Below are 59,495 nucleotides of genomic sequence, written 5' to 3' on the forward strand. Positions count from 1 at the left end.
GCAAGAAGGAGATTATTTCAGTGTTGATTTGAACAGAAGAGACATTCATACCCTGCTGGTGGAGACTGGAGTTTGCCCGTGTTTACCTCATTCGTGTCAGACAGAGTTTTATCTGGTATATTTAATTATCGCACCTTGAGTCACACTTTATACAGTGTGAATGTGGACCGTACTTTCTCTTTTTGCTTGTTATCATTTGGTACTTTTTAAAAATCTCAGCCTTTATGAATTGCCTTGTTTTAGGTATGTCTCTTAGAAATATAACATTAAGTGAGCTTTGCCTCTTCAGCCAATATTAAACTCATATTTTAATAAAAACATTATCTAAAATAATTTCTAATGGTGTGAAAAGCTGTGTAAGTGATTGTTCAAAACAATTGCCTCACTCCCCACATTGTAACCCACCAGGGCAAGAACTCGTTTTATTCATGGCCGCGTCTCTAGCAACTGGACAAGAGTCTGGAGAACAATCAAGGACTCTCTGAATACTTGTTCCATGAGTGATTGAGTAAATAAAGGGAAAGGTTTTGATCTAAACAATCTTTCTTCAAAACTGTCAGTGTTGCTCCCACTGTTTCCTGACACCCGATGTTGCTGGGAAGTGGGCCCCGGGGAGACACGGAGAGGCTGGGGTTGTGGACGAGCGCTGGGGGCGCGGTACCGGCTAGCTGTTTTGTCATTCATTATCAGAAGTGGATTTACTGTGAAGCTAAGATGCTGAAGCGTTCAGGCTGTTCCCCAGATCCGCTGGGTCCTCGGTGGCAGGCTCACGCCCTTAGGCGTTGTGAAATTTCAGAACTATTGCTTGCAAAGAGAAAGACCATGCCTCTTCCCCGCCCAGGTCCCCTCAGCCACATTTCCCACGGTTGGGGACACGGGATTGCTGCAACAAGTCAGACTTTGGGGATGTGGGGTCAGGGGTGCATTTGGTGAAGTTTAGTGGGATCCATGTGGGGGTCACAGCGACTTCTATCTCAATGCTGGAGTGACTTCAAAAAATGCTCTAACCACCTACTCTGATTTACACAGTGTCATGATAAGAAGACCTAGCAAGAAAAGATGAGACAATATGCAGCCAGAAATGCAGTTGGAGTTGTGTAGAGGTGTGCTGTGCTGTTACATTGAAAAAAAAAAAAAAAAGGAATTGTGTGATGCTTGTGGTACTTGTCATATTTAAAATTTTTAATTTATGTTATTCTCTTATGTGTATAATTTTCTTGAGATTTCCCAAATTATACAACTTTCAAGCTCACAAAACCTGGGATCCCAGACCTGTTAACATCACAAAAATTAAAATCTCTTTTAATATCTCTAGATTTTTATGCACCAAATAACATGGAAAAAAATTCTATGAAACAGAAGCTGTAGAGGTTACAAGAGATGGCCAAAAACACATAGTTGTGAGAAACTTAATACTTGTTTCTCTCGCTCAGCATTCTGTGGGTCCAGAAGAATTATGAAAGATGTGTGTGTGTAAAATAAAAAACAAAAGTCAAAGGGGAAAAACAGAAGCAAATAATAAATGGTAGACTGAGTTTAATATTATCAGTGAATTACATTAAATGTTAATGGTCTAGTCACTCCAAATAAAAGGCAGGGAATTTCAGGATGGCTAAAAAGCAAGTCCAAGCTCTACGCTGCCTACAAGAGACAACCTTTCATGTAAGAAGACACAGAGGGGGAGGGCATAGCTCAGTGGTAGAGTGCATGCTTAGCATGCACGAAGTCCTGGGTTCAAGCCTCAGTACCTCCCCCAAAATAAACAAACCTAATTACCACCTCTGCCAAAACAAAATAATTAAATAATACAATAATAAATAAGTAAAATTAAAAAAAAGACGACATGGAGCATTAGAAAATAAGTGGACGGAAAAGCTTATTCTTAACCATGTAAATGTTGAGATTCAGTCACTGGAGTAGGTGTGCTCGTCTGGGAGAAAACGCACTCGCACGGTGAGCCCTGCCAGGGAGGCAGGGGGTCTGCACGGCGCAGACGCTCCTCACGGGGGTCGGGGTGACTGTAAAGCTGCGCGCCTGGAGGAGAGCCGCCCCAAGCAAGAAGCGGAAGCGACCCGAAGTGAAAAGTGAAGCGGATGATTCCAAACCAGGATCGGGTTTTCACACTCCTCTCTCGGCAACTGACGGCACGAGACAAAACCATGAAAAATGGATCAGTGAGGACAGAGCGTGACCCACAGCCCAGCGCCGCCCCGGCGGAGCTGCTGACCGGGGCGTGCGGAGGCGGCGGGCCCGGCGCCGTGCTCCGGCTTCCTCGGGGGGTCGCTGCCCTCCGCCGCGGTCGTTTGCCTCGGCTCCCCGACCCCGCCCGGCCCGCATCCTCTGCTGAGGAGCCGGTACCCTCCCAGCTCTTCCTGCGGAAAGGCCTCTGTCGCTCAGGGACGCGTGGGCTCAGGGTCCCAGGAGCGGGCGGACTCCTGGACTCGCAGGGCCCCGCGCCCCCATGGCCAGCGGCGCCTGCGACGCCCGTCTGGGGCCCCGGGGGCTCCTTGCTCACGTGGCAGCTCAGCAACGCAGTGTAAGAAGGTGGTTTTAAAGCTGCATTCAGCACTTTGTTTTCAGCAAGAAAGCAGCTCAGGAAGCCTCGTTTGCCACGAGGGCCAGAAGCGCCGCTGCCTTTTGAAAGACAGTCAAGGCGGCCGTGCTTGGACACTTGGTCGTGGCAGAGTCGCTTCCAACAGCAGAAGTCGCAAACCTGCGCCGGACAGAGCGGGGCAGCACAGGCGGACGCGGGGCGTTCGCGCTACGGAGTGCGGCTCCCAGAGACGCTCGGCGGGGTGTGCGGGGCGGCGGAACGAGCGCACGTGCCCGCGGCTTCCGGGGAGGAGCCCCGCGTCTCCGAGCTGTTTGCAGCAGCCGCTCTAAGTGCTGGCCCTGTGTAGGCGTCCCAGGGTGCCCGCGGACCACGGCCAACAGTGACCCCTTGGAAGAAAGGCCTTTCTGACCTGCCTTACGTTTTCATGGCTTCGTGTCTCTTAAACCTGGTGGGTGGAGTGACCGGGCCGGGACCCCCATGCTGGCCCACGGTGGGCTTTGGCACGGCCGTGGGAGCCGCCCTGCAGCCGCCACCCCGGCCTCTCCTTGCGGGTTCTTCACTAACTTACTCTGAGCCAACTTGCTTTTCTTTCTTTTGTATCATAAAACGAGTTGGAAAGGCACACGAGTGTCCCCGCGAGTGTTCCCGGATGTTCCTCTAACTGTGCACGCGTTACCCGGGGGGTTTAAACGCTCTATCTCCAAGCGGTGAAGTCGGAGAAGGACGGGGCGTGTCCGCACCTCCTTCCGTGCTTCCCACCTCCTCCTGGACGTGGCAGATGGAATTTTGGCTGCGTCTGGGTCAAAATTCCGACACTTGGCTGTGGGTTATCTTGCTGCTACCGCGAAGGCTCTAACAGCAAGCAGCTGCATGGGGAGCGCAGCCCAGACCTGGAAAACGAGCCGCCCCCCGCCCCCGCCCCCCGGCTGAGGTCTGGCTGCGGCCAGGACGCCGGCTGCACGGGAGCTCTGGGGGCGGGGGGCGCGGGGTCCGGGTCGGGGCGCGGCGCTGTCGGGGGCCACCAGCCCCCACCCCCGGAGGCGACCCAGACCACGCGTCCACTTTGTGAAGGTGACTCAGATGCGGACGATGAAGCGCTGAAAAGTAGAGGGTAGAGCACAGTCTGTCTCGTTGCCTCAAAGGACCGAAGTGGCAACAGAATGCAATCAGTCCACGTTTAGTACTTTAAAGCCAACACATTTCTTAGTAAGATGTGAGTGGAAAACAAGGAGCTTAGCCAGTAGTCCCCCCTGGGCACAATCCCTCAACTCAGGAAGAAACTCCACCCCAAAAATAGCAACGAAGACAATCCGAAAGAACGCGAACCAAAGCCCGCAGGTGAGCGCCTCCGGGAGCGGCGGGCCTCCGATGCGGGGCCAGCTGGCGGCGGCCCGAAGGCCCCGCGCCACGTGCACGGGCGGGGGGAGGGGCGGCAGCTCCAGCAGCCCTCCTGCCCCGCACGGGGCGCCGGGACGCAGGCGGGAGGCCAGCCCCCGACCGCAGCTTCGGCTTCTCGGTTCCTCCTGCAGACGCGCTCCCTCTTCAGAAATACATGCCCTGTAAATGCCGTATTTTCCTTCAACAAGAAGGCGAGAGGGATTGGACGGCAGAATTGAGGGCAAGAGAACATTTACAATGAACTTAAAACGTTTGACTTGCTGAGTGCCTCGTGTAGGCCCGCTTCGGTCTGCGTGAGCTCTTGGGAACGGTTCCCTGGGTGACGTTTCCAACCCGTGGCTTGTAGGATGGTGCCCCCACCTGGCCCGGGAATAACGCGGGAACGCAGCGGGCAGTTACGCGCCGTGGGCAGCGCTGGGGTCGAGACGGAGTGAGCTTCCCGTGGGCGGCGAGTGCACGCAGTTCCGTGCTTTAGTGACGGCATGACGGGCTCGTCCCTGGAGTTCTGAACGAGCACATTTTGTCAGTGGTGGGCGGTTGCGTTAGGACGAGGTGCCCCCAGGACAGCGTTTCCCTTCTCCTCCCATGTCTGGGGGGGGCGGGGGGAGGGAGAGGGTCCCGGGGTTCCCCACCCCCGCTGGCCTCCCCGTGGCTCACTGACCTCGCCCTGGGCTGAGGGCACCTGAACCTCGGCGAAAGCAGTCCTGTGCGCTCAGAGACTTTTGAGAGGTCAGCGGTCCCAGGCTTCAGCTGGCCGGGTGTTGTGCCAGACGTCTCGGGGCGTCCGTGCTCGCTTTTGGTGAACGAGACCCGAGGGCGCCTTCCCGCGCCCGCGGTCGTCCCCTTTGCAAGCACTTAGATTAAACTGCCTGCAGTCTCTGCTTTGATCACATCCTTGTTCTCGGCTTCTGGGTACCTAGCCACGTATCTCAGGATGAAAGCCAGCCTTCTGCTGGGTTTTCGGCTTCCGTGGCAGGTGGGGCCTTCCTCTAGGGGGCCTCGTTGTCGGGCCACACCCCGTGGCCTTCTGGGGTCCTTGCACTGCCTGTGAGGGGGGCTGTCAGCACCAGGGGGCCCTGCAGGGCATGGGCACTGGGGGGACCTGCTCCTGTCCCCAGGCTGGTCCTCCAGCTGGTCCTGGCTCACCAAGGCCTGTGGGGCACCTGCCACCTACCTCGCAGCTCTGTGACCACATGAGCCACGCGACGCCGGGGAAGACGTTGTCCCCAGAGCTTCTGGTCGACTGTGAGCTGACAGATTCAGCGTCTCTACCTCCACCCAGCTCTTTGGCCCTGGTCCCTTCTCACAGGAACAGGCCAGAGTGTTGTTCCTTTTGTCAGAATCACTCAAGTCAGAATATGATTCCAGGACTGACTTTTAACAGAAGCTGATAGAAGAAAGTCCCCCGTGCAGGAATGAAGCCCCACACCCAGGTCGGCGATAACGCACACGCACTCACGTGTACCTTCTAACTTTTCTTAGACACTCGACCTCCTGCCTGGTGTCTGGCTCCTCCTGTCTCACAGGACACGGGAAGGTGTCTTCACTGTTGAGTCACGGAGGGGGCGGTGGGAGGGGCGGTGCTGGGGCAGGAGGCTCCCGATCAACAGGCGTCAGCTTGTGAGGCTGCATGAGGAACGAGCCCCTGCTCCTGCGTCTCGCCAGAAGGTCGGGGTGGCTGCCAGGTGTCTCCACTGCCACCTTGCTCCTGCCCCTTCCACATGGTCCTCTCTGGAAGGGGTCGATGTGCAGGGACTGGCTTAGGGAGCATCTCTATAAATTACTCAGGATTCTTGTGTGCAGACTGGCCTACTCCCCCTGGTCTGCTTGTTTATTCAATCGTGTGTTTATATCAGTATGGACTTGTGGACATTTATTTTATTCTCTGGGTTTTAATCTGACATGATTTTATTTCGTTGCTCAGACTGTCCCAGCCTTGATCACTGGGGGTCCCTTCCGTTGGCTCCTGGGTCCCTCTGACCTGCCTTCACCTTTACTTTCTGACATTACAGGAGGCTCCAGGTTTATCTTGTGTAATTCCTGCCCCAGTCAGTCTTAGGGTCATTGCTCCGAGCGCCCTGGTGGCTTTTAATGGAGAGTGCAGCTTAGAAGCCAAGTTCTGGGCACCGGGTGTGCTCGTGGCTGCTGGGGTGTTAGCGCGTCTAGGTCCTCTCGGCTGGCAGACCGGAGACGGACGAGTGAGCAGCGATGGTGTGCGTCACTGGCTCGCGTGTTGCATCAGGACAGATGTAACATCTCCATTTCCTTCTCTGCGTGCACATCAGCTCTAGAGTTAAGTTGGGGGATTTGTCCCGATGTCTGTGATCCTCGCCTGCACCACAAGGGCTGTGCCAGCTGCCCCTCTGTTATTTCACTTTTGAAGTTTTGTCTCTGATTTTCTCAGCAAGGAGCCTGTCCATGTTCTTTTTTTCTTCCCTAATAAATTGAGGAACATAAATTTGTCTTAAAGTGCTGCTTTGAAGGGTGTTTTAGTTTTTTTAAGGTATTCACGCTGTGGTTTGCTGCATGATAATTTATATACTTGCTTAAATCTGTCCAAATGAATAACAACCTCTTGAAGGGTAGGAATCGTGTGCTTCATTTTCCACTCCTCCTGGCACCTGGCGCAGACCCTCAGTTATGTCTTGACTTCTTGACTGAGCCTGTCTTTGTTTCTCTGTGCTCGTTTCAGGCAAAACGGCACCAGGCAGAGTCCACGTGCTGCGGGGGCTCTGTGGCATCGTCATGTCTTCCGCATGCAGGAAGGACGGCGGGACCTGACGGCTGTCGCCGAGCTAGCTGTTTCCTGGCCAGAAAGATGAGCCCTGTTCACTCTGGGGGGGGGGGGACCTCCCTGCAGGGGGCATGTCTCTATCTCTGGTCCTCACTGTTCTTTCTTTGTGGTTTTCCACTGTAATGGCAGAGTTGAAACACTTAGAAGAAAAAATTACTTTTATTTTTGGTAAAGAGATTCAGACATTTGATAAGAATGTGTTTTTGCGTGTGTGTGGCACTGCCTTTCTTTTCCTCTTTGGAGAAGTTAGTTTGGGGAAGTGCCACAAAGTTGTGGGGCAGGAGTAGAAAGAGCCGGCGGCCATCAGGGTGAGTGCGCGGACTGTGGTCCGGATGGACGACGTGGACCGGGAAGGACAGGCGTGCTGACTCGTGACCTGCAGCTCCCACCCCGTGTAGTGGCAGGAAGGCTTCCCGTGCGCCCGCACAGCAGAGCACAGCAGACCCCCCCCCCCGAGACTCTGGGAGCATTTCATGGGGCTGTTCCCAGTTTCCCTAAACCACAGGAGATTTTCACTTCTTACTTGAAGGGCAAATGCAGGAAAAAAAGGCATAGTTTTCCTCTGTGTCACAGTTAAGGCTTTGGCTCTTTGTCTCGTAACTTAAAGGATTATAATTATGATCTCTGTGGGATGATCCAAACTTGCCCTGTGCCCATGGGTTTTAATGCTTCCTCCCAGAGAACCCAAATCACCACATTTCTAAATTCCACCTCACTTTACTTCTTTTTAAAAAATTTGTATTGAAGTGTAGCTGATGTACAGTATGAGTTCAGGTGTGCAGCAAAGTGAATCAGCTATACATACATATACATACATACGTGTATTTTCCTTTCAGATTATTTTCCATGATACATTATTACAAGAAATCTAATATAGTTCCCTGTGCTGTACAGCAGTTTTGTGCTGTTTATCTATTTTACATACAGCAGTGTGCATTTGTTAATCCCCAGCCCTTAATTTATCCCTCCCCTCCCTTTCCCCTTTGGTAGTTTGTTTTCTATCTCGGTGAGTCTGTTTTTGGTTTGTAAATAGAACCTGTATTTTTTTTTTTTCAGATTCTGCATGTAAGTGATGCCATATGATATTTGCCTTTCAGTGTCTGCTTTACTTCACTCAATATGATAATCTCTAAGTCCGTCCATGTTGCTGCAAATGGTGTTATTTTATTCTTTTTACGGCTGAGTAGTATTCCATTGCACAAATATACCACCTCTTCTTTACCCAGTCATCTGTTGATGGACATTTGGTTGCTTCCATGTCTTAGCCCTTTAAACAGTGCTGCTGTGAACATTGGGGTGCAGGTGTCTTTTTGAATTAGAGCTCCCTCTGGATATATGCCCTGGAGTGGGATCGCTGGACCACAGTGTTTTGAGGAATCTCCATTCTGTCCCCGTAGTGGCTGCACCAAACTGCATTCCCAGCAGCAGTGTAGGAGGGTTCCCCTTTCTCCACAGCCTCTTCAGCATTTACCATTTGTGGACTGCTGAACGATGGCCATTCTGACTGGTGTGCCATCACATTTTATTTCTTAAACATTCCTGAACTGCTGCAGTTTGTTAAACTGCTTCTTACGCTGCTGCTCAGAACAGCAGCGGTAACGATGATGGCGTTAGCAGCGCTAGTTAGCGTTTTGTCTCCGTCTCCGCAGTGAGTTGGTGTGTGTAACACTGGTGTGTACGTAGGGGGCCCTGTGGCTTATCATCCGGGTTGGGACACTGCTGAAAGTGACTGTGACTGCTGTTAATAATTTCACTGCATCACAGGCACAAACAGACAGGCAGGGAAAGGGAGGTCCAGTGGCCGTGCTGGGAGTAAACCCCAGTAGAACTACAGTGCACCTTTTGGTTTTCTTCCTGAGGCACGGTTCAGAGTCCCTTTCCATCTGTGTAGCTGCTCTGCCTGAAAACTCTGCCAGCCCTGCTCTCTCCAAGGGTCCGGGAGCAGCATGCGCAGAGGCACAGGAGGGGAGAGAAGGGTTCATCTGGCAAATAGATCCTGAGCTGGAGTCTAAGAGAGGCCTGGGGTGCTTTGCAGACTCAAGGGTCCTCTGGTCTGACGAGTTACCCCCAGGCCCTGGTATTCCTTGGTTTGAAGACCAATGAGAGCTATGGTGGGGGGTCACCTGTGTGGAGAATTGAGCTGAGGAGAAGACGTGACAGAGAATAATGGCAGAAACAAGGTCCTGGGGGGGTAAGCTGCCACACGAAGGAGTCTGGACAGGGGACAAATGAGGACTTTAAGGGGCTCTGAAAGGTGACAAGATCAGATGTGGATGGGTGGGTGGGTGGGTGGATGTGTGAACTAAAATACTGCAACCACATCAGTAAACAAAGAATGCTGAGCCCAGGTCATCAGCGGCTGCAGCCCGGCCTCTGCAGCCACTCACAGTGGTGCCCTCTGAGGGGACTCAGAATAAGAAAGGACAGGACCCTGGCCCTGGATAGCTAGGTGCTTGTCAAAGGAATGAATTCAGCGAGCCCAAATGTTTGCTTCCTCCCATACACAGAAAAGTGCTGAATTATTTAACTTGAGATGCCTGGTTTCCTTCAGTTAACAAGTAATCTTTTATTGTTCCAACTACCTGGTCTTTGTTGTAAAGCTCCTATATATCCTAGCCCCTCCCCTACCTCTTCAGAGCAGTCCCTCAGAGTGATCTGAGAGGCTGTCATCCCGGCTCGAGTCCTCCCGCCAAATAAAACATAACTCTTAACTTTTAGGCTGCGCGTTTATTTCAGTCAACAGATGGATGGATGGGTGGGTGGCTGGGTGGATGGGTTGATGGATGGATGGGTGGACGGCTCAGAAGGGGGGCTGTGGATGCAGAGGATAGAGGCGACTCCTGTCTGGGAGACCAGTTAGGAGGCTCTGGTAGTGGTTTCGGGAAACATAAGACTTACGCAGTTCAAAGGGCCTTCTTAAAAAAAATAAAGAATTAAAACTATGAACAGAAAATTAAGTGCAAAAGTGAGTATTTGGGTCAATACAGTAGGATGCAGGTATATTCCTGAAGGTGCTCCTCCCCTAGAACAGTTAGCAGTGACTCACCACGTATAGAAGTACGTGGACACCACACCGGTCATCCCACTGAGCCAAAACCAGATGCTCCCCAGTCTGAACCCTTTAAAATGGTGCCCAAGGATGCCCAGGGTCACTCCAATGCCACCTGACACAGAGGAGGGAGACACAGTGATCTAAGCCACGTGCTGTGAAGTATCTTTGCGGGTGAAAAGCACACACAACTCGCACACGCGTACACACACCAGGGAAGTATTAGACTTGCTGGGCTTCAGGGCAAGTCCGCTTCTGCATCTGGGCCGAGTGCTGTTAGGGTCAGAACTCAGTAGTGGCGAGAGGAGAAAATTAGCGGTTTGTTTAGAGATGAAAGGACCTTCTGGAGCAGTTACCTGCAGGGGCAGCCAGTCGGGCACGCAGGACGAGGCTGCGTCTCTGACTTAGGCTCAGGTCAAGCGTCAGCAGGTGCTTATTTTGTTGCCTGCAAATTTTAAAAACAAGTTGTTTCCATGGAAGTTGGTGGAAAAGCAATAAGCAGTCGCACTCCCCCCACCTGCTTCCGGGCAATGCTTCCTGTTGCGGAGGGAGTGAGGGCGACGGGGTCCTGAACACGCTGGGGCGCACCTGGCTTGTGGCATTTCACCCGGGGCCGTGGCCCTGGTGTTTGTTCTTCCCCGTGACCCACTGGGGCTCTGCAGACCGAGTGGAAGGCATTTGTCCCTAAGAGGAGGTCACTTTGCAGTTGGCTGATGGATGAAAGGGGAGAATTTTTAAATGTTGATGCTTTATGTGCTTTCATTCCACCAGCAGAGTATCCAAGTTTGGACCGGGAACCAGGGCTACACGACGTAACAGCGTCAGGAGACGGGTGAGTCTTTTGCCGGCAGGATAACAGCTCCCGTGGTTCTGCAGGGTGACGGGCACGCACCGGTCCTTCTGAAACCTTGGAAACGTTGGTGTAAGTGGAAACCATGCTGGGAGAGAAGCATCCTCAAAGGCAGGGCACCATTGCTGTATGAGGAGAGCTGAGGTAGGTGCGACTATGTTTTCGAGTGAGTTGTTACATTTTTGTTTGGAAAAACTGGGACAATGGATTAAAAAATGGCCCCTGTGCAAACCGATCCCACTGATGACCAAACATGAGAATTCTGAAGGTTAACAGTTTTCAAAGCTGAGGAAACATCTGGCTACTAGGGTCTCGCACTTTCTCAGAGTCCGGTTCTGCCCGGAAGGAGCCCGGGTGTCGCCCGGGGGAAGCTCCTGACGATGGCTGCCTCTTCCGGAAAGCTCACGGGTGTGTGGGCGCTCACACCTGACCGGGCAGCCGCCTCCTCCCCGGGCCTGGGGAGGCCTTCCCCGCGGGGCGGGTGGGGACGGGTGTCTCCGTCCTGCGTCAGACCCTGCTGCCTTCTGGGACCCACAGCTCCGAGGAGGCCTGGCCCCAGGAGGACTGGGGCACTTTCTGGGAAGAGGAGCTTGTTCTCAGGGGAACAAGCCCCAACATTGCACATCTGAAATTCAGAAAACAGCAGTGGCTCGGGACGACTTCAGCCACCATGGGAAGTTTAATAAGGAGATGTGTTGATCACATTTTGTATAAAGACTACCTGGGACTTACCGGTGCTAAGTGAGGGACTCTGGACGTCATGCGTGTCCTCCTTTAAGTGGCCGAAATGGAACTGGTGGGGACCACTGGCCAGCTCAAGCTGGCCTTCCTCCTGAGGATCCAAGAGCCCCAGTACCTCGGCACCATGAGTTTTCTTTTTCTTTTCAGGTTGTTTTCTTGAATATGTTCCTGCTCTGGATATAAACAAAAACGTTCCTGTGTTTGAATTTGAGATGTGATTTCCTCTGAGACTGAGGAGGAAGTCCCTTGTCTGTGTTCACGGTGGTTTGCAGACAGCAAGATCAGACCTGGAACAGTCTGTGGCCTTGCTGGCTTCTGCAGCCTTGGAAGGAAGGTTCTGGAGTCGCCCTGTCTGGCGGCAGACGGTTTTGTCCCAGTGACCTTCCATGTGGGCAACCCTGGACTTCATTTCCGGGTGCTCTGTGATCTTGGGGTCCCTGTGAGCAGCTGCAATGTTGGGTCTCTTCTAAAACTCACCTGAAACCCCTCTTCTGCCCCTTTTGGTAAAGAAAGCCCCAGAAATTCTTACATGTGCTCCGTACTCCGGCTGAAAGTACGTCCTTTGTCTGTTGTCTCGAAGGCATGCTGATTGGTTGAGCATAATTATTTTTAAGTTGGTGAAAAAAATATAATGAGAGCATCAACGGTTAAAGCACTTTAAATATCCATCCAGAGACAGTGCTCCTGTAAAAGTTCTCTTTCAGATCACACGCGGCTGCCCTGCTCCGGGCCCGGGCTGGGGGTTCTCCTCCGAGTCTCTGCCGGGGGTCGCTCCCCCCCGTGAGACACTCTGTAGCTGCATTTTTCAGTGAGTTTGACTATCTTTGGAGCAATAAATAATTGTTTTATGAGAAGTATAGTTGTTCCTTGTTAGTGATTCTAACACTAGAGGCGGAAAGTCTCCCTCTTCACACACCTGTGCACGTGCACACACGGAGGCAGCACCTCTTCCTCGGGCATTTCCGACCTCGTCCAGAGGAAAGTTCTGGTGAGACTCCCCGGCGCACCCCGTAGTCCTTCCCTGCCAGGTGTCGGGGTGGCTGCCCCACCAGCAGGCAGCCGGCACCTCCGCCGTTGCCACGACAGCCCCACACCTTGGCCGCACCGTCTGTGGAGGGGGCCCCGGACCCGGTGGAAGGCGGGACTGTGAGTGTGGCTGAATCTGCAGGAACAGGGCGCGCTGGGGTCTGGAGCCCACAGGGTTGGCTGCTTTCCCGGCGCTGCTGACTGTCCTGGAGGGGCGGTGTCCTGGCTGTGTCGCGCAGATAGCAGAGCTGAGAGGGCCGACGCGCTTCTGCCTCCGACAGCGCCTCCTCTTCTGGGGGAGTGTGGCTTCTGTTCTGTTGTCCCACTGCCAGGTCGGTGACCACTGTCCTTCTTGGGGACATTGCCCTCAGGTGGGACGCAGGCTCCTGGAGGGCTGTGGCTGTCCCAGAGCAAGGCAGACACACAGGACAGGGCTGGGCCCTGGGGTTGCCGTGCAGCCAGGCCTTGGGCAGCCGGGCCCTGGGCAGGGAGGGCTTAGGAGCTGTTGTGGGTCCACTTGAGCAGCCCTGGTTTGCAGGCCCGGGGGCTCCAGCCGTCCGGGTGGCAGTTGTTGGAAGTAAAGAGCATGTGCTGCTCCCAGTTGTGACCTGATCACACAGGGGCTTCCTGCCTGGGATGCTGAGGAGGAACAGGACAGGGAGGACCTGTGCGGGACGGCCCACCTGCCTTGGAGGGGACTTGGGCCTCATCTTTAAGGTCTTTGGAGGGAGTCCGTCTCATCTCAAAGCTGCCTGAGTCCCTGAACCCACCTTGGGTTTGGCCAGGAGACAGGGTACAGCTCCTCTCACATCAGTGGGTTTGCAGAGCAGCCCTCGTCACCCCTCCCGCCTGGGTGTCCAGGCTGAACACTCTGGTCCCTCCCACCCCTAGCAGACTTGGGAGAATCCTGGCGATGGGCCGCACGCTGGTGTGCTCAGGGTTCTGCCTCCACCGTGACCCACTGTGGAGAGGGACGCCGTTCCGCACCTGCAGGACACGCACCTGCTTGGGGTGGCCGACACCCGCTGATGGCCGCGCCACCCTGGCTAGTCACCCATGTGCAGTGACTGCGGCAGACGTGGGTGAATTAGGTCTGGACTAACTGAAACTCTTGGGAAACTCTGTGGAACGCTGATTCCACTTGCGACACAGTTAATCTAAAACAGAATTCCTCCCTGAAGGGGATGCAGCAGCTGGACCTGCCACTGGCCTCCCCCTGACCCGTGGACCACGTCCCTTTGGGCCCTGCAAACATCCATCACAGGCTACCCACAAATTATTGCAGCTGCCTGCTGAGGCTCAGGCTTTTACTGCCCCTTCTGATCTTCTGGGGGGACCTGGAGGTGGGGGAGCACAACTGGTGATTGTCTCGCAGCACCTGCAGCAAGCTCAGGGTGGGACCCCACGCTCCTCTCTGAGAAATGAGCAGAAGAAGCGGAAAGTATTCCGTGCTGTCTTCTCATGGCTACGCTCCCAGTTCAAGGCAAAGGGGGTGGGGAAAACCTTTCCGGCTCGGAGCCTGGGTTAGAGGCTGGCACAGGAAGGGGAGATTCCGGGGCTGTGGATTCTGGTCAGGTGTCTGTGTCCTGCCATCTCCTTCACGGTGGCTGGACCACACATTGGCAAGACACAGTGGACATCAATGGTTCCCCTGAGCCCAGAGCTCAGCCTCTTCAGGGGGTCGTGAGAGACTCCTGGAGCAAAAGGGGCAAAATGAGTTCCAGCACCGAGGGAAATAGCACTGGCAAGAGGTTGCGGGTCCAAGAGCAGACGCGAGGGCTCCCCAGACCAATTCAGAGACAATGTTTTTAGACTCAGAGGAAGATTTGGTTGAAGAAAAGTGAACAGGGACCCCAGAACATTTCCTCAAATTGTTGTGTGTTCCCTGTGAGCTGGTGGTGGCCCAGGAAATTGGTGGGTTGAGGTGACTGAGAAGCACAGGGGCCAGCTGGGACACTACGGAAATGGTCTTCCTACTGAAAGACCTGAGCCCTCCTTGGTGGATTTCTAGGTGGCCCCCCAGTTAAATATTTCACATTCGATAGTATTCTGCTGATATTGCCCCATATTGAATTATCACATGATTGGCCTATCCCATTTTTTAGAAGATTCCAAATAAATGATGAGATTGATTCCACATGATTGTGTATCTTCTAAACCAACAGCATGTGCTCCAACTGAAGAAACACTCAAGTAATATTGGGAGCACATGTTACTTTTCCTTTTATCATGATTTACGCAACACATGTTTTTTTAAAAAAATTGGAGATTTAGAGAACATTCAGTAGAGTTCTATTATTGTAGTAGTAAATTTAGAGTAATTCTATTGTGTCACTAAAGAATTTGGATGCAAACAATCCACGTGTTCCTATGAGGCAAAAACCCCTTTATCACCCTCAGAGGAATTGGATATTGCTGGAATTCCTTGGTTAGAGTCAATTATTTTGTTTATAATTCCTTTAGTATCATAAGATAAATTTATACTTAAAAGATTGTGCTACAAACCATAAATTGTATTTAGGCTCTAAATTGTTCCCCCAATGTCACCACAAGGTGTTTGCTGTCTCTCTCACTCTCAGCAGATCCTTCCAGGGACCGCTGGGATGAACTTGGGGGTCAGGAGCCCACGTTTTGCCATGGCTGAGCTTGGAGATGGCTCTCCAGCTGATCAGTGATCCACTGACCCTACAGAAATGCAGCCCCAGGACCAACTGGTAGTTTCATTGGTGGCGAGATCTCAAATGCCATCAGGACTCAGATACCCATAGGGCTGGTCTGTCCAAGTTGAAAAGGAAGAAGGGTGTGTTCCCATCTCGGGTTGTACCCATATTATTTGAAAAAGAGCTTTGAAAACCTCTCGTCTTTCTGTTCTCACTCACCATTAGTCATCTTATTTCTGCAAGTTTTACGGTGGCACCTGCTGGAAGGCCTGGACACCCACTGAGGGCCGTCTGTGTGGCTCTATCTGGGGCTGTCAGGAAATTGCTAGTAGGATTCTTTCTGACCCCATTCCTGAGAGCTCTGCCCCATTGTCAGGCAGTGCTATGAAAAGGGAGGAAGGAGACTGCCAGGCAAGGTGCTAATTGCCTCCTACTTTCCCTGCTCCACTCACATGATTGTATTTGAAGTCACAATCCTGTGGGCCCCAGGCACTGTCCACCACGTTATATGTCTCTTGAAAGAAATTAGGTTTAGCCTCAAATTAAATTTGGTTTAGCCTCAAGTACCTAGGTATTTGCAACCCAACCAGGTGGTCAAACTATGTCTGTCATTTACGTACAAATAAAACCAGATGGAAAGACAGGAATGCGAGATATCCATGGATAGCCTTAGACAGACACAAATAGACACAGTATTTATGTGCATTCAGAAAAACAAACCACAGTAACCATATGCATTAAAGAATCTAATCAAATCTGTTATCAATATTTTAGCTTTCTTCCTATGTGTCTCTGCCAAGGAAAGAAATTAAGGAGACCACCCCAATCTGGCAGTGTTCTTCTCTTGATCCAAGTAGATTTGGGACTCATTATAATAAAAGACATCATTTGCAAACAATTTCATTTTAAAGTCAACTTTGTGTACACACATATGTACTTGTGTGTATCTGTAATGTGTTACAGGGACACGTTTTTCTGTGCACACAGCGAGGTGGCTGACAGCACAGTCTAGGGCTTAACTGCCTGGATTCAAATCTCAGCGCCATTCTCACTTCCATGTGGGCTTGGGCCAGTCAGCTCTCTTTCTTCCTCACTGTCCTCATTTGTAGAATAAGGGTGATAATTGTACCTTCCCGTTGTGTTGTTAGGAGACTTGAATGAGTTACTACTTGTAGAGTATTTAGAGTGCTGCCACAAGAAAGTTTGCTAACTCACTCATTAATTCTCTTCAAGGTCTTGGAAGGAGGTATGACTTTCCCCTTTTATGGAAAACAAAGACTCTGGAGTCTGAGAAGTGAAGGGACTTGCTAAGAACCAAACAACTGTATTCTCTCAATCCTGAACTCTTTCTGGTTTATTTAAATACAGGCATTCTGCAAAGGGGTATGTTATCAGATATTTTTCAGTGTACTTGTAGAGAGTTTCTTAAGTCATCATTATCACCATCATCACCATCACCAAAAACATCACCACCACCACTACCATCACACCACCACCACCATCAACACCACCACCATCACCACCATCATCACCACCACCACCACCATCATCACCACCACCACCATCACCCCCATCACCACCACCATCATCACCACCATCATCACCACCACCACTATCACCACCAAGCATGGGTCAGTGTTTCACACCTTCTTGTAGCAAAATCCAATTCCCTAGTGTGGGGTGGTTGGACCACATTTTATGTATCCACACATCACTTGGTAGACAACAACCCAATGGTGGTGTCCGTCTTTTGGCTTCATGAACAGTGCTGCCATGAACATGTGTGTACATCTGTTTGACTGCTAACATTTTTGAAGATTTTCCAAAAGGACATTTTATCTTTGGAATCAGGACAACATTATAAGACATTAAATGTGAGAAACAGAGGGCAATTAGTTGTATGATGATACTTGGGGCTTTGATGTTGGTTATTAAGTGTAAATGGTTTTTATAACTCTCCTAGGACTTGCAAAATTCTATGACTTCCAAAATTCTATGATTGTGGGCAACGATATTTGTATATGAGCATTTTATGAGTATGAAACATCTAAACACTTCACTACGAATACTTCAACTAAGGCCAGAAAATTTACCCTGGGACCTCACTATCTACAGGGAGTCAGGGTTCAAACTGTTAAAAACCAGCAAATTTAACAATGCTCAACTTTTATGAACATAACGTGAGGTTGAAAGACTAGAGGATCAGATTTAGCAAATATTTAAACACCGTTATCTAGGCTACCAGAGATTTCTGAAAATAACAGGAAGAATAAACACACTGAAAAGGCATAGGAACGAGCTTTATGCTATTTATAGACAACATCGGGGGTGACACTGTCCTTGTGTTCTATTCCTATGCAGAGACAGTGCACATTTGCAAAATACTGTCTTACAATGTGCAATACAGACTTAGACTTTCTTTGTTTCATGTTTATGGTTTACCTCTTAAGTAGAAGCTTGAAGTTATTAAATTATTTCTTTTGACTTATGAGTTCAGAATTGTGGGTCATAAATTTAATTTGCTAAGGACACTTTTTAAAAAACTTTACTTTTTATTGAAGTGTAGTTGATTTATAATGTTAGTTTCAGGTGTACAGCAAAGTGATTCAGTTATACATATACATACATATATTTTTCAGATTCTTTTCCATTACATGTTATTATAAGAAATTGAATATAGTTCCCTGTGCTGTACAGTAGGTCCTTGTTGTTTATCTGTTTTATACATAGTAGTGTGTGTCTGGTAATCCCAAACTCCTAATCTAGCCCTCCATCCCACCCTTTCCCTTTTAGTAACCATAGTTTGTTTTCTATGTTCATGAGTCTATTTCTGGTTTGTAAATAAAATTTGTATTGGTTTTTAGATTCCACATATAAGTGATAGCATATGATATTTGTCTTTCTCTGTCTGACTTACTTCACTTAGTATGATGATCTCTCGGTCCATCCATGTTGCTGTCAATGGCATTATTTCATTCTTTGTTATGGTTGAGTAGTATTCCATTGTGTGTGTGTGTGTGTGTGTGTGTGTAGCTAAGGACACTTTGAATGAATTAGAAGGGAGTGGCAATTTATTAATTTAATTGTTTATTATCTACCTATCAAACACAAATTTTACTTACTCTTCCATTATTGGCCAGTTCCTCTGGTGGTAGAAAGATAGTGGGTCATCTCATGATGTGTTTGGATGTTGGGGGGGTCTTTTTTTAGCATTTATTTTCTACTCTTCCTTAGATGTGTGTATGGATGAACTTCTAAAACTACTGTAACATTACAGAGTGAACTATTTATCTAGTGAGGAAATTTATATCCTCCTGTGAGATCAGGAAAAGAAGAAACTGTCTTTCATGACACAGTGTCTTTATGTGGACATGAAGTTGAGAGAGACGGTTTCAGGAGGACTGAGCCACTGTCCTAAAAAGAGGAAGACACGGGCTGCGCAGGCAGCTTGAGGAAAGGAGGGCGCCCAGCGCGCACAGCAGCCTTTGTGGTTGAATCCCGCAGCTTCTGCCTGGACGGCCGAGCGGGCGAGGGTGGGAGCTGCTGCGGCGCACATGGCCCTCAGGGCCCCCTCCCCGGGGCTCCGGGCAGCCCTGCCGGGCTGGGGGGCTGCGGCACGGCGGGGCGGGCAGGCGTGCTGTCTGCGTCACGTCAGCGTCAACTGGTGTGTGTCCTCACCCGCCGCGCATCTTCTCAGCAGAGAAATAACGCGGACGTTTCACTCCCAAAGGCCACGTGCCGCTCTTACCGTTCATGATGCCCATGTCAATAGGTCGGGTGCCCTCTCCCAGAGGCGCGCCCCACCATCCCGGTCACCTTTCCGTCTCCAGGCCCCCGACCAAATGGTCAAGCTCTTCATTCTTGTCCCTATGTCCCGACACAGTCTCTCTTTCACTCAGATCTACTTTGATGTGCTGCTCTGCACCGGTGGGCAGGTGTGTGGCCAGAATTCCTGCTTCCTGCCGGGACCTGGGACTGCCATGCAGTGACTTCTTCACTTACGCGTTGAGATGTCCCACCTGTGACCAAGCTTGGCCCCTTTCCTCCTCCCTGGAGGACCACTCAGGACCCGACCGCGGCCGTTGGTGTGGAGTGAGACGGAGGCTCTGGGAGCAGTGTGTGCGCCTCTGAGACTGGGGGCTGCCTGCGCTCAGGCCCCCGGGCCCCGTCTCCCCCTCACCCCCGTGTGCACGTGGCTGCAGGCTAGTGATGTCGTGTGGGCAGGCCCTCCCTCCCTGGAAAGACAGGGCACTCACCAGGACCTGTTTTCCTGAACGGTGGACCATGCTCAACTTCACCTGGGATAGACTGGCCCCCGAATTTTAGGGACAACCTTGTGATCTTCCTCCTGGGGACTGCTGTGAACACCGCGCGTGCGTTTTCCCACCATGGGTACCTCTACGGCCGAGGAGTCTCCGGGACATGGGCCCGCGTGGTGGGGAGAGCTGCGTCCCAGCTCGGAGCCGCTGCACCGTCTTCTCCCGGGAGAGCCACGCATGGGGGCACCAGCCACAACCATCCGTATGGGTCCTAGCGACTCAGCCGGGGACAGAGCCCCCAGCCCAACCGCCAACCACGCGTCCTCTTACAAAGCCGTGGCAGCAACCTTGAGCATTACTAACACATTTTCTGGAAATCACTATGAAGATGGTTTCATTGAGGACACGTTTACCTGAGGCATCACCTGTAAGGGGTGTCCCCTCCAACCTGGCTTGACCTCTGGCCCCCCGGCCCCCCGGCCCCCTGTCTGCAAGCCGGAGGTGGAGAATCAGGACCACTCACGCGCTCCGGTGGCCGGATGTGTGAGGGCTTCAGGCTCCGCGAGCTGCTTTCCTCCGAGCTGGTTTCTAGGAGTCGCTGCTGTCCCGTGATCCCACTTCTTTTCACCAGAACAAGGGAAATGCTGTGCTCTCGGAGACCCGGGGAGGGCACAGCACTGGCTGTGAGACCCGGCAAAGAAGGCTGTGTAAGCCAGATCACACACGCCTTCGACACGGACGGCTTCCAGCTGCGGCCAGCCCGCAGGGCTCCCCATGATGAACAGGCCACGCGCCCCAGCGAGAGGCCAGCGTGCAGCTGGCAGGACGCGTCTCCTCCCCGACCTCATGCGGACGGAGCCCGAGCCTGGAATCTCATGTCCATCCGACAGTTCCACCTGGGGGAGGAGCATCTGAAAGTACTCATGAATTCTTTAATAACAACATATGTTTTTAGCACATACCTCTACCCAGGAGCTGAGGGAGCCTCTCTCAGATGCCGGACTGAGCTTCTGGACTCCCCCCCGCCCCCTTCTCTTTCTTTCCGGACGATAGTTCGCAAATTACCAGCAACAAAATCTCTGTTGTTTTTAAAGTTTGTTCTGATTTTCCTTAGTCATAATTTTGTAAGTGCCTAGAAGCACAGCGGGACATGTGCCTCTTCCTGTCACAGGCCGGGCCTCCCCAGGCATCGGTCAGTGAGCTCCTGTCTCCAGGATCTCCTCCTGGGAAGAGTTCACCTCTGTGGACGCGGCTTTTAGTGGGCACGGCCCCGCCCAGAGGCAGGAAGCTGGTTTTCAGGAGAGAGTTCTGATCCTGGCCTCACGGGCCTCGACACCTGGGCCTGTGGACGCGAGACTCATTTCGTCTGAGGTTCTTGGCGCTTCACGGAGTCGGCTGTTGGTAATCTGGTATCCACATTGCTTCGTGTCAGTAAAAGTGGGAGCAGCAAGAGTCTGTTCCTTCACATGTGTGCAGCTGGAGGGAAGAGCGCTTTGGAGCGATGGGGACATATTTAACAGAGCGCTGAAATCGGGAGCTGAGCCACCGACCGTGCGCTGTGTCCCCGGGTGCTGGCACCAAGGGGCGTGACCCCGCGCCCCCCAGGAGGACTCGGCTCCGCACGGAGTGCTCGCCCATGCCAGGGTGCCATCTCGCTTCCAGAACGATCTTCTTTCTCTCTCCTTCGCCGGTTGCACGGGTAGCAGGTCCTGCCTCCACCGCTCCCCATCCAGAGCACAGGGACTGAGACCGACCCCTCTCACCGGCTGTCCCGCCCCGAAAAGTCACAGGGCCTCATACTGACCACAGCCAGACTGACTTTAGAAAGCAGATTGGACTGAGTTACAAGATCCTGGAGCAAAGTACATCATCTACACAAAGACAAGGAGGAAGCAGGCGCACAGGCAGTCTGGGGAGCGGAGTTGTGTCTAGATGCTGGATTATAATTCTGGAGAGTTCTTTCCTAGTCAGTGTGAGCTGAATGAACCAGAAAGTGCGCTCAGAGTCAGTCCACATGATGCTGGGAAGAGCCCCCCTTTCAGTCGAGCAGGACATTCTCTCTCGGGGTCGGGGGCATGATTCTGACCTACTGGCCCCCGTCGCTTGTGCAGTCTCGGAAGGGAAGTGGGTTCTGGCCTCTCCCTGACCCCAGCCTGACGTGGAGGCTGGAGAAGGCTGTGGAGAGGTTCTGAGGCTCAGAGGATGCCTGCCGGGAGCCTGCACAGACGTGCAGGAGTTTATGGGGCCTGTCTGGTTATTACCATTTTATTTCTCCCCCTATTGAAATGGCAGCTTGTGGAAGAACGCGTCTCTGTCTAGATTTTCTTTGAACTTCCCACAGTAGCTCCTGCTTAAACTTGCAAAACCTCAGTTCACTCTATTTCTTTTCATTTCCAGGAATCGTCTTGATGCCAAAGGCTTTTTCTGATAATCACTAACAGGTGCGTATCTGCTAGACCACAGGCCCCCAGGTCCTCAGCCCAGGGCCCCTGAGTGTCTCAGGAGTTACTGGTTGTGGTGCCCCTGGGCCAGTCGGAATTCCTCATTGAAAGGAGCTGCATCCAAAGGCCTTAACACAAGCTGTCCCCTGAGCAGAGCCTGGAGTCCCCGCCATGGGGTGGCCACAGCTGGGAGCCACTGGACGCCCCCATCGCGTGGTGACACGCCTGCGGAACAGTGGCTTAGTGTGCGCAGAAGATGGAACTAAGGGGGGACCAGGGCTGGTGAGGGGTCTGCTGGGCAAGGGCAGGGTCAGGGCTGAGGGCAAAGCTGGCACCAGGCATGGGACCCACCGTGCGGCAAAGGCTTCTGGGTGCCGTGGCTGTTCACCGGGTCCTTCCGGCTTCCGCCAGCCTCTCCCCGCCGTGTCATCCTGAGGCTGGCTTTCCCTTCCAGCTCTTCCTGCTTGTACAACATCAGGAGAGCTGCTGCCGCTAGCTGCCTGCATGCTTCATTTTATCTTTTTGCTTTGAATCCTGTATTTAAGGTGCTTGCCATTTTAGTAGCACACAGTTTTTTAAAAATTCAGTCTGACATTCTCAGTCGTGTAACTGGAGGGTTTGGTTGATTTATGTTGACGCACTTACTGTTGTATTTAGGTAAATGGTGCTGGGGCGGGGGGCTCCCCTGAGCAGGGAGCCTTCCAGGGGTCTGAGCAGGTGCTCGTGGCAGACGGAGTGGGTGTGGCCCATGTGAGAGTCACATGCCTCCCCGCACTAACGACCATGCACTCCACTTAAAGCTGCGGACTGGAAAACTGTGCTCCGGTCTCTGAGCCATTGGGCAGGTCCGGCCCTGTCGGCTGGTTATTCAGGTGCCCCAGGCTGCTCTTGTGTGGTCCCTGCAGATGGTGCAGGGAGGGCTGTGACCCCAGGGGTGTGTGGGCCTCCTGTGCCCTCACAAGCTACACCTGCGTGGTCCTGAGCTCACGGGACTTAGGCCTAGCCAGTCCTTTTTTTTTAGCAGTCTTAATATAATCTCACCATTTCCGTAGGAATTTCAGTGACAGGCAGATGTCGTGTCTCTGCCAAGAGAAAGTACCCTGGAGTGCGGCCGCAGGCGCTGTGGCCTGTCCGGGTCAGTGGTGTCGCTGACGCACGGGCAGTGAGTGTCTGCACCGAAGGAGGCACTGTCTGTCTGTCCCGCTGTGTGAAGACAGCAGAGGGGACGCCAGGTGTGGAGGCAGGAGGAGGAGCCACGTGTGGCCTGTGGTCCCAGGGCTTTCCCTCAGTCCCCTCAAAGCTGGTCAGGCTCTGAGGAAGGGCTCCTGCTAACCAGACTCGCAGGACAGGACATCCATTGTCTGTCTCCCGGGAATGTCACAGCCGGCAGGAAGCAGGTCACGGAGAAGTGGAGGGAGGGCAGAAGCCCCTGCCTGTCCCAGACAGGCCGTGACCCAGGTGGAACAGATGCTCCCAGAGGGGTCTCCCCCCAGATATGCCGGAGTCTCAGCTCAAGTGTCTGTGTCACCCGTCCAGAGCCCCCGGGGGAGACCCTGCAGGGCAGAGTCTGCCTCCTCCAGTCACATGGGGGAGGTCAGACCCTCAGTGAAGTCACGGCCTTGCCCGGGGGGTCTTCTCCCCCGTGAGGACCTGAATCTCGGCCCCGTCAACTCCTAACTGGTATCAGTGGAAACCCCAGGCTCTGCCGTGGCGGGGCCCTGGCCTGGGCGTCTTCCTGGGAGGGACGGAGGGACCCAGAAGCTGAGCTGCCCGGGCACCTGTCTGGCCTCCGCTACCCTGTCCTCCTGATCAGACTTGGACTAGAACTGGTGGTTGTTTGTCATCATAACACCAGGAATTGGCGGGGGGCATTCAGGACAGATAGACAGAGAAAGAGCTGGCTGTGGGCTTCCTCACGCCCAGCACAGAATCAGCACCAGGTGACCCCCACACCGGTCGGTAAGACGACCTTCCTGCTGCTGCCTCCCTTGCATCTGCCTGCTCCCAAACATAAGGGGTTCCAAGACAGAAGTAGAGAACACAGGCCGGGGTTGAGAGCTGAGGCCAAGTGCCCGCCACCCCAGTGAAAACCTCCTGCACCCAGGGCTGGGGTGGTCACTGCTCAGTGCCTCCGAATGCAGGTCCCCAGGGGCCTCAGCATGATGGGGACATCACCTGTTGAGAGAATTTGTATGAAAGGGGGTGTTTGTGTCCAGTTTCCTTCTCTGTCTGCTGTGCAGTGAGAGTCACCCAGGTTATATGTGGCATGTTCATTTTTCACGACTGTGTAATATTCCTCCAAAGAAGCCTACCACAATGTATTTCTCCAAACCTAAGGTTGTTTCCACTTCAGATTCTGAGTGATGCTGCCAGGAATGTGCCTGTGCACATCTTTGGCACATTTGTGCACAGAGTTCTGTCGGGCATGTGCTTAGCAGGAGTGTGTCTGCTACAGGGCATTTAGGGTACTCACGCTTCACTGGACACTGAGCAGCTTGCAGTTTCCGGGACTTTCAGGCACCCCGAGTATCTTCCAACACTTGGTATTATCGGCCTCTGATTTTAGCCCTGCTGGTAGGTATAAAGCAGTATCTCCCCATGAACTTAATTTGCATCAGTTTTTCAACAGTTATTCCTTAAATGTATTTGCTCTCCTGTTCTCACTTTTACTTTCTTCTGACTCTCATCAGGTGTATGTTAGACATTCTCACTCTGCTTTTCTTGCCTTTTGCTCGTTTCTCATACTTTAACTCTGTAATTCTGTTTTCTTTCCATGTAATCTTTACAGAAGTGTCTTCTGGCCCACTGAATCTCTTTTAACTATGTCTACAATGCTATTTAAAATAACATAGAATTTTTCATTTAAAATATTTATGTTTATATGTGTGTGCATATGTGTATGTGTGTATATGTGCCTGTGTGTCTGTGTGTGTATATGTATGTGTGTGTGTGTATGTGTATGCATGTGCCTGTATGTCTGTATGTATATGTGTCTGTGTATCTGTGTACATGTGTGTGTATATATGTGTGTATGTGTATGTATGTGTCTGTATATGTGTGTGTCTGTGTATCTGTGTATGTATGTGTGTCTGTATGTATATGTATGTGTGTATCTGTGTGAGTGCATTTTAGAGGTTCTGTTTGGCTCTTTCCCAAATCTGTTAATTTTTGATTGTTTTTAGAGTCTACTTTTAATTTTACCATTTTTTCTTTAAATAGTTTACACATACTTTTTAATATTCTCCACCTGATAATTTCAATGTTTGGAGTCTTCAGGAGTCTAATTTTGCTATTTTTTCTGCAGACTCTTGCTTTTTCCCGTGTTTTGTAATCATAGGCCTCAAGCTCATAGTCCCAGGGTCTTAGTGGAAATTGAGGCCCCTTCAGGGAAATAGTGTCCAGTGGGGTAGCCACCAGCGAAATACGGACACTTGAATCAAGATTAATTAAAAGTTAATAAAATAAAATCAGTTCCTCATTTGCACAAGCTACGTTTCAAGTGCTCAGTAACCGCACGTGGTGCGTGGTGCGTGGTGCAGCTACGATCGTCGAAGATCGTATCTGAACATCATGTACTGGGTCACAGAGATTTATACAGATTTAAGCCTCAAATGAACAGCAGTACTATCGTGACAAATTCTGAAGCAAACAGCGCAGTTTCTCCACGGAAGGGGACACACTCAGTCCTTCAAATGACTTACACTGATGCCAGGGGATTAACTCCCAATCCTCACTTTATTTGTCCAAATTCTTGTCTCCTTTCAACTGAGTGGTTAGCGAAACCACAGGATTTAAGTCTCTGGTCAAATTGTCTCCAGAGAAGCCGAGGATCCAGTTCTACCTGCTCTGTATTCCCTTCTAACCTCCGGGGATTTCCTGTGCAATATCTTTCAGCTTAACTGAGCATTTAAACCATTTTGGTTGTAATTCCTCTAATTTTCCCAAGCATTTGGTAGGATGAGCTCTCTAGTCCTCCAGAAAACCGAGTTGTCTGCGGCCCCTCCGCTCAGCACGTGCCAGGCACGGCCGTCCCCACTCCCGGGAGCGTCTCCGGCGCCGGGACGAGGGGCCCGCGTGGCCCGCGTTCCCGCCCTGCTGCTGCTGAGCACCGGGCCGGCCGCCCCGGGCCGGACTCGCACGTCCGTTTGCCCGTGAGCCGTGAGCCCCTGCGGAGCTGCTCCCGCGGCTCACTCGTCGCCGTCGCAGCACCGGGCCCAGCGCAGCGCAGCCCGGCCCAGAAGGGCGCCGCTCACGGCATTCAGCGCAGCGTCCGCTGAGGGGCGCCTGCTCGGGAGGCTCTCGCGCGAGCTCGAGGAGCTCCACCCCAGGGCCGTGGGCGGGGGGCTCACTCTCAAACCCCTCGGGCGGGCGGCTCTGCTGGGGCGCTGCCCGGAGCACCTGGGCCCTCCTCTCGCCCCTGGCCGCGCACAGGCTGGCCGCGCGGGGCCGCCGCGTACTGGGGGCGCGGGCGGGGGCGCGCGCGGCGGCCCCGCGCGGAGGGCCTGGCCTGCCCGCGCCTCCTTCTCCGTCTCAGCCGCGCCTCTCGCTCTTGCCTCTGGTTTCGTGAAGTCGCACACGCCGAAGAGGGGGCCTGCGGCCTGCTGCTCCCAGCGAACGGGCTCTCACCTAACAAAACGGAACGAGGGCACGCAGCTCCTTGTCCTTGAAGTGACGGTCCGGGAGTCCGCGCGGGACCTCAGCGCGCACCCGCCTCAGGCAAGGTGGGCCCCGCGGGGCCTGCGGGGGCAGCGGCCGCCGAGCTCGCAGCGCGCGGGTCCCCGGCCCGGAAGCCACGTCTTCTTAGCTCTGCGTCTGACGTTTCCTTTGCTCGTCACAGCGACTCTGCGAAACGTGCAGAGGCGCCCGGGGCAGCGCGGCGCGGACCCCCGGCTGGCCGCTCGGGGCGATTTCTCTGAGGAGGCGCCACTCGCCCATCTGCAGGGTCCGCTCCTGACTCCAGGGCTCCTTTCGTGGGAGGGAGTTTGTGCAGAACGTTCCCGCTCTCGTTTCCAGACACTCACACGTCGCTGCCCGAGTCGAGCTGTTCGGTGTGTGTCCAGATGCGATGACCGTGGGAAGATGAGCCCTTAGACGCAGGCGCAGGGGGCCGAGTGCCACCTGCGATCACACCTGGAATCTTCACCTGGTTATGCCACATGGTACAGGGCATGTTTATTTTAAACTTTTTGTTATCTTTCTTGGCAATTGGCCAAATGAGCAGAATTCTCTAAAGTGAGTCATTCCTTTAAATGATCAAAACCGGAATGCCTTTGGTTAAGACAATGAAAACTGTTAAAAATTTTATTTTAGTAATGACAGCAGCAAGCAGACAACTCTGAGCTAGGACAAAAGTCCGGGGTCTTCAGCGGTAAACCTGCATCTTGAGAGATGTTGCACGTGGACACTGCTCCCCACGCAGTCCTGCAGCGCACAGGGCAGGGGCTCAGGGGCCCGGCGGACAGGCCTGGGTTTCATATTACAGGTGGCCTCCTCGCTGTCTGACGTCGAGGAAGTTCCCTCTGATGATCGGTTGTGTCATCTTTAATTTGGAGACAGTAATTCCTTTGCTGATACCGCTTTGAGGCGTAGATGAGATGAAGTGCAAAAAGTACCTGGCACATATATGTGCTAATGATAAAATAGTATCACTGAATAAGTCAGCAATCATTCAGTGATGGTTTCCGCCCCTCTGTAGTGTCTTTGACAAACAGGAGCCAAATAACATGCTTTGAGCTATGACTGTGTAGAACACAGCTTTTTTTGGCAGTAAAATCAAGTGTTAATATGGAAAACAGTGTATAATATACCACTTTTTCTAAAACAAGAAGGATACAAATACGTTTGTATCTCACTGTAATAAACTGCGGAGCTTGTGAAGTGGTGACCTCCAGGCGGAGGTAACTGTGCCAGATAGCGTGTGGTATTTTTTATCTTAAAACAGGAGCCAGACTTCCTTGAAGATGACTTATTTTATACATTTGACTTTGGAGTCATACAAATTGTGTCCATAAGCATGGAACACAAATAAATTTTAAAGTTCAATTTCTAAAAATCCTAACGCAAAGAAACAAATGAATCTTAATGTGCATTAAGTTGTTCTGCTGGAACAACTCCACAGAGAAAGCAAATTAAAATAACTCTAAAGCACAGAATATTGCACATTCTTTGTAAAGTACATATTAAGGATAAAAACTATAAAAAGCTAATACTTAATGTTGTCATCATATTTTTGGGCAGGCACGTCGACATTTTTGTCCTGAGACTTCCGAGCGTGGTGCTGTGGGATAACGGAAACTAGTAATCACATGGATTTCGTTCCATCATTTGCAGCATTATTTAGAGCTGAGTTTCTTGGCTGGGGATAAAGAAAGCACAGACATGAGATATAAAACGTTCAGTGCAAACCTGGAATTATGAATGTAATTGGCTGCATCAGAATGAACTCATGATGTATATTATATTTCAGAAAGAGAGCCCCTAATTTTGTCCACTAAAATGGCCTAAAAATAATGGCTAGTGGTGTTGAGCACTTCCAGTGCCCAGGCTGGAGCTCTGGGGGTATTGTTTCCTGCCAGGAGGAGTCAGGCTCCCTGAAGAAACGCTGTGTCCAGACCCGGACAAGAGACATCTGAGATGAGCTGCACCCTGGACCTGTGTGCAGCAGCGCGGAGACGGGAGGGCACCCCCGGAAGTTCCAGCCAACCCACAAATTGGTGCCCAGGGAGGGTGCTGACAAATCAAGTCATAATTCTGAAAAATGATTAAAACAAAACAAACACAAAAACACGGAGAGCTTGGCATTTGCCTCTCTCTGCTGTGCTGACTACCAGCCAGCCAGCCACAGGCCGGGGGTCTTCCTTTGTGGGAGTATCTTGACTAACGCATGAAGGAGGATTGAGAAAATGTGATTGTTTGCAAACACGAGCGAATGAACTAATCGAGACAGTATCCGTCGGTGGCTGCTTACATCACAGAATGAGACAGCTGGGCACTTTGTGCCGCCTCTGGATAAAACAACAACCCATCTCTTATAATGCAGACTTGCCCAAAGTAAAGAGAATCAAAACAGAACCTTCTCAAGCCTCTAGGTCCAACTGTTAGTCTGCAGGAAGAGACGAGGACGGGGAACCTGCTAAAGACAGCAGAGGGAGCACTCACCAGGACCCAGGCTGTGGGAACGCCCAAGGACAAGCAATCTGGTTTCTCCCACAACTGGAAAAAAACTAAAAAGCTGGTGGGGGACCTGTGGAAATAAAAGAGCGTTAAGAGATGTATCCGCTGATCACAATAAGTGAATCTTGTTCGGATCCTCATAGAATCGTCACTATTCAAACAGGGGACATGAGACAAATGACACTTTGAGCACTGATAGAATATCTGAATACACAGACTGATTGTTAAGTTGTAAGGTATGATAATGATATTTTGGTTAATTTTAAAATAGACCTTGTGTTTTAGGAATGTGCACTATACTATTTACGGACGGAATTCTGAGATGAGATTCCCCGCCAGGTAATGACGGTAGAGTCAGCTGCGGGGGCAGGGGACGCAGTAGATGGAGCATAACTACCACGCCGCTCCGTCTGCAGCCTACAGGAATTGGGGTGACGCCTGCACAGTACCCAGTTTCACCTCCTCAGTGTTGTATGGACAACTATGAATGGCGTCTGCAAAGGACAAAACACCCCTCACCTTACACGGAGGGAAAAAATCACCTCCCCTGGAAAGCAGTGAACTCAGTCTGGCACTTGTTCTGGGACTTTGATGAGGATGGCTGGACCTCACTGCCCCCGGGGGCATGGTGCTGAGTGTGGAGACGCCGTGTGTGGGCGGGGCTGCAGGACACCAGCACCAGTCAAGCCTGGAGTGAAGCCACCGAAGCATCCAGCCCATCACCAGTTGATCAGCTGCAAAACACAACTCAACACTTGTTTTAATGGTAAATTTGTGTTTAGAATTAGCCAGCTCGACTCGGTTTGCACGATCCCAGCTTTGCGGGCAGCACCCAAGGCGTCGCCGCCAGGACCCCACTGGACACGTGCATTCTTCTCTTCAGGCCTGGTCAGGTGTTGACCTCGGCCACACCAAGGCCAGCTTGCTGGCTCTGACCTCTGCAGTCAAGGGTGACTTTGATGCTGGCGCAGTGGTCAAGCTCGTCTCCCCTGGGGGAGCTTTTCCAAAGACACCCGTGCTGCCTTCAGAGCCGCAGTGTCCTGGGCCACTGGAAGGTGGGTGACGTGGATCTTTTCTCTGTGGCCGTGACAGCTTTTGTCACTGCTTTCTTGGCTTTCAAGCCTTTGCTTTGGCTTTGGCTCTGGAAGTGAGCCAAAAGGGGTGCAGGGGCCAAGAGAAGTAAAGACGATGAGGATGCAGGAGTCAGAAACCCTGGACTTCCGGCCTCAAGACTGGGCCTGAGGGCCCCACACCACAGGTGCGCCAGTGGTTGGTGCGAAGAACTCAGCACTCCTGAAGGAAGAAACAATGACCCAGACTTTTACCAAGCAGCCTTCACCATGTTCTTAATCTAATCAAGATGGATGAATTGCTAAATAAAATTCACCAGTTAGGCCTGGAAACAGGAGAATGTGGTCCATAAAGATGATAGAAGAACAATAACAGAGAGATTCCCTGAGTGGCACAGATGTTTGATTGACAGAAAGGAACTTTAAAACAGCTGTTATAAACGTGCTCACAGATTTAAAGCAAAAGGTGTATGTATTGAGCAAACAGAAGGGAGCTGAGTGGAGAAAGGGAAACACTGAAAAAGAGCCAAATGGAAACTTTGGAGCTAAATAAATACAATGCATGAAATTTAAAAAAATCAGTAGAGAACTTAAGAGAAGATGGAACCTGTCAGATGAAAGGTCAGTAAACTCAACGGCAAGTCAGCTCAGAATCGACACGGCGTGGCAGCTACAGCGCTGGTGGAAAGGCCTCTGCTCCCCGGGCAACGGAGCCTGGATCCGGAGCAGAGGCGCTGGTGACAGAGGCGCCACCCTGGGCCCGCGCCGAGCCCGCCGCCACCTCACCCCGAGGCGTGCGCATGGGGCGGACCCAGCCCCGCTCAGCACGGAGTTAGCGAATGAAAGTTTGATTTGAAAAACTGTTCACGACAGGTGAGAAGGAACTTGTGGTTTAGAATTTACCCAGGTGGTCACCCTGCCGAAACAAAACCAACAGCCGTCCCCAGGAGATTAAAATATACACGAGAGACCACGCTGAACACAGCCACGGGGACCAGCATGCAGTCGCAATCTGCTTACCAAACAGAGAGCGAGAGACCGTGACCCAGGCTCAAGAGAGAAGAAACTGAAAGAAGCCAGTCCTGAGATGACTCCGACGTCAGAATCAGGGAAGATGGCAAGCTGGCCTGTGACCGTGCTCTGTGAAGGAAAAGAAGAAAAACACTTGAAATGAATGGAGCTGTAGGCATTATCAGCAGATACGTAGAAAGCACTTTTAAAACACACGTATCTAGTAGAAATTTTAGAACTGAAAATGCAATGTGAAAAAAAATTCGCTGAATGATGTCAACAGCAGAAGGAGATCACCGAGGACAGGGTGAGCTCGAATGGAGGAACCTGAGACTGACTGGCCTGCAGATGGGGGGCAGAAGGGCTCACGCAGCGGGCAGAGCCGGGCCCTGCGGCCAGTGTGGGCTGGTCTCGCACGGGGCGACCAGAATCCCGGGAGGAGAGGACAGGGAGATGGGGAGGTGAGCTCGCCCCCCGGGCTGCCCTCGCACAACACCGCAGAGCGGGCGCCGTCAACAAACTTCTGGAGCCTGGAAGGCAGACCGTGGTGCTGCAGGTCTGGCTCCGGACGAGGACCTGAGTCCTGGATTGCAGGTGGGTGGGTGCCCCTGTGACATGGCCTCCTGTGGCCTTTCCTCTGTGTGTGCGGGAGGGAGAGTGAGCTCTGGTGTCTCTCTCTACTTAGGGGGACACCAGTCCTATAGGACTAAGGTCCCACCCTCATGACTTTTCATACCCCGTATGCCTTCTACTCCAGTATATGTGTGAGTTACATTCAGTAGAAACGAAAACACACGCCCACTGATGACACGTGCAAAATGTTCATTGTGGCTTCACTCATAACAATAAACACATGAAATCAATGCTGACATCTGTCAACAAGAGAATTGATAAAATATGGTATTTTAACTTAATGAATTGTATTCATAAACAACAACAAATACATATCTTGTGTGTGGTTTCCAAAGGCAAATGTGTTGTCGTACAACTCTAAAACTGTTAGGCAAATGTGTTGTCGTACAACTCTAAAACACTTAGGATCTGTGGTTTTTACTGGATATGATTTGTATCTAAAAAATTTACGCATTTTCTTTCAGCATTGTGTTAGAGTTCTAGCTAGTGCGATAAAGCAAGGAAAAAAACCAGAAGGCGGAGATTGGAACGGAGGAAATGAAATGGTCATTCTTTGCACGTGGCATCATTGTGTGCACAGAAAACACAAAATAATCTGTAATCAAGCTACAAGAATTGATACGTGAACTCATGAAAACACTGGATATAAACAATTTTTTCAAAAATACATTTTATTTCTATACACAAATAGGAAACAGATTTAAAAGTGATACCCTTTTTAAATAAATAAGGGAGAAGGGACTAATATATTTTTACAGAAGATTTTCAAACATTACCTGCAGATGCTTCCACCTTTCCAGGAGTTACAAAAATGACAAGGTTTTTGGACCAATTGCATCAATGAATAGAATGTGCATGTAGAGGCATACCCACCCAAACAGAGGACGCCTGGTCCTCTGCTGACCATGCCTTTGCTAAGCGGGCTGTGCTTGCACTGTCCCCGCCTGGTACGTCAGCATGTTTCTGGTTGAAGGTGTTTTGACGTTGTAAGAAGGAAAAATTAAATCAACCAACCATTGCTTATTTAAGAAAATTCAGCCATTGTACTTTTCTTCTGTACGAACTTCGACACATGACACTATTATTTTACATTAAAAAGGGCGGACGTAATGCATTGGTTAAAATGCATAAATGAGTAGGTACATTAATACTCCCCCCCCCACACAGGTATTGATACATTCGCGGTTCTCAGTTTGACTTAATAAGGTTTCAGCAAGGTGGGCACACTCTCTTTGCGTGGTTCTGAACCGAGAACATGCCTTTTCCATTTTTGGCATCACTAATAAATTCATTGTTGAACAAACAAGCAGATAGCGGTGACACGGGGCCCAAAGTAGTTTCCATCGTCCCCCTCAGGAAGGGTCTTCTGACTGGACTCAGATGTTAATCTAATCTCTCTTCCTTGATGCTCCTGCCCTCCTCCTGGGCAAAACGCAACGGAAAATATTTATAACAAAGCTAAATAATTTGAAAGCCTGAGCTTTGAGCTCAGCATGTGAAATCGGCCATGGCCTAAGAAGATCTGGGGCTTTGATGTTAATGCTCTGGAATTCAGTTCGTTGGTTTGTCAAATGTTTTCAGTAAAATGAAATACTGAGATCCTTGTTTTAGATCTGGGATGAGATCATCTTAGTGACGACAGCAAACCTGGAGGCTCTGCGGTCCCGCGGCTCACAATGCCACAGCTGGGCAGGGTCACCTGGTGAGCACAGGAGCACACCGACCCCTGAACCCACCCCTCAACTTCCCATCAGCACCTGCGGTGGTGCCTGGAGCCCGTGTGCTTGACAGTGTCTTCTAGGGGGGCCACGAGTGTCCTGGCTCAATTGGATGAGGTCAGGGAAGCCAGGGGCCTGGTCGACCTAGAAGACCCCCCATTTGAGCATTTATCATGGCACGCACTCCACCGGTGACCAGGGAGGTGAGTGCCATCACGCCCCGGGACGGCCGGCGGCCAGGGCTCTGAGCACGGGTCGCTCTGCTGTGGGGGAAGCTGAGATCTGGGCCAGCACTGCCCACTCGGGGTCCCCGGGCCAGGGTCCTTCCAGTGACTGCGTCCGGGTTTTTGCCTCAGTTTACTGGAAGCCAGGCAAGCATTTAAGTGGCTGTGTGTAGTTCTCATTTCTGTCTCCTCCCGTGCGCTCTTCTCAGGGCTCTGACCTCTGCCTCTTTCTGGCATCACTTCCTTCCCCAAGGAGACCTCTGGTGTTTCTCCTCATTTCTCCTGCTCGTTTCTGAAGGCGATTTTTCAACACCAATTCTAGTCGGCAGACTTCTTCTCAGTCCTTTCAAGACGCATGTCAGCTCCCTCCTGACCCGTGTGATTCCTCCTGAGAATCCAGCCAGCTGACCATTCTTGGTGGCTCTTGGGAGGGTAATCTGGACCTTCCGTCGGCTGCTTTGGGACGCGCGCCAAGTCTCCGGTACCGGCGCGTCTGGCTCCGGTGTGTGCGGGGCGGTGGAGCTCGTCCTGCAGGGGGTCTGCCGGGCTTCTCAAGCCCGTGGGCTGCTCCGCCAGATCGCTGAGACGCCTGGCGGTCTGGGGCCTGCGGGTCCGCCCGGGAAAACGCGAGGCTGCTCTCTCCTGAACGTCGCCCCAACTCCTCATCCTTCTCCACTCTTGCGGACACACGTGTGTGCGTGTGCACGCGTGCTGTGTGTGAGTGCACGCCGGCACGTGTATGCTCGCACGTTATTTTGGATGAGTTCTCCTGGCCGCTGCGCACTCTCGCCGGCCCCCCCCCCCCCCCGCTGCACAGTCTCTGCTGTCTTACTTACTCGCCGTGTCCCCTTAATCATTGTTCGTCACTGTTTTGTATCAGCTTCATTGAGGCAAAATATACATGAATTGATCAATTTTAAGTTTACAAACTGACAAGTCTTGGCAGTGGACAGACATAGCCACGTAAGCACAGCCATGGCCACACGCAGACGATTCCCCTGCTTCCGTCTCACTTACTTGGTAGCTAGTAGTTAGGGCCTCTGATCCCTCCCCTGCAAGACGCAGGGTGTGGTGCACACAGGGCGCGCAGCCCACGTCTCATAATGACTTCACACGGAGAGCACTCCGTAAAAATATCAAGTCACTGTGTGGTGCACCTGGAAGTAATGTAATACCGTAAATCAACTAACTTCAATAAAAGCAAAGCCAGACAAGACGTTCACTCGTGCGAGCCCCACCTCCAGCCCCTGACGGACGCTGCCTTGGTCTTCTGGCCTTTCTAGAAAACTTTGTGTGGGTAACATCAGGCCGGATGTGGCTCTGGGCTGGTGCCTGCACCTTAGTACAAGCCTCTTCCACGTTTCCTCGTGCGTGCCGGCAGTTTGCTCTGGGCACACTTACTTGGATGCACGTATCAAAATGTGCTCCACACTCACCAGTTAACAGGCTTCTAGTGGTTTCAAGTTTGGGTTCTTTACGAATAAAGCTGCTGTTTACTGGAAAGCAAGTTGTTACGTGGACACAAGCTTTTCTCTTTCTTGAATGAGTACCTGGGAGTCAGATGATGAGTCGTAGGACAAACACAGCTTTAACTCCACAATAAGCCGCCAGCTCACCACAAAATGGCTACAGCTTTTGAATTCCCTCCAGCCCTGACTGTTTTCCACGCTGGCCAATGGCTGGTGCAGCCTCTTTCATTTCAGGAGTCCTAGCAGACACACAGTAACAGTCGCTGTGGGCTTAATCTGCGTTGCCCTAATTGTGAAGGGGGCTCAGCAACTTCTCATGTGCTCGTTGGCCAAACATCTACAATTTCTGTGAAGTATGTGTTCCGGTATTTTGCCCTCTCTCACGGCTTTGTCTTCCTATTATATTGTGAAAGTTCTTCATGTGCCTGGAGAAGCATATTTTGTCAAATATCAGGTTTGCATTTACAGTTTCTTAACTTTGTCTTATGAAGAGCCAAAGTTTTAAATTTCAGTGGAACCCAAAATGTCATTTTTTTCTTTTATATTTTATCCTTTTGGTATTTGACGTAAGACATTGTTGCTTAAGCCAAGGTCACAGATTTTCCTTCTGGAGCTGCATGGTTTTAGGTCCATGTTTCAAGCTAATGAACGTTCATCATGTCAAATATGGGCTGATGCTTCCTTAATGTTGCAAACATATGTCCAGTTGATCGCGGGGCATTTGTTGAAAAGCTAATTGCTCTTTTCTCTGTTGAGTCACCCTGGCACCTGCACACCTGCTGACACTGTCTTGTTGTTGTTTTGTGTTACTTCTGGAAAGCAGGGCGTCTAAGTCCTCCAAGTTTGCTCTTTTTCAAACTTGCTTTTGCTTTTCTAGGTCCTTTCATTTTCATGTGGATTCGAGTCACATCAATTTCTGTGAAAAAGTGCGCTGGCATTTTGATATCATTGAGTCTGCAGATTATTGGGGGGTGAGTGTTACTCTGCTAATGTGAAGTCACATTTCCTACAAACACGGCTTCTCTCTTCTTTAAATGACTGGAACTTCTTTCAGCAGTCTTTTATGGTTTTTAGCGTGTAGAACTTGCACATTCTTTCTTAGTATTATCCCTATGAATTTTTATTTTTGGTACTACTGTGTATAGTATTTAGAAAAATTAGTTTTCAGTGTTTATTGTATCCCCCCCCCTTTTATTTTTAGCTGATAACCTTGTTAGCAAAGCAAACTCAGGTCCACTTGCCCCACAAGCAGCAAAGCCAGTCTGCTGACCCCGGGCAGTCGTGACAGAAAGCGCAGTGATTACTGCAGGCACCAAGCAAGGAGAACGGGCTGCTTGTGCTCCAAAGACCCGAACTCCCTGATGGCGTTTCGGCAGTAGGGTTTGTAAAGCAACACTACGGGTGTGGGTTGCCGGGTGTCTGATCAGCTCGTGCACGATTCTCTGACTGGCTGATGGTGCAGTAGAGGGTGATGTTTGGGGATTTCAGTGGTCAACCTCCTAGTTCACCTGGTCTGGTCTATGTGCTGGTGGTCAGCAGTTTTCATCCGGTGGGAGTCTGGCTTCTGTAACAACTCAGGGATATGACTCAGGATATTATCTGTAGCCCTTGAGGAGAAACTAAACTATTTTATGGCCAAACTGTTATTATTTTGTCTTACTGGACTGCTTCCCTTTGTCCTGCATTTTCTTACTTCTCTGACTAAATTTACTCTTTGAAATTGGAGAGGCCTAGGAGGCTAAAGCTTTTCTGCAAACAAGAGGCAGGGGACATGGTGGGGGAGGGGTCTGTCCCAGGGAAGGCCCCACAGGGTCCTGTTTGGTTTCAGTCTTAGCTAAGGATTTATCTTGTTTTATTTTGTTGTCAAAGTGCCATCCTTTGGTTTCACAAATTTCATTTATTGCTTTTCAGTATTCTCTATCACTGTTTCTACTCACATTTCTTGCTTGCTTGTTTCTGGTTATTTCTGGATTAATTTCCTAGTTATTTCCTGGTTTCCCAAGGTGGTACTTAGCTCAGTGATTTAAGACCTCTCTTCCTTTCTAATAAAAGCTTCACTTCTATAAATACCCTCCAAACATTTCTTTTATCTGCATCTCATGGATTTTATGTTGTGTTTTCATTTTCATTCAGTTCAAAATATTTTCTAATTTTCCTGGTGATTTCTTCTTCTACCAACAGACTATTCAGAGGCATGTTCTTTGATCTGCAGCTGTCTGAGAAAGTCCACATACTTTTCTGTTACTGATTTCTACTCTAGTGACTTTGTAGCGAGGGAACATACTTTGTACAATTTCAATTCTCTTAAACGTACTGAGAACTGCTTATGTCCCATGACAAGGCCTCCATGCGTGCCCTTGAGAACAGGTGGCAGGTGGTGCAGGTGGCAGTGTGCGCTCTGCTTTGCTGGTGGCGGGGCCCGTAGGTGTCGGTCAGGTCAGGTCAGCCACGGCCTTAGTCACTTTCCATCTACTTGCTCTGTCGATGGCTGGGGCACCACAGTTGGATCTTGCTTTTTCTTCCATCTGGACAACCTCTTCTGTTTAACTGCAGTGTTTAAACTATGCTATTAAATTAAGTGACGACAAGCCACATGTGGCCATTAAAATTTAAGTTTAAGTTAATTCCATCTACATAGAATTCAAAATTAAGTTCCTCACTGATACGGGCCATTTCAAGTGCTCGGTGGGGGCTGTTGTCTGGACAGCACGGACAAGCATTTTCATTGTTGTAAAAAGTCGTGTTGGACAGGGCTAGCCGCTTACACTTAAAGCACTAATTTTGTTTTAGTTTCATCATTGACACTCTATTTTCAGTGGCAAACAGGTGACTACGAGCCTGCAGGCCAGAGTGTGCCCAGGGCTCTTAGTCTAAGTGCAGCATGAAATTCCTACACTGGTGTAACTGAACTGGCTTTCAGTCTGTTAATTAATATGATAACATTTCTTCATCCGCCAAAGAAAAGTGTCTTCATCACTCACATCCTGGTCCTGTATTTTACTAAGTCCACTTAACTTTCTTTCATAAGGTAAGTTCTCCAACAAAACAAGAAAATCTCAGAAACTCACTGTCGAGAGGAGCCTGCGGAGCCGGGGTGACTAATGTAAGACGGCGTTTGGTGGGAACTGGAGCAGAGGAAGTGATGGCAGGTGAAAAGGAAAGCGCCGAGATGCGTGAACGAGGTCTGGGCTTTACTTGAACGGAGCACATTAGCACGGCTCATTGACTGTAGCAAACTCGCTGTGCTGACGTGGGGCGCTCACTGCAGGAGAGGCCGCACCTGGGGAGCATGGGGGTCCCTCTGCCCACTTCCCGTTTCCCCTGTAAACTAAAGGCATTTGAAGCAAAAAGTTTATTAGAAGTAAATTCTGGAATTCACTATATATGCTATTAGAAACGGTGCTTTAAACTCCCTGAAGGCCTCCTGCTGCCACTCGCTGTCACCAGAGCACGCGCGGTCACGCTGAGGGCTCAGCGGCGCACTGAGTGCCCGGCAGGGTTTGTCCTGCTCTCAGGTTGCTCAAATACACAGCCCTCACATTCACCTCTGTGAACTTGGGCTGCGCAGATGCAGTGAGGTGGAGGTGTCTGTCATGTGAACTGTAAACGTTCACCAGAGCGTCAGCACTGAACTCGCTAGTCCAGAGCAGCTACAAAAGTCTTGGTTTTGTCCTTTTTTTTTAATTAGTATTTTTTATTAATTTGATCTTGAATGCATATACAAACAACCATAGATGAAAGAGAGATTTAAAAAAATTTTTTTTACTTTTTTTTATTGAGTAGTAGTCATTTTACAATGTTGTGTCAAATTCCAGTGTAGAGCACAATTTTTCAGTTATACATGATCATACATATATTCATTGTCACATATTTTTTTTTCTCTGTGAGCTACCACAAGATCTTGTATATATTTCCCTGTGCTGTGCAGTATAATCTTGTTTTTATCTATTTTGCATTTTAAAATCTCAGTCTGTCCCTTCCCATCCCCCGCCCCCTTGGCAATCACAGGTTTGTATTCTATGTCTATGAGTCTGTTTCTGTTTTGTATTTATGTTTTCTTTTTAATTCCACATATGAGCAATCTCATATGGTATTTTTCTTTCTCTTTCTGGCTTACTTCACTTAGAATGACATTCTCCAGGAACATCCATGTTGCTGCAAATGGCATTATGTTGTTTTTTATGGCTGAGTAGTATTCCATCGTATAAATATACCACTTCTTCTTTGTCCAGTTATCTGTTGATGGACATCTAGGCTGCTTCCATGTCTTGGCTATTGTACATAGTGCTGCTATGAACATTGGGGTGCAGGTGTCATTTGAAGTAGGGTTCCTTCTGGATATAAGCCCAGGAACGGGATTCCTGGGTCACATGGTAAGTCTATTCCTAGTCTTTTGAGGAATCTCCATACTGTTTTCCACAGTGGCTTTTCTTGCTTCCCTCTCCCACTCTTAATGATTTAAATGTTTTCTCTTACAATTCTGTGTTTATTCTATTTGGAATTCATGGCAGTTATCACCTTTCCAGTTATGAGTTTCTCATTTTTGTAGCATCCTGCTTCTTTTCTGTTTAGAGTAGACCTGTCAATATTTCTTTTAGCATGGGTTTAGTGTTGTTAAACTCTTTTAGTTTTTGCTTGTCTGTGAAGTTCTTTACCTCTCCTTCTGTTCTGAAGGATAGTCTTGCTGGATAAAGTATCCTAGGCTGAATCTTTTTTTTTATTCAGGACTTTGAATATATCTTGCCACTCCCTTCAGGCCTATAGAGTTTGTGTAGAGAAATCAGCTGACAGCCTTATGGGGGTTCCCCTGTAACTCACTCTTTGTTTTTCTCTTGCTGCCTTTAGGATCATTTCTTTATCCTTGACTCTGGCCGTCTTGATTATGATATGTCTTGGTGTGGGTCTGTTTGGGTTCTTCCTGTTTGGGACCCTCTGAGCCTCCTGCACTTGGATATCTGATTCCTTTAGGTTTGGGAAGTTTTCAGTCATGATTTCTTCAAATACCTTTTCAACCCCCTTTGTTCTTTCTTCCCATTCGGGAACCCCTATTATGCATAGATTGGCACGCTTTATATTATCCCATAGATCCCTTATGTTGTTTTCATTGTTTTTTATTTGTTTTTCTCTCAGCTGTTCTGCTTGGGTGCTTTCTGTTGTCCTATCTTCTAGGTCACTTATTCATTCCTCTGTATTATGTAGCCTGCTTTGTACAGCCTTTAGGTCAGCTCTCATCTCGGCAAATGAGTTTACTGATTCTACTTGGTTCTTCTTTATAGTTTCTATTTCATTTTTGACATATTTTATATCTCTAAACGCTATTCTTTTAGTTCCTTCAGTACTTTGATCACTCCTTTTTTGAAATCTTGATCTAGTAGGCCATCAGTGTCTATTTCCTTGATTGTGCTTTCAGGGGATTTCTCTTGATCTTTTAATTGGGAGTGGTTCCTCTGCTTCTTCATATTGCTCATCTCTCTGGCACTGTGGCTTAAGGAGTATCAGTTATCTAGTGCTCCTGGAGACGGTGTGCTCTTAATGATTTTATTGAGAGGTCTTTGTGTCTTCACCCTGTTTTGCAAACTCAGCTTGCTGTTTCCAGAAGCCCTCTGTTGGTGCCCTTGTCTGTGCTGCTCCCAGTGGCTGTCGGCTAGCACATCGCGCCCCTTCCCAACACTGGGTCAGGTGCTGAGCTCTTACCCGGTGGGCGGGTGGGTCACTCCCCCTCCCAATGCCGCAGTCCGATGCTGTGCTTGGGCGAGGCAGGTGGGCAGATCGTGCCCCCTCCCAGCACCTTTGTCAGGTGCTGCATTCCTGCCAGGAAGGCAGTTGGCCGCCCGCCCTCTCCCGGTTGCTCCGCTGCTCTGTGCAGCTGCCCACTCCACCTCGGGTTGGTGCTCTGAAGGTGGGCTCGGGGAAGACTGCGGAATGGCCCTGCCCCTGCTCTGTGCCAAATCTCAGCTCCTGAGGTGCCAGGGCAGAAAGATCCTATCTGCCTCGGGCTGTAAACAAGTCTCAGTCCTGCCTAGGAGATTGCGCCCCTCCCCCAGGGCACACCAGATGTGTTGCTTTGCTTTTTTCGCAATTTATGGGGGACTGAGGTTGTTCTGCTCTGTATCCCCTCCCAGCCATGGCACACAGCCCCCTGCAGTCCCCCAGGGCTGCCTCAGTGCAGCCACCCCCCGTCCTCCGCCTGGCTCGGGTGGCCTGTTCCAGACCCAGCTGCTGGCTTGCGTCTCAGGCTGGGTGTCGCGGGGACCCTTTGTACCCTTTTAACTCATTCTGTTGGTCAAGGGGTGCTCGGGGCAGATTTGAGCCTTGGAGGCTCCCCATCCATCCTGCTGGCCTCTCTGTTGGAGGGGGGAGACCCAGCAAAAGAGCGCCAGTCCTCCTTTGCTGCTCCCTCCCTGCAGGACTGGTCTCATGCTGTTTTGCTTTTTCTTCTTTCTTTTATCTTTTTCTCATACCAGATTTTTGACTTCTTTGTCTTTCAAAGAGGGTGATGTTCTGTCTGAGTTCGGCAGGTGCTTGGTTGGCTGAGTAGGTCCTTAGGTGTGAGTTTTGGTGTATTTGTGGGAGAAGGTGAGCTACAAGCGTCCTTCTACTCCACCATCTTGCTTCTCTCTCCTTGGTTTTGTCCTTGAGAAGACGGTTTCTCAACTGCATTTGGTCAGCTACCCCCGTTGCCCCACTGGTTGTATCTTAGTGAGCGGACATCTCTGTCAGGTGTGACATGCTGTCTGACCAAGTCTGAGTGCATTTATTTGCATGGGGGGTTGGATTTTTAAAATAATGTTTGACTTCATCTACAGGGTGCTGTATGTTGTGAGCCTGACTAGGCGTGGTCACACGTATCAACTTTGATACATTTTCTGTATTTAACTAATCATGTGCCCTTAGTTATAAGAGTACAATTTGTTTAGCATAAATATATAGACACAGCAAGTATATAACTTTTAAAAATACAATATTGGATACTCCAAAGCCCATGATAAAAATGAGAAAGCTTATGTTTGTTTTATTCATGATTCTGACCCAGGGACTGCCTCAGCAGAGACCCAATACCTATTTGTTGAATAGGGAGTGAGCAAAATGCAAAGGCAGTCCCCTGGAGCGAGGAAGTGCCCCCATAAGCAGCAGGGAGTGCTGCTCCCATGTTGCTGCCCCACCTGCAGTCCCACCGTGCACGTTAAGAATTATTCTGTTACCAGCAATGGAAGAAACTGCAGCTATAATGAGGGGAATGTTGTAGGGGATTTATAGATTCATAAGGGCTGTTGGGAATGCTATTGCTCAATATGCAAACATAAGAGTTACAAGTTTTTGTTTTGTCATTAAATTTTGATTCATTCCACTTTGATAAAAAAAAAATCTATTTTGTGCTTGATTTCAATCTTTCAAAATTAGTTGAGACCCACTTATTTCTGTCCAGTATCTGACCAAATTTGATGGATGTCTTTGTGTGCTTGAAATGAGTACTGTGCAGTTTCTGGGTGCCTTCTCCATACGTGTCAGAATGTGCATGTCTGTGTATGTCAGGCAAGCATCTCGGTGGTGGTGTTCATGTCCTCTGATGCATTTAAGTAGCATATTGTTTTTCTTAATCAATTTGGAAATCTTTGTCTTTTCATTCGAGTATTGGTCTGTTTACATTTATGGTGTACTTGGTATATTTGAGTTTAGTTTAACATATTACTAATTTTCCTCTCGAAGTGTTCTAGTTTTTGTTCTCTCTACTTTTTCCCTTTTTAGGTCAATTGCTTTTATAATTCCATAAACCTATTTATTAAGCATGAGTTCTTCTCTATTTTTTAGTGATTGTCTTAGAGATGATAATGTTTATGTGATACAAATTGACACTTATATAGCTTATATTGACTTTAAAACAGCTTAAGCCATTTAATTTCATCGGTTTTTGTGCTGTTAAATTTGGTGCTATTCAATAAACTGAAAATTAATATTTCATTTCATTTACATACATATTCACTCTTCATACACTGTTCATTCCATTCTTATATTTTAATAATTCCATTTGGTCACTTTTCTTCTGCATGAATTTCAGTTACGATTTTCTTTAGTGCAGATCTGCTGCTGATGAATTATCTCAGGTGTTTTGTGGGTTTGTCAGAAAATGTCTTTATCTTTGTTCCATTTAAGAGTGTTACTTTTTCTGGTTAGAGAATTCTTGTTGGGCATTTAATTTACTTCAGTGTGTTGAAGTAAATATATATAATATATACTGAATAATATTACAATAAATATGTTGAAGATACTATTTTTTTTTCATTTCCAGTGCTTTTCTTAAAAATCAGTTTTTATTCTTCATGTTGATTTTTTGAAGGCAATGGATCTTTTCTTCTGGGCACTTTTATGTTATTATTATTATTTTTTAATTTTCAGTTTTATGGGTGATTTTCTTTGTATTTTTCCTACTTAGAATTTGTTGTACTTTTTGAATCTGTGCTCTGTCATAATTTATCAGTATTTGAAAATTGTCAACACACTTTTCAGTGCAATTTCTGGGGTGATAACTGTCTAGCACCAGAGGACGTGGCTGGAGCTCAGACGCCCTGAGGGGATGTGGGGCTGCAGTGCACATTCTGTCCAAGCTCTTCAGAAGCACCCGTCAGCTTTCCCATGGTCTCTGTGCACGTCGGGTCCATGTGAGCTGTTCCCAGAGCCCCTGTGGAGCCCTGCTTCAGAAACAGAAGCACATACAAACTGTGTGTTGTGAATAAGCTTTGCATCTCAATTTACACACATTAAGGGAATTTTTTCAAATTTATAATGTTTAGATGAACACATCATCATTAATTTGTTATGAAATTCTAAATTTAACTTGTAATAAAGTTTATTGGATTATTCTAGATCAGAGGCCGTGCTTTGGTTTTCCTCAGGATTTATGAAACAAATGTGAACATCCTAAACTGTCGAATGAATGTGAGAGACTATGTCAAACCTCAATTTATATTCATGGAAAACAGAACTATATCCAAGTTTAAACTTTCATGGAAGGAAATTTAACAAGATAAAGAGGTAGAATCACATTTAGACTTAAGAGTAATGTTGATTCCCAGCTGCTTCCGTCATCCACTGAACTGCTTCACAGGCAGTCTGACCGCAGGCTTCAGAGAACGAGCAGAGGGCATTAGGGGTAACACCTGGACACGCCCTGCTCTAGCTTAAGGTCTCCCTGCTGCCACGGGGTGGGTTCCATCGAGCAGGACCACGAATGATGTGAGAGATTATGAGTTTAGAATTTTAGTTGTTCATTTATATTTCTATGGGATTATGGACTTACTGTGTCACCTGCATTTATGCGATAGGAAGGCAGAAACAAATACAAGGATTCTTCTGTGTGCGTGTGTGATTGTGTGTGTGTGTGTACGTATATAATACATGTGTGTGCTTGTGTATGTATGTGTATATATATGTGTGTGTGTACGTGTATATATATGTGTGTGTTTGTGTATGTATGTGTATATATGTGTGTGTGTATGTGTATATATGTGTGTATTTGTATATGTATGTGTATATATATGTGTGTTTGTGTATGTATGTGTATATATATGTGTGTACGTGTATATGTATGTGTGTGTTTGTGTATGTATGTGTATGTATATGTGTATGTGTGTGTGTGTGTATTCAGTTGTGTTTTATGGGCCAAAATGTTGTTTATTTTGGTGAATGTTCCAGGTGAGTTGATAAGAATGTATAGTTTGCTATTGTTAGATAGAATATTCTATAAGTGCCAATTAGATCAAGTTGGATTAATAGTTTTGGTCAGGTCAACCATTTCCTTTCTGAATTTCTGCCTTCTTGACTTTTCAGTTACTGAAAGAGGGGCATTGCCATCTCCAGCTACAACAGTGAGTCTCCGGTTTCCACGCAGGTCTGTCAGTTTTGTCTCCCATATTTTGCTGCTCTGTTGCTACGTGCACACGTTTTAACGGTTGTTACCTCTATATCTAAGGTCGACAATTTTATTGCGATTCGATGTCCTTCTTTATCTTCAAAGCTTTTCTTGTCAGGTTTTCTTTCCTTTAAATGTGTGTAGCTAACCCAGCTTCCTTTCGGCTGCTGTTCTTGTGGGTGCGCCTTTCCCCGTCCCCTTATTTTCAGTCTGTGGAAGTTTACATCTTTAAAGCGGGTTCTCGTAGACAGCATGTCGCGGAGGCTTGTCTTACCGTCCGCTCTCGAAGTTCCCCCTTCACCTTGGTGTGTGTAGACCGTCCACATGTAAAGTGTTACCTGATACCACTGGGTTAATGCCTGCTGTGTTTATAGCTATTTTATATTCATTGTGCTTGTTTTTGTTTTTACTTTTTCTCCTACCGTTTCTCCCTTCTCTGGTTTTAATTGAGCACTTTCTGCTTTTGTTCTATCTCCTTTCTTACTGTATCACTTATACTTTAAAAATAAACATATTTAGTTGTTGCCTTAGAGTTTGCAGTGTGAATTCTCAGTGAGTGTAAGTCACTTCAAACCTTCAAACCCCTCTCTTCTGCTGCACAGATAGTGTGTGCACCTCACAACGAATTATTGCCAGCATCTCCCTCCTGTCACCTCTCTCCTTTATCCGCAGACTATTGATACTCAGGACATTATTGCTACCATCACTTTAGCAAACTGCTATCTTTCAGATCAATTAAAATATGAAAAGTAAAGGGTTTCATTTTACTACATGCCTGCTTCCTCCAATGCCTTTTCTTTTCCAGGCAGATCTAACTTTCTGACCTATGTCAATTCCCTTCTCCCTTAAAGAATGTATGTAAATTATACTTCAACATATATTTTTAAAGAATCAAGTCCAGTTTCTAGGTATGGGTTCTCTGAACATCAGTTTGGGAGAGAGAGATTTAAGCACCACCAGGAGAGCAGCCCTGGGAATCCGAAGAAGTGAGTAAGCGACGAGCGTACTGAGTCTGTGCTATGTCTTCAACTAAAGAAGGGCTCATACACCGGAGTCTTTCCGTGTGACTCTGAAATATATTTGTGTTAAACAAATGTTTATAAGATGTTTGAAATTGTGGAATTCTTTTTTTGTTTCCATGTCAGGAAACTCCACCTTAGAAATGGTGTTGACATGAGGGCAGAAACTATTTGAACTGTAAGAAATTCATGGGAGCAAAGAACACACTTTGTTCTGAGATTCTGATTCAATCCACCTAATTCCAGTCATTATCTTGCAACGAATGAATTAAAACCATCTGATTTGGTCATGCTTGTAAAATGCTCTTGTTAGAAGCTACTTTGAATGTTTTAATTGTCTCTTTTTATAATCATTTGGTAATACAACCTCCTTTGTAAAGTTCAAATGTCAAACACAGATACCAAACGAGTAACTGCACAGGGTCTGACGTGTACAATAGTGGTGCGTAATATTCGGAAACATCTTATTCGACTTTCCTCAGTGGCCGGCTGCCCCAAGAGGCTGTGGATGGTTTCAATTATTTGTTGAAGAGCGCAAGTCTATAAAGTATTAGCTATGATGAAATGGGAAGAATATTTTGAGGCAGCTACAGACAAAACCCTGCCTGTCAGGATGAAAGGCTGCGCATGAGTCACCTAGCAGGGGGGCTGTGACCCATTTCCTAAGTGAGGAGCCCGTGTCTGCAAGGGCAATTACACAACCGGACAGGCCTCTCTCCACCGGCCCGAGATGCCCTGGGTCACATGTTGGTCAAGACCACTGGGCAGGGAGGCGCCCCAGCTGTCCTGGTGGGGGTGGGCCATGCCCCCCAACCACGTAGAGCCTGCACCCCCGGGGAACCCCTGGCGTGGCTACTTTTGCTCTGGACAAGACCATCTGCATCTGAAGGCGTGGTGTCCACTCCCGGCGGGCGACGCCCTAGAGCGTCAGGTGGTCTCTGGGGACTGGGGTAACGCCGCTTTGAGTCAGGCGTCTGGGGGTAAATGGCTTAAGGGAGTGAAAGGTTATGAAAGGTCAGGGGGACTTTCTATCACGATGACGCCATGAATGCACGCTTTCAGTGCCCACCCCCACGCCAAGCACAGCGAGGTGTTAGAAACAATAAATAGTAAAACAGTGGAACAAGGACGCCGTCAGAGCCAGGCTTGGAGCTCTCGGAATCACACCTGGTCACAGGCGAGGCCCCGCTGCTGCTGGCAGGGTGCAGGGCCCGGGACCTTCGAGGGCCCGACCGCAGGACCCTGCAGGTCCCTGCAGGACCCGTGGGCAAAGGTCATGAGCTCAGAAGGTGCGGGGTGAGTAAGGGTCATGGAGGAGGGTCCTGGTCAGATTTCCTACTGACCGTTCAGTCACATCTTCCGACTTCCTCCTGTCTTTCCACCGCCTCGTCTAAACCTGCCCCCAGAGTCTGAACACGCCCTCGGCCTCCAGGGATCACCCCATCCCACCACAGTGTTAGTGACTCCCGGGATGACTCCTGTCGCGTCAGAAGTCACCCACTTATGTTATTAAATGTGTGGCGGTCACAGTGTCATCGGAGCAGCCAGGTACCTGAAACCCGGCGTTATGAGGGGGCAGGGAAACAGCGATATGACGCCTTAAAATCAGTCATTCTTCCTGAAGCTGGGGAGGGGCTTACGAGGATGTGTGGGCTCCGAAAGAGGAGAAGACGTTTGCGGGATAAAGGAGGAGGGAGGCTTGGAGTGGGCCAAGTACACGGATGCTAAGGATGAGAAATTAGCTGTAGCTCAGAGGACAGAGGCAGACCCACGCCCCAGCCCGCAGCCCACAGCCACAGGAGGCAAGCCCACGGCGGCAGGTGCAGCGCCTGGAAAGCTGATGGTGTTACGAACACAGGCAAGGGCGCTGGGTCCAGTCTCCGGGACCAGAGAGGAGTGTCCCGGAGGAATTAGCTCCGAAGGATACGTAACAGGTGAGTGAACCTGGGGGTGAGGACTGGACTCTGGAGAGAAAGACCCAGGTGAGGGTGCCCTCGAGTGGTACCATGGATGCTCTGAGACAAAGGCAGACACACGGGATGGTGGCAGGTTGTGGAGGTTCCTCAGTGCTTTCTAAGAAAGCTGGGATTCTTCTGCTGGTCAGTCAACAGCCACTCGGGGTGTGAGGACTCAGGAGAGACCAGATCTGCCTGCAGATGTGGTGTGTTTCAGAGTGATCAGTGAATTCTGGTCTCGGGGGAGGGCAGGCAGGCTTGACAACAGCAAGACCACGAAGGGTTGGGGTCACAGTCCCGTCTCCAGCTCGGACCCCTGCTCCTCCCCAGCCGCGGTCCTGACTCACTGGCATCGCAGCTGCTGTCGCTCACGGTGGCCCCGCTCCTGGGACGCTGACCCAGGCTCTCACTGAGAGGCAGCAGCTCTTTCGACACGTGGCCCCCGCACAAGGCTGCGGTTCCTTTGGTTCAAGAGTGCGCTCTGCAGGGAGACAGGCCGGCACCAGACGAGGCCTCCATGCCCTGCGCGCTGTGCGGTCCCGGCCCGTTGGGTTAATCTCTTGGAACTTCCGTTTTCTTACCTGTAGAGTCCGAGCGATTCCACTCAGGCTGTGCCTGTTGCGAGGGCGAGGGGTAGGGTAACGGGAGCTGCCCCAGAGCTAATTCCTCGGCCGGGGTCCCGTCCCGCTCCCTCTGCGCGAGGGGCGAGGGGCCCTCTCTCCGGGGATCTCAGAGCACAAGGTCGGGGCTCGGGGGCCTTGGAGTCAGCACTGCCTCCCCTCCCAGGGCCCCGGGGGTCTGGGAGAAGACCACGAGGGTGTTTCCTTTCTGAGGTGAATCAGAGGCACCAGGGCGTCTGGCGAAGAATACTGAGTTTGTGACCAGAAACAGACTCAGAGGAGGGTTTGGGCCTGGATGTGTAAGTTTGTAAGAATCTGAGCGAAAGCTAAGATCTCTGGGACGGAGAGGCTCTGTGGGAGGAGCGAGGGGTGAGGCGGGAAGGGCCGAGGGCGGAGCCCCAGGCCACGCGCATGGTCGCTGGGGGAGCAGCCTGCGCAGAGGGACCCCAGCGGGAGCCCCGGCCCCCGAGCTGGGGAGCTGCCCCAGAGTCAGCCTCGCGGGCGCCTGGCCCCCAGACCTGAGCCCATCGCCGCCTGAACCAGATGGGGTGTAACCCATTGCGGTGAATCAACCTCCTTGTGATTATTTGGAATTCAACAGTCCTGCTGGTTAAAAACATGTCCCCATTTGTCCTGAAAAATCCAAACCGACCCCCACTGACAGGCCAGTTCCATTTGTCTCCTGCTTCAGGTGGTGAGGAAATAGCTGTGATTATGTGAATTCGACGCCCAGCCTCCCGCTGATGAAAGCAGCAGCTGTGGCACAGCGTGCTGTGCCGGCCGTTGGCAGCTGTGTCTCGTGCTTCTCTTCGCCCGGCTCCTGCTCCTTCGCTAGCACACGCTGCGACTTGAGAGTCCTGAGCAGAAGAAGCTGTGTAACGTCACCCGGCTCTCACCCGGCCTGAGTCAAGGGCCCCGTGGACCAGCCCACGTCTCTGTCTCTGGGTCACTGAAACTTGCGGTGCAGAGTTCTCATCGACTGGGCACGAGGAGGAGAGCGGTCTGCTCAGATTAATTCCCCGTAAGGGGCGGCCGCCTCGGAACCGTCTCCTGGCTCACATCTGGGGAATAAGCACTTTCGAAATCCAAGGTGCCTCCCAGTTGCGTATTTCAAGCTGTAAGATAAAATAAAAGGAGATAGGACTGAGGCTACGACCCCGGTGGTCGAACTGTTGGGAGTGGCAGGTCAACCTTCCTTTGCTTTTTTTGGGTGTTTGTAATCGCTTTCTCATTTCGTGTTCACTCATAACTTGCTCAATCTCTAACTCAGAACTCAGCAGTGTTCTGTCGCGGTCTCGGCCCGAACACCCGAATGCTGCTCTCGGCACAGCCCTCCGTGGAAGGAAATGCAGGGATTTGACTGTCGTCCACCAGAGCAGCTTAAAAATATAACAGTAGTGAGACTCATAAAGTCTAAGGTCATTGAATCGTGTTTTTCCTTCTGTTTATGGAACAAAGATTTCATTTGCTTTGATGAGTGAGTTTCCAAATACTCTGTCTTTGTGAAGCCAGTGGAAACGGAGTTACAAACGTTGGCGTCTGGCCGGTGACCCAGTACGTGTCCTTCTTGCCTGAGAGAAGGGCGGTGGGAGCTGGCCCCGAGCGCTGTGCTGTGGGGACTTTTCGAGAAATGCGTGGACAAGAAGGCAACATTTAATTGTGTTCAGCTTATCCTCCTGGTCGAATAAAGCTCCTGAGACACTTGTGAGGACAGATTCTGTGGCCTGGTTTTGTACCTTCCTGTCTTTAACTAGGCCAGGAGGAGATACGTCTTTTTCCCTTTCCTCAGCGTCTTGGCAACGTCCCTTCCAGTTCCAGCCAAAATCTAGAAGTACGGAGAGGAGCAGCCGAGAAGAGGGGTTTCGGGATGTTTAATACTACACAGCGGGCTGACTCGAACTTGGAAATGAATAGTCAGCTCGAATCGTTTTATCCAAGCAGTTCCAGCAGGTTTCACTGGCAGCCGCGTGGGAGGGTGACCGTGTCCTTGTCCCTTCAGGTGTCCTGAGCTCCCACGGGAGGGCGTTTCCACGTCAGTGGAGTCCTGCAGACAGACGAACATGGCCTTTTCAGAAACAGGCTGAAGAGGGTCAGTATTTCCTAGTCAAATTTGATATTCGAATTTTCGATAGATTGAGGTTATGGAGATTTTTAAAATGAATCCTAATATTGCTCTGAGACTTTGTGTCTTGGAAAGAAACTTTAAATGTATCTTTAAAGACTGTGCAGGGTTCACCGTTGGGAACGTGTCCTCTGAGCATTGCTGGGAGCACGGGACCCAGGGCCAAGGGGTTCTTGGGAAGCTGGCATTTTTAACCGGGGGCTAGGTTTTCAGGAGGGTGTGTTGAACAAGGACCTTCTCGCTGTAAACCTCAAAAGGCTGAGGAAGAAATATTCAGCTGTGAAACCCTCAGAGCAGCTGGTTCGTGTGCGACGCGGTTGACAGTGAATTTGGCATCCGCCCAGATCTGCCGCTTCCTCCTGGGGCCCTGCAGTGGGCGAGGAGCCCCAGTCATTGCCCGAGGGTCGCCGGTGGACTCGTGGCTGCCTGTCCTGTCCCGGAGCTGAAGGCCAGCCTGCCTGTCCCCTTGGCCTGCAGACACTGCTTCGTTGGGATGAGCCACTTCGTGAGAGCCACCTGGATGTTTCTGGGTCAGGGACAGAGGGAGCTCATTGCTGTTGGCGACGCAGTTAACAGGTACGGGGCTGTGGAGGTGTGGTTGGCGGAAGAACCGCCGTGTTCCCACGTGGCGCCATGGCCTCAGCACAGCTGCTGTGCCATCGTCAGGGGTCCGGAGGGACTGAGGGGTCACACAGAGCCTTAGAGAACTGCTTGTGTCTGTGTGCGTAACCAACCAGCAACAGCAGTAGCACGGCGTCAGAACTGCTTTCTCAGAGACGCTTCTGGCAGTGGGCCTGGAGCACGATGGGGAGACCCTCAGCACTGCCTCGCCCCTGTGACACTCCCACAGTGTGGCTTGTGTCATTTCGAAGGACGCAGTTTTCCAATAATCAGTGTAATCTCTTGAGATACGTGGAGCACGTACGTTTACCTTGCAAGGGCTCTGAGATGCCCTTTTCTGTTTAAACAGAAAAGTCCATCCAGGCCTGGCAAGTCTGCCCGCAGAACAGCTTTGCTGTCTGCTAACGACGAGGTGAAGGATGGTCCGTGCACCTGAGACGTGGACACATCCCTTCTGACACAGGAAGTACTCTGTTTTTTGTTTGTGTGAATAAATGAATGGATGAATATCTCTCACGTAAGTGGGACCTGGAGGTAAAGGAAGGGGAGACGCTGGCTGAGGAAGGCAGCAGGTGTTCCTGGAGCAGGAACGTGGCAGGTGGGCAGGGCCTCCTTGGTGGTGGTGACGCAAATCCTGCACTGCTAATCCCCCTCCTGCTCTGAACATGATGGGGGCTGTAAACCCAGGGAAATGACCAGAGAGGGTACAGATATCACCTGGTTCCATCCACGGAGTGGGTGGCAGCCAGCGCAGGGCTCTCTGGTGGGCAGGGTCCTGCAGCGAGCTCCCTGGCCCAAAGTCTAAAGGGGCATCTCTCCGTGGACCCCACACCCCACACCCACACTCAGGGTTTTACTTCCTCCAAGGGGCTGCACTTCCCAGGGGACCAGAGTGTGCCCGGCTCACTGAAAGCGTGCTGTGTGTAGGAAGAGGAAACCGGGCAGGGTCTGGAGTGCGATGGGTGCCGGCGTGCTCCACGGAGCAGGAGGGAGAGCCACATGGGACGTGGAGTCCCCTGCATCCCCGGCCTCCAGACCCCGCTGAGGGTGACGGTGCCAGGAGCCCTGGAGTCTGACCATGCCTGCCCTCGGGGGGGGGAGAAGGCCGCCCTCCTTCCCACCAGACTGGATTTCTAACCATGTCCCTACTTTCTTCTCTGTCCCCTGGCTCGACGCTGCTTTGTCCTAGACCTTTTGGGTCACACAGGTGGGGCTGGGCAAGTGGCCTCCCAGGTGATTCCACGTGTCAAGGATTGGTGACAAAATAAAGGTACAGTGTGGACCCAGAACCAGCATTTACAGTTCACTTGATGAGAAAACAGCGCTCCCCACAGTGGTTAAAACACAAGGGTCCCGGTAGCGTCCTTGTCCCCGCGCTCACAGGAGAGACCCCAGCTATTCTGCTGGGGGGCAGCTCTCCTTCCTGAGCAGCAGGGCACAGCTGCCCCGACTCCCGCCCTTGAGCCCCGCGAGCCCTCCTGCCCCAGTTCTGGAGGGCCTGATGGAGGCCTTCAGCTAGACAAAACAATCCTTCTTTCCTGCCTATTCAGTTCCAACCTCACCAAAGCTCTGAACTACCCACTTGGCGTCCTCGTGCGGTGGTCACCAGCTCCCTTCCCTCGATGTCCACTGCGCAGGAGCGAAGGAGGCGGAGCCCCGTGGGTGCGGACCGCGGTGGCGGCGGGGACGCGGGCCTCAGCCGTGCGACCGCGAGACCGGCCTGTGGTTGGCGGAGTCGCGGAAGCTGCCGGCTCGGGAGGCAGCGCCCGGCCGCACAGGCCCCCTCCGTCGTCAGGCGCTTGTCCGGAGGCTGCGCCTTCCTTCTCGCTTCTCTGGCTGAAGCGCCGTCAGGGCGGGGCGGCAGCTTTGGTGCGCAGCGCGACGCCCCAGGCGTGCAGGTGCACAGGCTCGTTTTCAGGTTCTCGTTCAGGTAAGGTTGCTACAAGATGCTGAGTGTAGCTCCGCGTGCTCCACGGAAGTTTGCTTTTGTCTGTTTTCATACACGGTGGCCATCACTGAGGCTGCTCACGGCCCCTTCAGAGCACAGCTTCCGCCGTAACTGGACCACACGCGGTGCCAGGCGCTGAGCACGCTGAAATCTTCTTACATGTCCGGGTCTTCAGTTTCATGCAACGTATTTTACATAATCCTCAGAATAAATCTGTAAGAGTCGTTATTTTGTAAGTATCTATCTGAGCACATCTGTGAAGCGGTGTGACCTGCTCGAGGTCTCACTGCTGGGACAGAGGTCCGGTGCCTCCCTGGCCCGGCCGCACAGACCTTGCACTTCGCAGAGACGTGGCTCTTGGCTTATTAATGTAGAAATAAAGAATGAAAGGTTTCCATTTGCAGCAACACGAATAGACTTGGAAGGTATTATGCTTAGTGAGGTAAGTCACACAGAAAGACAAATACTGAATGTTATCACTTAGATGTGAAATCTAAAAAAAATAAAACTAGTGACTATGACACAAAAGAAACAGGTTCGCAGAGACAGAGGACAAACTAGCAGTGACCAGCGGGGGGCGGGGCGGGTGGGGCGAGGGCAAGAGGGGCGACTGCCGTGTGTAAAACCCGCAAGCTGCGAGGGTGCGCGGCCCAGCACAGGCACAGAGCCGATGCTTTATAAGCACAGCCGGTGTTTTATAGCTACCCATGGAGTATAATCTTTACAAGCTGTGAATCACTACGTTGTATACCTGAAACATCTAATATGGTACGTCAACTGTATGTCAATTTAGAAAAAAGAAAAGGAAATTAAAAAAGAGAATAAAAAGTTGTTTGGGACTTTCCCTGTTCATGTGGCATAAAAAATTTACTCTTAGCATAAACAGCAAATAATTCCAAGGCGTATCCTACGGGAAATAATCATGTGGAAGAAGTGATGTCATTGCAGGGGATTCAAACGTCCCACGTCAGCTGGTTCCTAGAGGGCTGGTTCGTGAGAATTGGCAAAGAAACGAACCATGTCACCATGTTTTGATTTAACTCAATTTTGGGGTCATGTAGGAAGTTGCAAAACTAATAAGCCTAAAGAAAACAAATCAAACCGTAGTTTTTTATAGCCTCCTGAGTGAGTGGAAGCCAGGAAGGCCTCACGTCAAACTGGGGTCAGCAGTGGGGAGGCGGTTCTGGGAGGGCCAGCCGCAGCAGCGCGGCGCTCGCAGGAACGGGGCAGCGGCGACAAGTCACGGAGGCGGCGTTATGTGGGGCTTAGTTCAGTGTTTCCAAAACACTGAGTTAGGTAAGGTGTACCTGGTTAAATGCCACTGAATAATACGCTTGAGCAAAAATTCCCTTTTTGCTGTTTGCTTCCAACTTGAACGACGCCAGTCCACTTACCCCGGCAGAACCCAGTCCCCTGCGGTTTCCTCCCGACGTGGCACTCTCTGCCCTGTCTCCCCACACGAGTGGCAGCGAGGCGGGGGTTCAGAGGGGCCGACCTCCCACGTCCTGGGTGATGCCCACCCCAATGTCTGGGGTCTGCCTTTCAGAGCTCGTGGCAGGAGTGAATTCGGAGCTGAGGTCCCAGGAATCTTCAGACGCCGTAGGGGTAACTCCTCGCAGCAGGGGACAAAGTGACTCCAGAAAGTCGGGCCGTGCGTGTTGTTGATCCTTCAAAGGATGTGTCTGTCAACACCCTCCCGGGGAGCCTAGGAGGGGGCTTTCCCTTCCAACGCGGTGTCACGGTGACGCTCTGATCTTGGACTATTCTGCACCACTTCCCATCTATTTGGCTGAAGGAATCTCGGAACTGTCCAGCCGCCCGCCTCCTTCCCTCCTCCAGCCTCTCTGGGTTCCTCCTTTCTGGTTTTCTTCCTGGTTCTGACTCCTCTCACCCACCGAATGCTGGTTCCCCCAATTTTTTGTCTTCCATCTTGTCTTTTAAGTCCACCCCTCTCCATGGATGAGCGAACAGCCCTCCCTTCTGAAGCCTGGCACCTTCCAGAGCAGCGTCCCCAGTGCCCGCCTCTTTCCTGAGTCCTGACTCACACGTCCAAGTCCCGAGCCTCTTGGTGGGGGAGGGGGGTCCTAATCCAGCATGTTCACCCACCAGCGCCCTGTCTCTATGCATGTCTTGGTGACATCACCCTCACTCCGTCTGGCGTCCACGGAAAGGCCCCCGACCTCTTCTTGCCTCCTCAGACCCCGCCTGCCCATCCATCACCAGGCAGGGGTTCCCCCAGCCTCTGCAGCCTGGGCTCCCAGCCCCTCTGCTCCCAGCCTGGCAGGAGCCCTCAGGCCCCTTGCCCGCACGGACCGCGGCCTGCACCGCCTCCCTGCGTCTCCTGGTTCTCTCCCCGGCCGGTCAGCGCCCCCACCGTAGCCAGGACGCCTTTTCTATTTTGCAGAACTGCCCAAGCGATCGGTCTGGTTAAAAACTGCTGGTGACGCTCACACATTGTTGGAGGACATTCTGCAGAGGGGAATTTGGTCAACTTTTCAAAGTGGAAAATTCACGCACCCCCGATCCAGTCCCCTGCGTCATCCCACCACGTGCGCAAGGTCACGGGGACAAGGGTGATCCGGGGGAGGGGCGTGTACCTCAGCACCAGCTGGAAGCACCCTGAAGGACTGAGCAGAGATGCTCGCGAAGCTCGCTAAGCAGACGACCACCCAGAGGTGAGCTGCCGGCGCCCGGGCGGCGAGGCAGCCCTGTGCTGACCTGGGCGGGGCTCCGGGACCCCCGCGCGCCCCCCAGAGCCTCGCTCCACGCCCGTGCTCCCTGTGCCCGTTCGGCGTTGCCTCCCGCTCCGGCCCGCACCTGCGACTCCTGATGCCAAGACCCCCGGCCCTCCGGCTGGTTCACCTGCTCGCAGAGCCAGGATTGCAAGAGAGAGCCATCCCCAGGCTCAGCCGGACCGGCTGACTCGGCTCCGCGCACCGGCTTTCCGGGCGGCCGCCCGGGGGGTCGGACAGCGTCCCGCGCCAGGAGCCTCACCCTGGGTTTAGAGTTCTGCCGGCCCGTGCGAGTCAGCTTTCCTCCTGGCCTTGCACTGGGCTTTGCAGACTGTGCAGCCGAGCCTGGCTCTGAAGGACTCTGCCTGGCGCTGCGCCCTGGCGCTGCGCCCTGGCGCGTCCCTGACCTCGTGGGGCGCGCCCCCGCCTCTCCACTTCCCGGGGGTGTCTCCGGGCAGCCTGACCCCCTCACGGGCGCATCTGTCCCCGCGCGCTGTGCGTGCGCCTGGCCGTGCGTGTCCGTGCCGTTCCTGGGAGGCACACGCGAGGGAGCACCGGGCCGCAGGGCTGCCTCCTGGGAGGGAAGAGGGTGAGGGTGGGACCTCACGAGGCAGAAGTGGGCGTAGAGAGCCTGGCTTCTCACCAAAGCGTGCTTTGGGATTTGGTTTTAATTTTGTACCGTATACTTTTATTGTTATAACTAATAATACGAGAAAGACAGTTAAGCGGACAAGCAAAACCCCGAACCCCGTCGTTGACCAGGCTCCGCAAGCACAAGCCTGCTGACGCCCGGACAGGCAGCCTCCGGCAGCCTCTCGCCCCTTCCCGTGCGCCTGCGCTCCGGGGACACGGACGCGCTCCCTTTGCACACGCGCTGCGGGCTCCTGCGTCCCTTCTGTCTCCTGGGGCAGCCCCTCCTCTCAGGAGTCCGCCTGGGATCCCGGGTGTCCTCTGAGGACTGGTTCCAGTTGTGATGCTTTTGGACCCATCCTGACCTAACCCTGCAAAGAATTATTTTTCCCTCCCTTATCTGATTCTTAGCAACTTTCCACATAACACTAATACAAGGTGTTTTTAGTGATATATTAAAAAATGTAAATTACAAAAAATTGAAATTCTTAATTTGTAACACAGCATGTCAGGCACATCGTAGAGGTTCATTAACTGGTAACTGGGCTCACTTTGAGGACTTTGCCTTCAGGAAATTGGACATGTGAACCAGAAGCAGAGAAGTTCTGGCCCCGGAGGGCAGATGGAGACCCTGCCATGCTGTGTGATTTGCAGGAGAGGGGGACCCAGCACTCGGAACACAGCCCGGAGGGCTGGTTCTGGCCCGTCCCGGAGCAGGAAGGCCGATGCCATAGGTGTTACCTTAACAGAGAAGGCTGTGGGCGTCTCATAAGAGGTGCTGACGAGCCAACGTTGATCTGCTTCACCCACTTATTTTGTGTATTAGCATTTAGTTATTCTACTTTCCTCTACAAAAATAACACATTGTCTCTGCAAAGGTCTTACTATGCCCAGAGATTAACATATTTAGGGAAAAACTGGGGGGAAATTAGTTCAGAATAAATACATGTTAATCTAAACAGCTTTCAGTCAATGTTGACTATTAAAATTATTTTTGAAACATGAATTACTGTATGGACAGCCGTATGAAAAAATTCTGAACAGCAAAACAACCAAAAGGAGATGTTCCCAAATCTCTGGAATAAAGAGACAACAGAGATCATCTCTGAGCAGTGGGGAGGCAATTACGTGTTCATTTTTCACTCTTTATCCTATTTCCCCAGCTTTCTACAGCATCTAGTATGTAATGGGAAAAAAAATCTAAAACCAAATGATTGAGACATCTTTCAAGGGTTTGCACGCAGCAACCCTAATCTTTTAAAGAAGCATGTTCTTTAGCAAGTTTGAACATCAAGAGTCTCGCAGTATTTAGTTCATTATGCCAATAAGTTTTCTAAGGACTTCATGCCCAGCACATCTGGTTGGTCTGGATCATCTGACGGACAATCCAAGTCAACACCCTCTGCTTTTGCCCAGAGTCCATATGGACTGACTGACTGGGGTGTGGAGGAGGTCCTGGACCTCAGTGGGGGCGCGCCTGGCCGTCCACCATTGCTCCTTCTCTGGATGAGAAGAGCAGGTCCAGCTCTGCCACGTGTCTGCCACGGAGTCCGCGGGAGGGTGGGGCCTGTTCCCAGGGAGGCGTCTGTTCCCAGGGAGGCCAGCTTGGCCACAGACTTGCTTGGTCAAGAGTGTGAGCAGAAGTGACGGAGGGGATAATTCTGGGACCACCACAGCAGCGACGTTCCCACTGGCCCCGGCTCAGGTGATGCCGCTGGTGACGCTTGCCGGGGACTCATGCTGAGTCCAGCATTTAGCACCTTCGACGTGCTGTGTCATCAGGCTGTTTTACAGATGTGGGAGCAAAGACTCGGAGAGGCTGGGACTTCGCCCGAGACTGTCAAACTGAACACAAATGCGGTCTCCACTCTCCTCCTCACCTGGAGGCAGTGAGGGAGATGGGTTGGTGCGATTTAAGATGGTTAAAGTCCTCACGTGCTGGGTTCCTAATTTTCCCATCCATTTATTAAATGCCTGCAGGCTTCACTCTATGCCGTTCGGGTGGCCACAATCCGAGGGATCCGTGTGCTCTGTTTAGAGTTAAGGACATGTTTGTGGACACTTAGGAATTCTCTCACAGATTAGGCACACCAGTCAGTGTGCTTTTGCGGTGTATTCAGCGCATTTTACTGCTAGAAACTAAGTGTCCTTCTCATCTCGTGCAAACAGTATGGGCCTATTTATAACCCTGTTAAGACAGATGTCTAAACGCGCCGAGCCGTGTGCTAACTTCGGGCAATATGTACCATGCAGCGACCTCGCAGGCATTCGGCCGAGTGAAATAAGTCAGAGAAAAAGACCAATCCTGTATGATCTCACTCACATGTGGAATCTTTTAAAAAATAGAAAACGAAGTCAAATTCTTTGTGGTCACAGAGGCCGGGGGTGGGGCGTGGGGGAATTGGAAGAAGGTGGTCAAAATGCACAAACTTCCACCAATTTTCAGTGCTGGAGATGCAAAGTACAGTGTGATGACCATCGTTGACACTGCTGTTTGGCGTATTTGAAGCTGCTGAAGAGAACAGATCCCAAAAGCTCTCATCACAAGGGAAACAAAGGTTTTTTTTTTTTTTTTTTTTTTTTGCGTTTATGTGAGGTGACGGATACTAACTGACCTTGTGGTGGCAGACACTACCCGATATGTGTAAGTCAAGTCATTCTGCTCTGCACCCAAATTCATACAGAGAGTATGTCAGTCACATCTCCTAAAAACCGGAAAGAAAAAATAATTTGACGCTTGAAACGTGCATGGGTATCTAATGAGGTTTGATCGTAATAAAGAGAAATAATAACATAAACTCTAATGTTAAAAACATACCTACAGATAATGAGTTAGAAAATGTGCAGAAACACTATGGGACATTGCATCTG

General features: G+C 50.6%; 2 long non-coding RNA genes across 4 annotated transcripts; one reads left to right on the top strand and one right to left on the bottom strand.

Moving 5' to 3' along the window:
• The first annotated feature begins 9,047 nt into the window (after positions 1-9,047).
• LOC123619991 (uncharacterized) lies at positions 9,048-54,663 on the top strand. 3 transcript variants are annotated; one of them, XR_012508429.1, is made up of 5 exons: positions 9,048-10,789; positions 21,729-21,772; positions 44,896-50,660; positions 51,038-51,269; positions 51,664-54,663. It is a non-coding gene; the product is annotated as an uncharacterized LOC123619991 (long non-coding RNA). The 3 variants fall into 3 exon arrangements; XR_012508428.1 differs by having other exon boundaries at positions 44,896-51,269; XR_012508430.1 differs by having other exon boundaries at positions 9,048-10,627; positions 44,896-51,269.
• Positions 26,281-29,564, bottom strand: LOC141578302 (uncharacterized). The gene is made up of 3 exons (XR_012508431.1): positions 29,465-29,564; positions 28,931-29,015; positions 26,281-28,127 (listed from the first exon to the last, which is right to left on the bottom strand). It is a non-coding gene; the product is annotated as an uncharacterized LOC141578302 (long non-coding RNA).
• Positions 54,664-59,495: the final 4,832 nt, after the last annotated feature.

Source organism: Camelus bactrianus, chromosome 8 (assembly GCF_048773025.1).
Source record: "Camelus bactrianus isolate YW-2024 breed Bactrian camel chromosome 8, ASM4877302v1, whole genome shotgun sequence".
Lineage (NCBI taxonomy): Eukaryota > Metazoa > Chordata > Mammalia > Artiodactyla > Camelidae > Camelus > Camelus bactrianus.